The sequence below is a fragment of the Gadus morhua genome, chromosome 17, assembly GCF_902167405.1.
Source record: "Gadus morhua chromosome 17, gadMor3.0, whole genome shotgun sequence".
Taxonomy (NCBI): domain Eukaryota; kingdom Metazoa; phylum Chordata; class Actinopteri; order Gadiformes; family Gadidae; genus Gadus; species Gadus morhua.
In genome coordinates, this window is record NC_044064.1 from 15,282,842 (window position 1) to 15,343,789 (window position 60,948).

Here is a 60,948-nt window from a genome sequence, read left to right on the forward strand (position 1 = left end):
TACATTTCGTTCTGTGTAGCATGAACGAAATGTAAGCTAGAGAAACGCAAAAAAAAAAGGTTTAAGGTTACATTTATACTGCATCAAAGTTACATCTGGCCCTTTGAGGGCAACCATTATGGTGATGTGGCCCTCGGTAAAAATTTGTTTGACACCCCTGATCTATGACCTTATAAGGAAACTGTTACAAGATAGCATCAGCAATCAAACACCGGCCTTCTTGAATACTAACCTAGCGTCACCACCGCTTATACCAGTGTGCAGGGGCGCAGATGGGATTTTTGAACTGGGGGGGACCAAGCTGTTAGCTAATGATTTAAACTCAACAAGTTATTTTTGTGTAATCTGGGCTTTAACTAGCGCTCAAGTAGTTACTTTCGTAATAGCCTATGGGTCAATGGTTTGCACTAAAAAGCCATTGCAGAATTCTTATTTGAAATCATGGATAAACAACAGTGAACATTGTTAAACAAAGGCCTACTTGATCAACACTAGCCATGTATGGTGAAACTGTTATTTGTCTGGAATGCCAATCACCCACAAAAACGTCATGTCTAATGCAAAATATGTTTTATTTAAACATTTGTGCATACACTCAGAAGTGTTAACAACATATTTACATAAATGAAAAAATGAAAAACAAATTTACTGTCTAAGCAGACTCACTGAAGGACCCAAAAACATCTCTCCTCCTTTCATTACCCTGAGCATACTTCTCATACTTCATACATACTTCTGAGCATGCCTCTCTTAGTGAATATGGCACACAGCAATGCCATTGAGTCTTTTTTGCGTCATGGTTGATCTCAACCATGTCTTCAATCTGCGTAACCCACTAAACCTGTGCTCTGCCTCAGCAGATGATATGGGCACCACCATCAACAATCTCTAGCTAGCTACAGAGAATGAAACGGTATTAATATGCTTGTGTTAGGTAGCTATCTAAAGAGAATGACAAGGTATTAATATATGGGCCAGAGCAAGGCAAGCTCAAAATGTCTTTAGGAATTTTCTAGTTAAAATAAGATTATACATAAAAATGAAAAAACATTAAAGGTATTCACCTACGGCCTAAAAATACTTATATTTTACATTTAGCCTTACATTTAGCCCCTGGGCTGTGGGGCCCCTGTGCTGTGGGGCCCCTGAGTCCCCCAGCGTTCAGGGCCAAGGGGGGAGGGTTACTTCGGGTAAGAGCAAATGCCATGTCACTAGCTACTCAACATTACAAAACGATTAGCTGCCACATCTGGGAAAGTCAACAGGCAACAGGCGTACATTGTTTGTGTTTTGAAAAAACGCTCTGATTGTTTTTTGCTTCTTCATTTAGTTTCTTCATGAAGCACCCGCTCTGTCATAGTAGACAATGATCACCGCCAGGCGCGTCGTTAGACCTGGGCATTCGGGGCTATAGCCCCGGATCTTTTGGGATCAGCCCCGGATCTCAGCCGTAAAAAATAAATAAAAAAATTGTATATATATATACATATATATAGCTGCTTTCATACACGTAAGTACTGGCTGCTCTTCTGAATATATGCTGCATCGTTGCAGCAACATTGAAGACGATCGCGTTGACTTCTGCGGTCCGTTCTGCCTCCATGCTGTCTGCGTCAAACCAAAACAAACCTGAGTGACAGCGGCCGCACTTATCCCGCCTCCTGCAAATGTACGTAATATCCCTCCCCTTGCAATGCCGGCGCTGGCACTGGCTGCGGGAGCAAGATGTTATTCAAACAAAAATGCATCGTTTTATTCTTTCATTACACAATTTCTTTCATTCTTATAAATAAAAAAATAATATAAATAGGCCTACATATATAAATCTAGCCAACTTGTCAATCAAAATTAGTCTTGTCTCTCTAGTGGTTGTTCATTCTAAAACACTACAATCTTTTGAGAAGCAAATGGTTGCAGCCTCTATAGGCTTACTGTGGCGCTGATGTGAGTAGGCTACTGTATGCATGCAATACTACTGCTCATAGTAATATCGGAGAGGGTTGAGAAACAGTGGGTTGACAATCCATTCTGGTACCTCATTTTGAAATTCCCCAAAAAAGAAACTTCACATAGGACTGTCTTTCAATTTTTAATACATTGCTTTGGAGGTTTTCAATCCCACATCCCACTGGTTTGATTTTACCTAAGAGAAAAATGTTTATTTTTTAAAGCATCCACAGCAGCCATAATAATGAGATTATGAGACAATGAGAATGAAGCGGCAACAGTGTGACTGTGCAGAGTGAGAGAGATGGCTTCAATGGATGACCAGGGATTGGTGGTGGCGTTACCCAGGAAGGGCGGCTGTAGTTAACTGCAAGCAACAGAACATGAATAGTGAAGTGGAGGAAGGAGTCGAAATGAGACTTCATTAACAGATTCATGTACAGCTCAGATTTATATGGAGATAAGCTTCTTAAACAACGTGTATACAGCATAAGCAAGTAACAGAAACAGTCTGGGAAGATTATTTTTTCATTATTTAAAGCTACATCCTGGTTACACGTCGCGCGATAGCGCATATCATTTCATGCAAGCGAGTGTTTACTTCCTGGTTACAGGTCGCGCGATAGCACATATCATCTCATGCGATCTTAAAGAGAACTTGACGTGAACAGTTTAGGAATGCATATTCCGGGAAAACATTAGAACTCTGAAATGCTGACTAAATATAAAGCATGTTTTTATCTGTAACATTAAACCTACACTGACAATAAGTAATAACTTAAAAATGAAACATAAAAGCAGACCACTACTTACTTGCCGTTGCCTGGCTGGGGGAGAAAGGTCCGTCGGAGCAGCGATGGCTTCTTGACATCGGGTAGGTGCACGCAGGCTATATCTATAGCTATTCTAATGTCTTATTTTTGCCCTGGCGCTCGGCATAGGCGACCTATGTGTTGGGGGCGCCCTTAATTAATTAATCGATACATTAATTAATTAATTAATTATTTAATTAATTAAGATACCGTAGCAGCAGGAGTCAGGACGGTGCTCCCCCCGGGCTAAAGCCCCGGATGTTTTCAATTGCTAACGACGCGCCTGATCACCGCAACAGGTACAGGCGCAGCTACCACTTCCTCTTTAGGACCCTGGGGAGTGGGAGTCGTGCCTCAGGGTGTGTTCAATTTACACTGAAAGTCTGAACTTTGAGCTCGGAACAACGTAACCCCAAAGTTGAGTGCTCCCAGCGCTTCCCGCAGCCTCACAAACGTACAACAAAACATGTAACTAACTACTGTTTATGTGAGGGGGTATGAAGCGATTTTTATTTATTTTTTTTGGCTCTAGGGGGCCCCCTAGTAGTGGCCCGGGGCCCCAAGCAATTGCGGGGCCCCAGGCAATTGCCTGGTATGCCTAATGGGATGCAGCGCCTCTGCGTAGGCCTACCACAATCGCTAGGCTAACCAATTCCCAGTGTTACAGCCATGATAGCAGCTACTGCAGTTGCTACACAGTTAAGTATTATAATACAATACCACACAATACAATGTTGGGACAGTGGGGGGGGGTCACTATGAATCTGAGGGGGTCATGTCCCCCCCGTCCCTAGTGCCATCTGCGCGCATGCCAGTGTGGCAGTGACTATTGAACGATGCACTTATATTAAACTAGGCCTATATATTACTTAGGGCTGCAACTAACGATTATTTGAATAATCGATTCATCTGTCGATTATTTTTTCGATTAATCGATGAATCGGATAAAAAAAACGGAACATTACTTCAAATTCACAGTGCAGACTGAAGTGTAAAAACACCAGGTTATTGCGCCAACGTCCCAAAACTATTAAAAGTAATATTAAATAATAAAACAATTAAAAAAACATAACACAAAAAAAACATACAATGTATGATATATGATAAATTTATACAACGGGGGACCTAAATCCAGCGATCTGATTGGTTCCCAACTGTTGTATAATGACTGTATACATAACTGCTATGACGCTCGATCATTTTGTGAAAGTATCACTCTGCGCCTTGAAGTGGAAACCGGTACAACCGTTCTCTCGGAGGGACGCTAAAGTGTGTTGCATAGCGACCGTCGTGCATTTTGAAGGCAGCCAGGAGGGACTACTTTTTGGTAGTCTTTAATAAAACGGCTACTTTGACTTTCTTGGTTTCTTTTTAAATGTAGTGTGTCTATGACTTTCGTTTCGCCATAACAGTAACCGTTGTATAAAAGCAATAGATCACTTCAGTCAGTGGCATGTGCTCATTATACCACTGTGAAGGGGGTCGCCGGCCCTCCGCTGCGCGTCGGGGCCGGACAACGCCCCTTAACAGTGGTATAATGAGCACATACCACAGCCTGGCGTGATCTATTGCTTAAGTATATAAGGGATGTCCATGGTTAACCGGTCAAACCTATTGATACCATTTTCGAGACTCCTTGAAATAGAACTTGTAATATTACTTTAATTGCTGATAAGATGATGATAGTTCAAGATAGGACATTAAACAGGTCATAATTCTATCTTTACTATCTATTTTATATTACTGGGAAAACAAGTTTTCACCAAAATCTCAATTATTATTTATTTTTTTCTGTTGCATTTGAACGCATCAATCATATTACTGAGCCGACCTGAACACATCACATTTGACACTTTTTTTAAGCTAACTAGCTCTATATCCTGCCGATTTTAACATGGATTTAAAAAATGCATTACTGTTTTTAACTGACGGGACTTTCTACACCGTCCGGTTGTGTGATTACTACCGCTGCTTTGAATGAGTGTTGATGCACGCGTTGCCGACTCCGAGCCCGTCTGCACAACGTCTGCAGCAGCAGCAGCTGACAGTTTTCGGTTGGACTATACTGAGTTGAAGGAGTTTTTTTAACCCAAAGACAGTGAAGGTACAACACTTCTATGTAGGCCTACAGTCCAGTGTTAAGATACGACCAAAATACAAGCTGTGGTCGCTCACACTAAAGCTCGCTGTGGGCGTGCATGAACCATGAACCAACCTGTCGGCGGCTGGCTGTAAACAGTGCTGCGCCTACGAGTAACTTATTAATCGCGCGACACAACGAATCGACGACCAAATTCGTTGCCAACGCATTTAGTAATCGAATTTTATCGATTTTATCGATTCGTTGTTGCAGCCCTAATATTACTCTATAACGAAGAACTTACATAACATACCTTATTAGGCTTAACGACATTTAACAAAACAAATAGGCTATATATAATATCTAAAATAGCCTACATTATTTGAAAACACCCCAAATTACAACTAATATATTTTACAGAGAGCTCGGCCTTCCTCCGAAAAGTTCAAGTTTAAACTCCCAGACGGAACTGTAGATAGGAACACCGTTATCTGCAATCTCTGTAGTAGGCTAAGGAATTTTCCTATCGCCGGAGTTCATCAACCCTTTAAATATCACCTCAACGCATAACATTTGCAGGTATAGGCCTACGAGCTGCCATAGACCCTGAAGCTGGCGCTAGCAGGCAGCCTCGTCAAGCCCCAATCGACTGAGATGCATTGAATCTTGAGTGAGATGGAAATGTTATTAATTTGATCTTAAAATGCACCGTATGTTAATGATATTTTTTTTTAATAAAAGAGGTATTGAACTTTAAAGTCTATTATGTATGTCATGCATTGAATCCCTCATCTGCCATCATTTATTTGAATCAAATTATTTATAAACACTCTTTATTATAGATTAATTTAGATTAATTAATCACAGAGCAAGTAATTAATTAGATTTTTTTTTAATCGCTTGACAGCCCTAGTATAGGCCTAGACCATTCAATTGTCGTTATATCAAGATCTGTATCTGACCATTTGACCAGCCTGAATGAAATTCATATTGACGGTAGCCTATGGCAATTTAATAGACCATTCTCGTTGCTTCGAGGAAGTGAGACTGTGTTGTCAATACACACCCAGTACACAGGAGGAGGAATGACCTCTCACACATGATAACTTAATGAATTATTTCAAATAAACCTGCCTTTCAAATAAATGTGTCCGCACATCTCTCAGAGTGACGTTATAGCCATTCACCAGACAGTGATAACAAACAAAAGAAAAGAGTCACGTTGATGATTACAAAAGAAACGTATTACGTCTGGGAAATGGGGGCGATGCATTGGTTTAATATTGAATTAATTAAATAATAAAATATATATCATCTATGTATAAATATACAATTATTTAGTTAGCCAATAATATTTAGACCATGTAGCTTTTATTCAATTCTCGTTATAACAAGATCTGTAGCCTAACTGACCGTTGAAAATCCACTTCCACCAATGGGTGTGGTTCAGGTTACCAGACAAATAATATTGAAAATACGGAAATATTGACACATAGAGGATGCACTGTACTATCTGCGCGCACCCTTTCTGAAGCCTCTCTCTCTACCTCCCTCTCTCTCTCGTTTCGTTCTGTGGAGCACGATAATTGTCTGAGCACATCCGTTTCAGTTTTTGAGGAGGTCTGCTTAAAAATTCGGAAAAATTGACATAGCCTATAACTAGAGGGTGCACAACATACTGTCTGCGCACACTCTCTCTCTCTCGTCTGAAAAATGCTCCCATTCAAAATGCCTGGTTTACATTTCGTTCTGTGTAGCATGAACGAAATGTAAGCTAGAGAAACGCAAAAAAAAAAAGGTTTAAGGTTACATTTATACTGCATCAAAGTTACATCTGGCCCTTTGAGGGCAACCATTATGGTGATGTGGCCCTCGGTAAAAATTTGTTTGACACCCCTGATCTATGACCTTATAAGGAAACTGTTACAAGATAGCATCAGCAATCAACTTAGACTACTCTATTACGCATTGACAAAGAAAATTCAAGCGTCAACATTAAAAAAAAAAAAAGAGAGCGAGGAGGAGGAGGAGGGGGGGAGGAGGATAAGGAGGGGGGGAGGAGGAGGAAGAGGTGGAGGGGGGGTTTGGGGGGAGGAGGGGGGTTGTTAAAGATAAAACATCTTCAACGTGTGCACAGGTGAACGCAGCCTCATAAACCCTTAAAAGACAGCCTTGCTGGTATAGAAACTTGGTTGGTAATTTTTTTGATAAAGTGGCGATCAGCACGGGAAGGACGGGAGCCCAGGTTTAACAGGTTTTGCCAGTTCCGCGCCATACACTGCAAGACAACGGCACTGTCTTTAATAACACACCACCGTTATCACAGAAACACAACATTGACCAACGCACATAACCCTCACACTCACGGTGGCGACAACAATGTACACAAGGAGTCACTTTACAACCTTTAAAACATTAGATGAATTTGCCGTAGACACACACACACACACACACACACACACACACACACACACACACACACACACACACACACACACACACACACACACACACACACACACACACACACACACGAGTGTTCAAGTTCAAGTTAATTTAAGAGCCCTTCAAACAACAACAGTTGACCAAAGTGCTGTACCATTCATCTAGTTATAAAACAAACAAATAAAATAAAAACACAAAAAAGGACACACTAGACAATAATAAAACTTATATGGAGCTATATGCAAGAGAATATAAATTCGCTTTTTTGGAGGGATTTGAAGATAGGGCTATCTGACATGTAGAGGGAGATTGTTTCACTTGGGGCTCAAGACACTCGATTGCATTATTAGTATTTACAACTGTGTTTTTATATCTGTTATCTGATGTCTCTGTTACTTTTACTGTATTTGAATGTATAACATATGATTGATATTTGTATGTTCGGATTTTAATTAGATCCCAGGAAGTCTGCCGCTTCTGCGTCAACTAATGGGGATCCACAACTAAACAATAAACCATAAAAACAAATAACAGCATCAGGGGTGCTTCTAGGTTTCTGAAATATACGGGGCTTAGCCCAGAGGGTAAGGGAAAATGCAAAAAAAAAAAAAAAAAACGCTTTATTGCGCATGCAAATTTTTTCATAATGCTTTACATAAATATACAAAATATACATTTTATTATAACTTTAAATATAGCTTCCTGACTGCTGTGCTGCTTATCCTGTCATGGTCTGTCTGTTTCCTTGTCTTGTTTTGGTGTGTTACCTGTTCAACCCGGTCTCACGAAAAGACGTGACACTGTCAAGTTATTTAATCTATTGAAACGTGATCAGGAACACGTATTTTCAAATTTTTCGTGTCAAAAAGCAAAATTTTCACGAGCACGAGTATTCCCCCAGGCCGTGGTGCAAACAATATTATTCACGAGTTATAATCAAGCCCAACACATCAATATTAGTGACAACCCATTGAATACGATATAATTTCTAGATGTCATGGCAACGTCCGCTCGCGACACTGGACTTGCGAGGCGTCGATGCGGACTTTCATTAACATAGCCAAAAACAAAATTGCTAGATAAAATAAACATCAAGACATACAGCGCACCTGAATTTAATATATCCGTGAATTGTCACAATTTCTCAGAATCAAAGGTGAAAGTAGAAACGGGTGACCAAAAGATGTCATATTGTTAGTTATCACAGACAATTTTTAACAATAAATGTTCGGTACGGGATTTTAGGGGGAACGCTCCCGGACAGAACCTTAGTTTGGAAATTGTGCTTTTTGACACGAAAATTTTGAAAATACGTGTTCCTGATCACGTTTCAATAGATTAAATAACGTGACAGTGTCACGTCTTTTCGTGAGACCGGGTTGACCTGTTTTACTTTGGTAGGCCTATCTATATCTTTGGTAGGCTATATCTTTCCTTTGTTCCTTGTCGGATCATTTTAGTTTGTGGTGAGTTGTGTCCTGTGTGTTACCTGTGTTCCCGGTGTTCCCTGCATGTGTTACCCACGTCACCCGTGTTCCTTGCCTTTGAGTGAATAAATTATCCTTTTACCTGAACTGTCTGCGATTGGGTCCTACCTGCCTGCCTGCCACCCGCTAACCTTGACATATCCCCAGACATCTAAAGTTTCATTCAAGTTAAATGTAGGCCTATAATAAGTAAAGTAAGTAAAATGAATACAAGTGAGACAGACCTTACACACATATATACGTACACGCAACTCATATCAAAAATAGAACGGTCTTACCTACATTTACAATAGGCACGCACTGTCTTCCGACAGCGGCTATCGATGTAACGATGTAATGACATATTAGGGCTCCTCAAAATAAAAAAATGAATTCACATTCACAATACAATGTCTAGGTACTAAAAGGAAATATAGCTTATTTTATTCTCCAAACATTTTGGATAAAGAACAATGTATAGATGAATCCGCAGTTCTCTATTGGCCGTGGCCCAATCACTCCGAGGCCGTGTCGCACGGTTCGCACGGGACAGCACTCGCGACTCGCTGAAAATGGACTAATGAGAGTGCATTTCGCCTGCAAACACACACACACACACACACACACACACACACACACACACACACACATACACACACACGCACACACACACACACACTCACAAAAAAAATATATATATATATATAGGCTATATAGTGTAATTTGCAAAGGGCAAATTTGTGTGTATGTGCACACACAAACGCGCGGCGAAAGTATGAGTTATTAGGTGCGTATGTTATGCCACAACTCTCTCTCTCTCTCTCTCTCTCTCTCTCTCTCTCTCTCTCTCTCTCTCTCTCTCTCTCTCTCTCTCTCTCTCTCTCTCTCTCTCTCTCTCTCTCTCTCTCTCTCTCTCTCTCATATCGCGCGAGGGAGGCATGTAGATTGCAAAAAACAATAGATCAAGGACCGACCCTTTTGGGACACCAAAGCGTTGTCTGTAGTGCTTCGATTCTGAACCCTCATAGAGCATAAAATGTCTGTTATTGTAAATTATCTCTGAGGTAAGAATCAAGCGGTTTTGAGTAGCCGTCTTATCACCGCAGCCTTGAAACTAGATGGAACAATTCCCGTAGAAAGCGAGAGATTCATAAGCGATAGGATTGCAGGCCCCACAGTTGGAAGAAGTTCCTTAAAGGTTGTATCAGCGATGTTGGGACAGATAGAACAAAAGTATGTAGGCCTACATGAATGACCATGAACATGAATTGCTTGACACAATTGATAAACTTTAAGAATAATGATAATATAATTTATGAACAATGGGTGGTTCAAATTATCTTAAATTATTTAAATAAATTATAATAATTAAATTATATGGTTAAATCAAATTATGTAGATGGAGAAGGTGAAACATACAGTTTAAGTCCACAGTACAGATAGGGGCCTAATACAGCCTGTAAACTGTTAACTGACAGAGACAGTCAGATTGTCTGTGGATAGTACCCTGTAGATGAGGTGAAATGGTGGAAGGGGCAAATAGAGAGAGACTTATGCTGAAAAGTCAATTTTCTCTCCTTCCCTCTTGTGTGGTGTTGAACAGTTGGGTGCGCCCAGGGGAAAAAGGACCTCCCCAGCCTGCCCGTTTCGCATGGTGTTGACAGAAGTCTGATACTGAAAATGCTTGGCTGTTAGTTCAATGTTTTGTACAGTGGGAGTCATTATCCAGGATTGCCATCATCCAGTTCAGTCTTCTTTTCTCGGCTATTGAAGTGCAAGATGCACTCCAGCTCTATACCCAAAACATAGCCAGCTTTCCTTAACAGCCTGTCCAGTCGCCCAGTATCCATCGTCTTAACGCTGCCTCCCCACAACAGCATATAGGAGAGTACAATGACAGACTGGCCAAACATCCTGAGGAGCTTGCAGACATTGAAGGACCACAGCCTCTTTGTACAGCCGGCTTTGCCCTTTCTAGAGTGCATCTGGGTTGGCCTACCAGTCCAGTTTATTGTCTAAGTGTATTCTCAGGTATTAGTATGTGGTGCCCTCTCATTGTTCCCTCTCAATGGAGACTGGCAGCATATGTGGCTTAGTCCTCTTGTAATCCGCCACCATTTCTCTTGGAGGTGATCAGTTGCTGGTGCGGTTGCAGGTGAACTTGAGATTTATAAAGTATACACTATTATTTATTTATTTTCTATTATATTCTTCTATCTATCTCGTTCCAACTGATAAAGTGAATTATTCCTCGTTTTATACTACCATCTACAGGCTAAAGCCTGCAACTGCATGTTAATACTTTAGTCATACTTATTAACTTCTAATGGAATTTAAAATTATGGTTAAATGTGGGCATGTACTGTAACTTGCTGTAATTTCAATGAACAGCAATACAACATATCAATCTCCACAATTGAAAAATACAATCTTTCAGGGATTCCAACCAACAGAAGAGCAGAAAGACCTCTAAAGCTTTACCTTTTGTTTACTATTGGAATCCAACTTCTATGCTCTTTTATAGTTTTTATTGTACTCAGAACAGACTTCTGCTTTGTCATTTAGTTATGATCATACTTGCCACTTACCATACACAACATGTTCGGTCAAATAACTTAGTGTATAATCAAAGAGTATGTACTTTTAGTGTTCACCACCTCCACATTAACCCCCCGATGGATATGTTGGTTTTTGCAGCTAAACAAAACTCAAAATGAAAGGTATACACTTTCAAACTATTATATTATTAGACTACTATACATATATATAGACACACTATATACCAAACCATCACCATAAACAAGGCCTGAAACCTCAACGCTGTTGAGCTCTCTCTCTCTCTCTCTCTCTCTCTCTCTCTCTCTCTCTCTCTCTCTCTCTCTCTCTCTCTCTCTCTCTCTCTCTCTCTCTCTCTCTCTCTCTCTCTCTCTCTCTCTCTCTCTCTCTCTCTCTCTCTCTCTCTCTCTCTCTCTCTCTCTCTCTCTCTCTCTCTCTCTCTCTCTCTCTCTCTCAACATTTTGAACAAAGAACAGTAGCGCTCGCGACGGCCCTTCCCCCACTAAAGCGTTTTTTCGGACAGGTATTGCAAATTAGCGTCAGCTACAAGTTATAATGCAATGCATCAGACACACTGTATTGTGTGTCTATATTTGTCTCGAAACAATTAAACTAACTGTACAATTATACTATTGCACTCAACAGTGGAGAAGATAAGCTCCTCTTGGCTGAAAATGGACTGAGCAGAGAGGACCTCTCCTACAGCGGGTATGCGCACACACACGCACGCACACGCGCGCACACGCACGCACGCACATACACACACACACACGGATTATGAGTCAGCGGGCGACGAGAAAAGCACACAGACACCAAACAGACACAGCCCTCACCCCTCAACTTCGAAATTTCGTTTATCTCCGACCCACGCTGCAATATGGAAAAATATATGAATGAGGTATGAGGTCAAATAGAATAAGTATTATTTACAATAAATAATTCTAAATTGTGCAAAGTTAAGACATAATTGTATAGCCTACAATAAAGTTAAAAGTTAAAAAAAATTAAGTAAATGGATAAATATATTGAAATGTGCAGCATGAGTTCTCACGGGAAAATGGGATGGGGTTTCAGAGTCCAGTATTCGTGGGGGCAGAGGGGAGGTAAGGGAGAGAGTTGAGCTTCAGCGTTATGAAGGGGCAAAACATTACCTTCAACAAATGACTCACACAAACAGATACTTTTCAGGGCCAGCCATTGACATTTTTCGCCCTAGGCGACCTATAGGCGAACGCTAAATATTGCCGCCGAAAGTTTCAACACGGGGAAAGCTGCGGTAGGCCTAGGGCAGGGGTACTCAAGTAGAAATGATGAGGGGCCACAAAAAATTGTTTCAGTGACTCAAGGGGCCGGTCGGTATACGTGTGACTGAGGCCGATATATGCTCTGTTTTAGACGTAACGCGTAAGCACGTAAGATACATAACCCCCCCTTGCGCGGTAAAATATCCCCCCTTACGTTCTTAAGTGCGTCGGCCAAAATTCCTGACTATGCGACTAAAACACTACGGCCCTACGCAGCTCGCAAAGACTGTGATTGGCCAGCTAACCACATCCTTTCAGGAGTCTCACATTTCCGGTTTTACAGCATAATAGCGCCATTTTTAAAAGGCCGTGACAGAAGCGAATGAAGAATTTTGAAGAAGGAGAAGAAGAAAACACAAGAACGAATTATGATAATTATAAATATAAACAAGCCAGCGATTTCCACTTCCACGCCCACAGATTCGTTCGTTGCTCCCCCTACTGTTCTGGCGGAGAATCCCCTTGCAACACGCGCAATCCTTAAGGAACCTTAAAGGAACCGTAAATCAAAACTTGTCTAAAACAAGTCCCTTGTGTAAATTACGTGCTTACGTCTCTGCGTCTAAAACGACCCTAAATCGGCCTTGACTGCTGCTGAGATGGACTGTCTGCCTCGAGTTTGGGAGGGCTGGAGCGGTCTGTGGGCTGGAGTGCAATCTGTTTATCGTTGCAACCCCCAGCCTCGTATTGAGATCGCGGCGCGCGGTTTCAAAATAAGAGCGCCCCGCACGATTTTTTTTTTTTTTTTTATAATTAAAAAAACTTTTCAAAACAGCTCGAGGGCCATTAATAGACACCCCGCGGGCCACAAAAGTTTGAGTATACTTCGCTACTTGAGTATGACTGGCCTAGGGCAAAATCTGTGCACGTTCACGTGGGAGGCAACCGCTTCCTGGTACAGCCAGAGAATGTCTAATATGAGAGACGGGCTGTCGGGCTCTGGTACAGCCGCTTTTGTAACCGCCTCCCCTCGGCCGCCCTTCCCTCATTGAAAATGGAGGCGGCGAGTTGCCGCGCGGCGGCAGCAACATGAACGCGCGTGTACTGCTCTGACGACTTTCAAATGCTTGTAACTTTCCACTGACACGGTGCTGAAATGGGCTCTGTAGGGGGGGGAGACGCAGAAATGTCGCAGGAAAATAGTGTTAAAAAGGGTTCAAATATCTCCCCATCAAGGCAGAATATCCTACGAAAAGAACAGACTGCAATAATATGAATGCTAAAGATATTAAAACACAATTGTTTAGGCCTATAGGCCGACAGCACTGTGCGTACAATACGCACATGTGCTATTTGTTCACGTCATCTGAAATAATTCCTATTACAAAAATCAAAAATAGCTTGTGTGACCATGCATTTATCTTAACGTGCTGATTTCTGAAACTTGCTTGTCCCAGCAAAGAAAGAAGACTTTATCTGATTCCGCATGGTTTCATTGATTGGCGCGCACTCTCTCTAGAATATTTGGTGTAGGCTACACATTAAAAATGCAACGTTCCATTAATTCAATATCATTCAAACACAGAGGCTGGGCATTGACACACGGCTATTGCTGACCCGATTAGGAGAGCTTGGTCTAGATCCTGCTGGGCAGGATGATGTTTAGGCCTTTTTACACTGCCAAGCCGGTTCGGTCGCGGCTTGGCACGCCCGGCGATTTCACCGTCTTATCTCAAGTTTTCTGTGTAAAACCGAGGGGGTCAAATCCTCCGTTCGGCACGGCGCAGGCTTTCTTGGTTCAACGGAGAAGGCGGGGCTGCGCACGGAGTCTAGACCTCTTTAGAATTATTTGCCTACTCCTAATGTTTTTATATTTTTTATGAATGAAGACACCCGCATGCAAGAATGAGTTCACGTGAGTGTAGGCAACAAATGCGATTAACCATGGTCAGGGATGTTTGTCTATAGGTGCAATACCTAAACTTCATCACAGCCACACCGAAGCGCCTATAGTGCTTAATGCAAACAGTCGCAACAAAAAACGCCTGAAGAAATTCTCCGACGCCCGCTGGTCTCAGCATGATTCATGTAGTCTACAGTATGTCTTCTGTCATTGATCAATATGAGGACATTTTAACCACGGTGGTTGAATTAAAATCAGAGGGAGACAGCAAGGGCAGGTCGAAAGCGACCTCCCACACAAGATCAATCGAATCATTTTATTTTATTTTATGCCTTGTGACGTGGCGTTTGATCGGTAGCCTACATTTCGGCTGCGCATGTATTTTTGGAATTTTTAAATCACTAAAATATGTTGTTGTTGACTTCTAACGTGTCGTAACCACTATTTTTGGGGTATTGCGAAATTGTGTCATCTGGACTTATGGTATTGGATGTGTTTTAATAAAACACATCCAATACCACGGAATGTCAAGCTGGCGACTCCACTGAGGCTATAGTAACGATGTTGTTAGCAGCACCCTATGTTGCGCTTCGGTTATTCCTCACACAACCCCCCTCATACGTAGTGTTTGTCGCATTGCCCTGCGAGCTTTAGTAAGGGTTTAAATCCGCACTAACACTGGATCCCCCCCCCCCCACTTGTTCGTTCTATTTGGGAACCTGTTTAATAAATATGTTTTATTTCGCTTGTTGAATTGAATTAAATTAAATTAATGAATTAAGGGCGCCACTAGAGGGCGCCCCCAACTCATTTGTCGCCCTGTAGGGGCCTCAGTAGTGCCGCGGTGAGTTTCGGGAAACGCTCCAAAGAATGCTTGGTGGAGAGGAGTGTTGCCCTGCCTCTAGAGTCTCTGATCTGGGCCCCGTTTCCCGATAACGATGGATCAAATCTCGTAAGATCATTCTCACGAAGGATCTTGCGAACCTTCGTGAGTTAAACAGGCCTACCCAAAACTTTTCTCCAAAAAAATAAAAATGAAGGTTAATATATTTTAATCATTATTATTATTATTGAATGCTTTATTTTTGCAATGTTGCAAACTTTGTTGATATTGATGCTTGATCCGATTTGCGTTAAAGGGCTGCGTGGATGCCGTGAAATCGCGGTAGGCTATAGAGGCCTAGTTATTATCATTTGAATGCATCTGCTTTGTATAATAAGCCAAGCTCAGACTGTTGCTAATGATATCAAAATATTGTTGAAAACTTAAAACAATTAAACAGAAATATGAAATACCTCATGTTATCCGAGCATAATTAAACTATGGGAAATATTCGATTCCTGACCACTTTTACAGTCTCTATAGGCCTTAAATCTATGAGACGCGCTAAAGCACAGCCAGATATGGTGCGTAATGGGGATTCCAAAGCGCTCTTCTTTGGGCAGAACCAAGTGACTTTTTTACACTTTACACACCTGGAAGTGTGTGTACATCCAGATATGAGGACGACAAATGACCTGAAAGCATTTGGTTGGTGTTTGCCTCATTTTCCCTGCATTTACAGTGTGGGCGCAGAATTCGACGGTGCGCTAGATTGATTGTGGCATCGTTGATTGCGACCGGCGTTGCTTGCTTGTGGACTCTGTGATGATCGCAGACATGAATAATTGTGGCAGTAGTTCATATTTATTTCATAAACGGCAGTAAAAAATAATAATAACGGTGGGCATACAAATAAAAACGGTAGGCATTATAACAAAAACATAAATAAATAATTGCATACGGTCAATCACCGTTGCTTCTTTCCCCATAAGACGCTACAGCCAGTAAGACGCTTTCAAGAAAGAAAGTATTGCCCGGTGTCACAAAACGAATGTACCCATTCCGAGTCTAGCTTCAAACTCGTGCATGTTGCAGAAAATGTGCAACAGCGCCCTCTGGGGTCACATATTTCGACGGGTCGCAGAATTCGAATAGATAATAGCCTATAACAATATATTATTCAGTCATTTTAAACAGGGATTTGATAACGTTTTTAATGTGAGGACCACCCACAATTTGGCCCATCAACAACTGGAATCCTGGCACCGCGCGTTCCAATACAATTCACCTCCTTTTGCTTCATAGAGATTAGACCAAACCTAATGTGAGTTAAAAGCGATCCTGATTCGAGCTGTGCCTGCCTGTCCGATTGTGGAATCCAATAAACCTGCTATCAAGCTTACTTCGCTCACTACCTCGCCTGTGGTTATTACAATATCATTAAAAGTTACATAAAGTAACGGTTTAATAACACAAACGCAGGAAACACCTGGGGCCGGTTGCACCAACTGGGCGTAACTAAGCCTGGTCGTAACTGCTAAGTAGGTCTTAGTTACGACCTGGCGTTAGAATGGAACTAACGCCGGTTGCACCAACGGGACTTACGCCTGGTCTTAACTACGCCCGGTCTTAGCCATGCGCGGCCATGTGAATGTTCCATGGTATGCGCATATCACCGCGTTGCTAGGATACCTCGTGACAACAGCTGTTTACTATTTTTCTTGACATGCTGTTGGACCCCGAAATTAATAATTCATTCGTTCACTCATTGTCATTCATCAATTGTGTTAATGCCTAACAATAAAACACTGCAAACGAATATAATTAAAATATGTATTTGTAATGTCTGGTTTACGACGAGCAGGCATTTAGACGGGAATGGTTCTGTAGGAGAGATTTGTTTAATGTGTCGGCCTATATAAAACATATAAACATAGTTAAAACAACATTCACAACTGATTATAAGTTGAGAACGGACTAATCGGCCAGCGATATCTTCCCGACAGGCAGTCGATCTGTGAACACTGATCATATCGCCGGCTGTGCTTTGAAATGCAGTTTAGCGAAGCGTTGCAAGGATGGTGGTAAAGCTGCATTGGATTGGATGTAATTGCTATAGAAACAGCCGGAATTTCAACTCTACGCCTGCCCCTGACCAGGCGTAGGATTTACGCCTGGCGTAGGATTTACGCCTGGTCTAAAGTGAAAAGAACGCTAAGCCCAGTTGGTGCAACCGGCGTAACGGCTAGGTTGGACTAAAACGCCAAGTTACGACCAGGCGTAGTTACGACCAGGCTTACGCCCAGTTGGTGCAACCGGCCCCTGAGCTGCTAGTTTAGCGAAAGCAGCGTCCCTAGCAACCTGACGTCGTTGAAACATGCGAGCGAGCCGATAAAGTCTTCCTAATAACTAGAAACTAAAGATTAGACACAATCACTGACTGAAGATTATGCAAGTAAAAAGCATATTTCTCGCTAGAAATGTTATTAGAAACACGTTTAACGGTGAATCGGTCCTAAAATATTGCATTTCCCATTCAGATAATAAATATTAATAAAGATCATACACATTCACTGACTGAAGATTATTCAAGGAAAAAGTACATTTCTCGCTAGAAATGGCATTAGAAACACGTTTAATGGTGAATCTGTAAAACAAACCAATAGACAATAGCTACGGCATCACCGTTGATAAACATCGATTTCCTTTCGTCTATATCCGACGGTGAGGGATTAACATGAATGTCTATCTGACGGACCCCGCGTTGAAAAACGACGAAAAAGGTACCCATTTTTCGTCGGAAATTGACGCCAGGGATCCTTGGCCATGCGTCACACATTTGACGAGTAGGGAGTGAGACTGTGTTGGATTCGGTCACTTTTGCAAAAGAACATGACACACCCACACCCACACACGAAGTGATCGACAAGGGTCTTTAAGTAAGTTAAGAGTCAAGTTGAAATATTGTTTACCTGGGGATCCGAAGTGCTGTTCCGCTCTATGAGCTCGTACTGTCACCGCGGGTTTCGATTGAGTCTGCGGGTTTCGATTGAGTCTGCTAGTTTCAGTTAAGTCCACACCTGTTGGCATGACATGACAACATGCCATGCCAAGGGTGTGATTAGCTGGTATAACCAATAGCAGTAACTGGCCGAGCTCACCAGGGAGGTAGCCATGAACGTTCATTCATGAACGCGGGCAGTGCAGCCGCACATGTATGTATTTTCTAAAGCGTAGGCCAGGCCTATTCAATTAGCGGCCCGTGTGCCAAATGCGGCCCCTCTTATTTCTTTTCTGGCCCGCAAGAGGTTGCATGCAAAAAATAAATAAAATAAAGGTTTCATGCAAATCAGGTTTCCGTGTGTAGCCGGTGATACTAGCCAGTATCAGTACCCCACAACCAGGAACTGGCATCACTTATTCTGACAATGTTTGGCTCAACCGATAAGTGTGAGTCTAGCTTTTCTCATATGAATGCCATCAGAACAAGGGCACGTTGCTCCATGACCTATAAGAGGCTGCATGAGTGTCTCAGGATGAGCCAAACTAGGCAAACAAGGCAGTGCAATCTTTCTCACTGACTCAGTGGCTCAAATTATCTCATATGTACAGTAGTTCTGTTTTGTGATGATTCAAACAACATTGTTGAAATCTAAATACGTGTCCAAAATATGTGAGAACAAAATCTTTTATAATGATACGATTAAAAGTGAAGAAGGAAGGAATGCGTCTGACAAGGTTATTCCATGTACAGGGGTTGAAACTAATGGTTGCCCGCTTGCCCGGGGCAAGTAAAAAAAATGTTTGGGCAAGTTGAGATTTTTTCTGGTTGCCCGAACGGGCAAGTGGATTTTGGGTGGATGTTAATATAAAAGCTATGTATTCAAATGTTTTTAGAAACTGCAGAACAACCTTTTGTTCCTCAAAACCACACAAAATAGAATTATTTGCAATTGATCAGCGCGCTGTCTTCTCTTCTCTCGGAAAGCGAGTTAACAGACACGCATCGCTTCAGTGCGAATGTAGCCCCGCCTTCTGTCACTCACTCGCATTGCGGTCTCTGGCAGTGATTCGCTAAAGGTTAGCCAACACAGCTAGCATCTCAAATGCAGCACCTCCGCGAACGGTTTAGGTAGAAGTTAAATGGAGTAGTGATGGAGGAGTGCAGTTTGGAAGTACTTTGGATTTAGGCAAATTATCAAGGAAAGTCAAGAACACGGTTTTGGGTTTCATAACTGTGCACATGCACACAGCAATAGCGATCTTTTTCACGAAATTAGACCCTCACAAACTACTGTATATATTACATGAAAGCTGAGCCTCCACTTATTCCAACAGTCCAAACCATATCATTCTGTGACTAAAACTCGCAAATAACAACTTAAGAAGAAACGTCCCCTTTTCTTTTAACAACCAAAAATGAAGTATTACCTTTGTGACTTTTGTCCACAAAGTTGATTCTGATCGAATAAAACCACCATAAACAGATTATCCAGTATCTGGGCCAAATTTTGCAACTTAACATGGTGTTTTCAATCAATGAATAAGAGAAGGTTTCTTAGGAAATAGGTAAAAAAAAGCCTTCAATCAGAAAACATATTCTTCAGCGCAATCTAGTGGCCATATATTTATTTGCGAGTGTTTGGCTTGGTGCATTCGATTGCCCTGAACTTTAAATAGAGGTGTCAAGTGTCAAAATTGTAAGATATCTACCTTTATTTGTGTCTCATAGTAAGACAGCGCTCCCAACTGATAACGACCAACTGATAATTATTTCACGTGGAAATGTTATCTTCCACTTATGCTGTGTTCCATGGCTTTATTCACTTTAACCAAGTATTATCCCCATTTGAATATTTCACTTGCACAACAATCTTTCTTTTGGCCCAAAGATGACATTATCGCCCTTGCAGTTGTGGAGATATAATCTATTTACTTTGGGTATGTTCTTTCCTGAAAAAAACTTTTCCCCTGATATCAAAAATGGCATAGAATATCGATCTTTTTCCAGGAATAGTGTTGAAGTTAGAAAATCCAGTATCGTGACTGACAACCCTACTAGAAATGCGATTGTGATTATTCAGTTAGAGCTACAAGAAACTTGAAAGTTAAAAATACATATCTTTGCTACTAGCCTACCTCTGACATTTAGTTATGTACATTTGCATAAAATCATGCAGTTCTACATATAACTTGGCGATAGCTTTAATAGGTTGGAATGGTGGACTGAAATCACTTCATGGCACGATGTGACCGCTCGATAAATAAGTAAACAAAGAGAAGTTTGTTAATTTTTACATGCGTGTGGAAGCTAACATTCAGCTTCAGATGATTTTTCTGAGCCCCCCCAAAACCAGGCCGGGTGCCTGGCAAAAAGAGGCCCGTTCACGATTCTGATTATAATTTGGGCAAGTGAACATTACATTCGGGCAAGTTGAACTTGACCTGTACTTGCCCGATGGGCAAGTGCTTTTGAAACCTTAGTGTCAACCCCTGCATGTAGCAGTACTATATATATTAAGTTAACACTACTTTAAGTATGATTTATTTGTAGCGATTCATTCACGTAGTTTAACTCTGTGTGGCCCATGAACCCCCAGTGGTTTTCCTTTTCGGCCCACTTGTTAAGGAGGTTGAATAGCCCTGGCGTAGGCCTACACAACTTTTTAAAAAACATACTCGGAGCGTAAAGCGGAGAAACTTCCTGTGCGCCTGCCAAACAGGGACGTGGAAGTAAGCATCCTTGAGATCCAGGGATGTGAACCAATCACCCTCTCTCACACATCGGAACAACGCTCCGACAGTGAGCATTCTGAACTTCCTCGTGGCAACGAATCTGTTCAACACGCGAAGATCCAGAATAGGTCTCTTTTCCCCTGACTTCTTGGAAACCAGGAAGTAGCGGGAATAAAACCCTAGGTGAGACTCGTAGGGGGGAACGACAGTGATGGCCCCCTTTACCAAGAGACGTGCCACCTCTGCTGCTAGAGCCGTGCTCGCAGCCGGGTCCAGTAGCGTGGTCTCCACCAACCCCATAAAGGGTGGGGGACGACGCTTGAACTGTATGGGATGGCCCCATCTCAACGTGGTGTCCAACCACGATGGTAGAACGCACCGCTCTAGCCAACACGCATAGCGGTCGGAGAGAGGGCGAGCCGACAGCTGAGGAAGACCGTCCAGGAATAACCCGTATTCCTCGGCTCCTACCGCCTCCACACTGCGTGTGAACCAAGGGGGGCTTCCCATGAAAAGGAGGAGGCTCAGCGAGCGTAGGAGACGTACCAGAACTAGCCGCTGTAAAAACAACGAGCTGTCTAGACGTCGCGCTCGTGCCCGCTGAACAGGGAGCGAGCCGTCCGGCCACAGCACCTGTGCGCATGCGCTGTCCGCAGGCTGTAGCCACAGCGCGCGGACCCGTCTCCTCACCTATAATGTGGGGAACCAGGAGACCGGTACAAGCGGCCGTATCCACGGGCTCATGCAACGAGTCTCTGATCCCTCCACGAGGCTCCAGAAGCAGGTGAACCAGAGGCCATGTGAACACGCCGTCCGACCGCCACCCTACAGCCACCGGGCTGAGAGGGGGACTCCAGCCCCCCCCTGGGGCTGGAGTCAGAGGCGGCCCCCTTGAACGCTGGGACCGGCCTGGACCTCGCTTCCTCCCAGCCTGCTGGCGGGAGGAGCCCGTGAGAATGGCCCCGAACCGGGAACGATTCTCATGGACTGACTGCTGGTGCGCGAGCACCTCGGAGAACCTGGGACCAAATAGGCCATCCGGCGCTAGTGGACCCTGGACGAGGCTGGCCCGCTCTCGTTCCTGCACCGCAGTGCGGCGGCGGTAAACAACCTTGCCCTGCTCTCCTCTGCCATGGTCTCCTTGTCGGCTGACAGGGAGGCCTACGGCCCGGAGGAAGCCGGGAGATGGCTGGCGTTTTCCCGCTTTTCCAGAGCCATCCTCCAGCTATGCCGGCCGGCCGAAACGGCTATCGGCTGGGATAGCTGGAGGATGGCGCTGGAAAAGCGGGAAAACGCCAGCCATCTCCCGGCTTCCTCCGGGCCGTAGGCCTCCCTGTCAGCCGACAAGGAGACCATGGCAGAGGAGAGCAGGGCAAGGTTGTTTACCGCCGCCGCAGATTGTGAGGCACAGACGAACACCCTGTCCGACAATCTGCTTCTGGAGGCGGTCGGGGGGCAGCGGCTTTTCGTTAGGGCGCCATCCGGCGCCCGGACAGAGAAGCGCTGCCAGGGGAGGCTCCAGGCGAGGGATCCCCCTTGCCTGAGTATCGGCCCACCCCTCCACGTTGGTGAAATCCGTGTAGGATCTTACCGGAGCCGTCAGGGTCGAAGGGTTCTCACCTGCAGCAATAAACAAGTGCTGCACAGGCGGGAACAAGGGGCACTGGGTTACCCGCCGGGAAAAAGATGGGGTGCGAAAGCACTCGCCCTGCATATCGTCAGATACGGGGGCGAGAGGCGGGGCCGGCATGGGAATCCCTTTGATGGCCGCCGCCTCACCCATGATCTCCCGGTAGAGACCGGTCATCCGGCGCGAACCCTCGTGTTGTACGACGGTGGCGGTTCTAACCCAAGAGCGGGAAAAACCGGACGCCGAGTCGCCGAAGACGTTGTCCATGGAGGCGTCGATGATGCCATCGTCGTCGTCAGGGCCGGCCCTGAACAGGTCGATGGCGTTAGCCAGCTACCGCAGGGGAAAAGAAGAGATGCCTGGAGAGGATCCCCTCTTCATGCAGCTCCCGGCAGGCGACACAGGAGACGGGGGCCGACATAGCAGCCGCGGCGTGGTCGGCGCCGAGGCACCGAAAGCACGCCAAGTGCCCGTCACCCGGTGCCAGGGAGGCGGGACAGGAGGCGCATAGGAGTCCTGAAAAGGTCCTAGCTCCAGGAGCACTCTCAGGTGGCCCTGAAAAGGGCCGTTTGTCCGCGGCCTCGCCCGAGCCGCTGCCACCGGCTTGGGAGATCCGTGTAGAAGTTCTCATCTTCTTAATAGTAGTTCTCAATTTCTCGCTGATAAGCACAAGTGCTGAAAGAAAAGGGAGGATGAGCGACGGTATACACCGCGTTATATAGACACGATACCGTGGGGAAATGTGGGCGGTGCCCACGGTGATAGGTGCATAGTTTGAATTTTCAGCGTGCGCAAGCGCGCGCACGGGACAAGCCCATAAGGCGAAGCCTAGACGGCGTAGCCTACATGAAATAGATCGCATTTTGTTTAACTGCTAACTAACAAACGGGTTTATGAGTTCACTGAACAAAGATTATGGAAATAAAAGACCCATTTTCCATCAGAAAAATCATCAGAATACCAACCCATAGACAGTGACACTAAAAGCCAAAACCTTTCTCACATGCACACCCATCGCGAGTGACAAGTACGCGCACACATGCACACCCATAGCGAGTGACGTAGGACGTAAAGTCCCGCCCGGGGAAGTGGCGTCAAAGAGTCCCACCTCGAGCCGTCTATCCCTGGGGAAACTGGGCGGTCCTGTTTTTATTTCTTTAAACCAATCACAATCGTCTAGGGCGGGGCTAAGCCCGGGAAGCAGCAGCGATGTCCATGCAAAAGAGTGCCGGGGAAATCCGAAATTCGCGTCAACAAAAACATGGGTTAAGTTTGGGCATGCAGCAGCACTCCGGCGGGGGACAATCGCTGTCAACAATCGCGGGCAACAATCCCTTTCTCCTCCATGTCGTGGTTCAGTCTACCCAGATTGATGTGGAAGTGGAAGAATCAGAGACGTCGGAGAACCCGACGTAGTCGTTTGAGATTCATAATATCATCTGGAGGCGCACACAGCTTTTTGCCGTGATAGTATATATTAATCTGATATAGATATCTATTTATAACATGATATTTTTTAGATAGAGAGCTCCAGGGCCCCCCGCCGGAGTGGTCTAGAATATTTACAGAACACGGCCAAAAGCGGTGTGCGCGTCGCCATTGCGATACGTCCACTGTGCTCGGCCCTCTCCTCTTCACCATATACATGCTCCCCCTTGGCCAGATTATTCATCAACACGGTCTCAGTTTCCACTGTTATGCTGATGACACTCAACTATACATCAGCACCAAACCCTCCACTCAGCTCCCACCTGGTCCACTGATCAACTGTCTGCAAGAACTAAAAACCTGGATGACCTTCTAAAACAGAACAGCAATAAAACTGAACTCATAGTGGTGGCCCCCAAGTCACTGCTCAGGAAGGTTGGTGATCTACTCCTGGAAGTGGATGGCTGCTCCATCGACCCATCACCGGTGGTCCGCAACCTGGGTGTCATCCTGGACCCCACCCTATCATTCCAGTCCCACATTAAGAACGTCACAAGATACCACCTGAAGAACATCGCACGACTCCGACCTTCACTCTCAGACTCAGTTACTGAAACCCTGATCCACTGCTTCATTTCTACCCGCCTGGACTACGGTAACGCCATACTCACCTGTCTCCCCTTTAAAGCCCTGGACAGACTGCAATATGGGCAGAACTCTGCTGCCAGGGTCTTAACTGGCATTAAGCCCTGACAGCAAATCACCCCCACCCTGTTGCAGCTTCACTGGTTACCACTCAAGTTCCGCATTCAATTCAAAATGATATTACTCACATACAAGTCCCTCCATGCTCTGGCCCCCCGCTACCTCTCTGACCCCCCCCCCCCCCCCCCCCCCCCCCCCCCGACACCCCCCTGCGGTCCCTCAGGTCCTCTGACAAGGACCAGCTGGCAATTCCCCGCCCGAGATTCAAGACCTTTGGGATAGGGCCTTTTGCGTGCCCCTTCCATGGAAACTTTCAAAAAGTACACAAAAGCACTTTTTCTCTGAGGCCTATGGCCTCTAATTCATGACCCCACCTAGCGTCTTGCTAATTTTGCACTCTCATTCACTTGCCTACACAAACACCCTCACCTCCCACTCTTGTGAATCGAGTATCCTGAATATAATAATCCTGAACAATATATATCCTGGCGCAATATAAAATCAATTTCTATTATTTATTATTATTATTATTATCCATAAAGTAGCATGCCATGGGACCTTTAATGGCCAGGTCATTTTCGGCTTTCAATACATCCATCTCCACTCTCAGAGAAGCAGCTAGGTCGGAAATGTTCTCCTCAAATTTATTGCATATTTCGGCTTTTAACCGGGAGAGCTCAGAGTACATAGACAGACACCCAAATTTCCTGGCGAGGATTAATAAGGAACATCAATCTTGAATGACGAAAGATTCCTTCCGGCATCTTGTGTTTGTATCTCAGGTTCCCCAACCTGTCGAACACATGCTACATGAACGCTGTCCTGCAGAGCCTGTTGAGCCTTAACCTCTTCCAGGGCCTCCAACAAAATTCCTTGAGCTTGTTTCCTTCAGACCACCTGATCAGGTATGGATACTTCCACCAAACACACACATAAACACACACATGCATGCACACAAATGCATAACAAACACGTTTATGCACAGACTTCATTTCATTGTACTCTGTACAATGACAATAAAGTGAATCCAATCCAATCCATAAACACACACAAACAATATTAAACATGATTTTTTTGGTATTTACTTTGTTTTTTACAGTATATTATAGAACAGGACATACAAATAAAGGACCTCCCATATTGACAATAAGAAATAAGAACAAATAAATAGTTGGCCCATAGCCTATATACAATTGTTATTAAAAAAAATCAACCTGTTAATAATACATTTTTCATTTATATTCCTGTCCTTCCCATCAGGGTTAATCTTAAATTCATAATCCCCCACAATTTTTCTCTTCTATGTCTCCAGATATTTTCTGGCAGTCTCTGCGGCCCATTATGAGGACAATAAAACAAAAATCCCACTTCTGGCAAAATTTAAGAAGAGGATGGCTGAATCCTTTCCAGAATTCAAGGACAACGAGCCCAAAGTGAGCGGTCTTCATTTCATTGACAAACCTTCATCAACAAACAACTTTTACTGACATTTGTCTTGCTAATGTTGAATGAATGTTAGGTAATGTTTGTGAATGCTAATGTGTCTTGTATTTCGTTCCTTATGAAGAGTGCCTCCTTTTTCCTCTTCTGCTCTCTGAAGCACCTGGGATTTCCAGTATCCAAACACTGTCAATTCACCCTACAAAGCGAGAAGTAAGAGAAAGCTCACCTCTGGTGAATTAACATGTCTTTATCTGCTGTACCCATCAGAGAGGACAAACATTATTTGTATTCCCATACTGTGCCGATAGCGATATATTGTTTCACCTTCTTCTGACAAGTACTTATTGTTATTTGCTTTGGATAAAAACTAAATGCCCTATGTAAATGTAAATTTATTCATGTCGCAATTATTGACATTTATATAAAAAGAGTACTTTTATATCATATTATACAACGGCGGGCCTAAATCCAGCGATCTGATTGGTTTCTAACTAGTCGCGTTTACATGGACACATCTATAGCCGCGTTTACATGGCAGATCTATGCCGCATAGATTTCTATGCGGCATAGATCTGTTCCTAAAATGTGTTCCGAATGTACTGTATACATGGCAGTAACAAAAGTGTCCGTTATGTCTCTCGCGCACACCTGACACGTCTCTGGACCGGCGGCGACATAATGGATGTCTTATCACTATCGGGGATTTTAAATTTGATTTTAATGAAAGCACAGCAGGAGAGAGCTTTTCTCTGCCTGCTCCTTCAATTAAGAAGGAGGACGACAGCGCAGCAACGTCAATTTCTCGTCCGAACTTTATATTTACCCTATGCTCCGCCGCAAACAAGAGGAATTTGGATGCGAGTCCGCAGCCAAGACTGGTGGGAGAGAGTGGTCTTACGGGAATTTAGTGACCAGGAATCCTCGAAGGTCCAATAGCGCACTACTGCAGCTGCCATCTCTCTAAGTTAAGAAGTATTTTAACGTTCAGCCTGCAAAAGTACTAGTAGTAGCCTACTAATTTACAGTTATCTCGGACGCGCGCAGACACCTCATTAATAAACACCCATGTCCCGTCGCTTAGCAACCGGACACGCTTACCGGACTACTTTTACGGAGTGATAACAAAGACGTGAATCAGGCAATAAATCCACTTTCCTTGACAGTGGTCAAGTTCGGTGTGCTTAAAAGTACCGACGGAGCTCAGTGAACTACTGCGGCTGCTCTAAGTTAAACCCCAATCTATGCGGAATAAGTGTAAACGCGGCGTTTACATGGACACATCTATGCCGCATAGATTTCTATGCGGCATAGAAAATGGTCATGTATACGCCTCATTTGGAATACAATTATCTGTTCGGCATAGATTCTATGCCGAATAGAATAGGTGGTGTAGTCCGTTTTAAATCGCCATGTATACACTTATTCCGCATAGATTGGGGTTTAACTTAGTGCAGCCGCAGTAGTTCGCAATTGGTCCACTGAGCTCCGTCGGTACTTTTAAGCACCACGAACTTCACCGCTGTCAAGGAAAGTGGATTTATTGCCTGATTCACTTCTTTGTTATCACTCCGTAAAAGTAGTCCGGTAAGCGTGTCCGGTTGCTAAGCGACGGGACACATGGGTGTTTATTAATGACGTGTTCGCGTATCGTAGTGTCCGCGCTCGTCCGAGATAACTGTAAATGAGTAGGCTGCCTACTACTAGTACTTTTGCAGGCTGAATGTTAAAATACTTCTTAACTTAGAGAGATGGCAGCTGCAGTAGTTCGCAATTGGACCTTCGAGGATTCCTGGTCACTAAATTCCCGTAAGACCACTCTCTCCCACCAGTCTTGGCTGCGGACTCGCATCCAAATTCCTCTTGTTTGCGGCGGAGCTTAAGGTAAATATAAAGATCTGACGAGAAATTGACGTTGCTGCGCTGTCGTCCTCCTTCTTAATTGAAGGAGCAGGCAGAGAAAAGCTCTCTCCTGCTGTGCTTTCATTAAAATCAAATTTAAAATCCCCGATAGTGATAAGACATAGAGATGTGTCAGGTGTGCGCGAGAGACATAACGGACACTTTTGTTACTGCCATGTATACAGTACATTCGGAACACATTTTAGGAAGAGATCTATGCCGCATAGAAATCTATGCGGATCAGATGTGCCATGTAAACGCGGCTAGTGTTGTATAATGAGCGTATACATAACTGCTATGACGCCCAATCATTTTGTTAAAGTATCACTCCGCGCCTTGAAGTGGAAATGTATAATAATAATATATATATAATATAATAATGTATAAAAGCAATAGCACAGTTCACTGAAGCCTAAAATCGGCGAGTGAACTGCTCCATAGGATAAATTGCCGGCAAACCGCTCTAGCCGAGCCTTCTCTCGGAGGGACGCTAAAGTGTGTTGCATAGCGACCGTCGTGCATTTTGAAGGCAGCCAGGAGGGACTACATTTTTGTATTCTTTAATAAAACGGCTACTTTGACTTTCTTGGTTTCTTTTTAAATGTAGTGTGTCTATGACTTTCGTTTTTCCATGATAGTAACCGTTGTATAAAAGCAATAGATCACTTCAGTCAGTGGTATGTGCTCATTATACCACTGTGAAGGGGGTCGCCGGCCCTCCGCTGTGCGTCGGGGCCGGACAACGCCCCTTAACAGTGGTATAATGAGCACATACCACAGCCTGTCGTGATCTATTGCTTAACTATACTATTCCCCCGTTTCCAACAAGCGGTGTGGATAGATGCGGTGCGGTTAGGTGCGGCTCGCGTTTCCCGCCGACTGTACCCTTATGGTAGGGCGGGGTTTAAGCCGGATGGCGATAGCAGCGGCAGCTACGTAAGCATTGTGACATCATACTAGCGCGACACAGTGTAGCCTGCTAAAAAATTCGATGAAAAAGAAGAACTCCTCGCATTAAAAAAAGAGCAACAATGGAGGCCGTCCAAAAAGCTTTTCCGTCCAAAAAACTTTTGCGCGACATTTTCATCAATCAACGAAGCTTTCGCCGTTGTCCTGAAATACCTTGCGCGTTTGTTTGTTTTCATCCCCCTGTCGCACAGAAGTAACGATTCTGTCGACCAATCAACAGACGGCGTGTTTAGCTCCACCTTTTCGACCGCTTACTACCCCAACGGAGGAGTACTGAAAAATATTAAGTGCAGCTCAGCACGCTTAATGCTAGACCCTGACCAATTTTTGGCGGTGGAAACGCAAACCTTGCTGCACCGAACCGCACGATGGAAACACGCCATATTATTCCATATGGAAATGTTTCCATCTCATTACTATGCTTAAGCTAGGAAAAGAGCATAGAAAATACATTTTAGGCCTAAGTACAAATATAATACATTTCTTATCTATGTTCCTATTTGAAAGGCTTCAAGACACATGCAACTATAAAATACCGGTAGCATTTACTTTTCATTGATTATTGATTCCGATTTATTTCAGGAGTTTTGAGTGTTGGGGCGATTAAAAGAGGAATTAAGTTAAATGTATTAATTGTCTGAGTGACTGAGCATAACTACGGCGTCATGTTCACATGTCGTCATGTGGCCGATAGATTTTGAGACAAATGATTTTATTGCTAGTTGCCATCTAATGGCGCATTCAGATCGCTGGGAATTATGGGGAAAACATTTTTGCGGCGTCGAAAAGTTTTCGTAAACCACATCACATGACGCTCTGATGATTCTACTTCCTTTTGGCAACTGGGGCCAGATTATGATAACAGAGTTGCCCAGTTGGTGACGTATTGTTAACTAGTGACACACATGAACATTGCGTGAAAGTTTTACTCACTATAAAATAATCAACCATCATATCACATAGTTCACAATTGATTGAGCTTGTAACCGACTGTTGGCATCGACTTTGCTCAGTTTTAAACTTTGTGTATAGGTACTGGTAAACCAGCTCTAGATAAGGGCATGTGTAGTCTTCCATGCAGTGGCAATACAATCTGCTTCTCATAAATAAAAGCAAAAGGATGGTATTTGATAGGCTACAAGGAAATAAAGGCGTGCAAACTTGAAACTGAGTTGCAATGACCAGTGAGATATAATAAGGTGTATTTTTAACATTAAAGCATGTGAACTTATTCAAGTTGAACCCATCAATTAATTGACCATAAATTGCACAAGATGACATCTTTAGAATATGTATCTTGTCTTTCCTCCTCCATAGATATGGATATTTCCAGTCACAGAGAATCACCTACTTAACCTTGCATTTGGTGGCTGGAGGAACAGTGAACCAAATGTTTCGGAAGCATGTAAAGGTCTGCCACCCACTCTCCTGTGACGCAATAAATTATGTGGTTTTAGTATTTTCTCCCTGTGTGGAAACATGCAGAGTATACGTCTGTTTGCGTTCTTTTATTGGCACCTTTATTTCCAGACCCCGTGTGATTCTTGCGGAACATGTCGTTGTGCCTTGAAGACACTGCCCAGGTTAGACACACTGACCACAAAATGAACTGATCCATTGACACATTGCTTGGATATTCTGGATAGAGTTATTTTAAATAAATTAACCAAACCAGTTTCACCATATTAACACAGTCTTGTTTGATTATATTTGTATATGTTTAGTTCTGTTAGACAAATATACAGTGAACAATAGGCAGCAAAGATTCAACATCCTGCCTTAACACCCCTCCGTCTCCGTCAACAACAAAAATATCTTTAATCTTTCCCTCTTTATGCTCCACTTCCCCCAGTGTCTTTATCTTCCGTCTGAACCGGAATGGTAATGACGAAAAGGGCGCGCAAGTGAAGTTGAATCATCCAGTGGATCTTTGCAGAGAACTGGATCTTTCCGGTCTCCTGCCTGCCACACAGGTTAACATCTACGTAGATTACATTTAACATTTATTGTGCTTGTCATTCATGTTCATGTAACTTTTATACTGCTTCTTTATACTCAATTCAGAATCATGTAAGCTAGAACGTTGTCTATATTTTTCCTTAGTTTCAGGAGACATTCCGGTACAAGCTGGTGAGTGTCATCAGCCATATCGGATCAGGAACCTACGATGGTAAGAAGAACATTGAAGTCATTTGTAGAGTAAAGCTTCCAGCTTCCAGATCAGAGTGGATGCAGACTGCCTAGCATTCATTAACTGGATTGAGATTCCTGCTTATGCAACAAGGCTTGCGGTTACAGACCAATGTGTACATGATGGCACTATATATATATCTATATATATATATAGATATATATATAGCACCATGTACACATTGGTCTGTAACCGCAAGTCTTGTAGCATAAGCATGAATCTCAATCCAGTTAATGACTGCTAGGCAGTCTATATATATATATATATATATATATATATAATTATATATATATAAAGTCCACATGCCCTTTCTTCCTCATAGGTCATTTTGTAAGTGAAAGACTTCTGATGGCGGCAGGCGTCACTCGAGACCGTTGGCTCAACTACAATGACGAAATTGTGAAAATGTCTGACGACTCTGACGATCTACAGCGGCCACAGTCTGCATCCATCCTCTTCTACGAACGCCAGGTGGATCCGGCCCTTACCAACAAGGGAAGTAGCTCAGGGCCCCTTTTCCCCGATGGATCTTCGCTCGTAAGATGGTACGAAAGGTGGATCTTTCGAATCATCCAATTTCTTTGGAGCGTTTCCCGAAACTCCTCTTAACGTGAACGCGCATTCGCTGCACTGACGACGATCGTAGGATTGTACCTGTCCACTGACATGGTGCTGAAACGGGCTATGACGCAGGTGGAGACGCAGGAATGTCGGAGGAAAATGGGGTTAAAAAGGGTTAAAATATCTCCCCATCAAGGCCAACCGCAGAGTAGCCTACGAAAAGAATAGATGCAAATAATATGAATGCTAAAGATATTAAAACACAATTGATTAAGCCTAGGCCGACATATATATCAGTCCTAATCCTGAGCGCACGATCGGGAGGTGGAAGTTGCGCTTTAGATGCCTTCACAAGTCCAGCGGAGGGCTCCAGTTTTCGCCGGCCAAGTCATGCGCTGTGATATGTGTGATAGCTATGTTGCACAAAATTGCAGCCAAGGCTGGGGTAGCTTTGGTTGAACCGGAGGACATTGAGGACGATGACGACGAGGAAGATCGTGTGAGGACGGCCTCCCTCATAACTACACGGCTGGTTTTCATGCACGTCGAAGAGTGATTGAGACTTTTTTTTAACCCCCTCCACCCTCCCACATGTCACTAAACATTCCCGTCAACATGACCAATCCCCACCATATCCCAGCCTTTTGCCTGCTCCTTTGCTTGTTTTTTATAAAAAAAAAATATTTTTTTTTTTATTATTTTTTTACATTATTTTATGCTGCGTTTTATGAGTAGCCTACGTAAGTCTGCACAAATCCCCCCCACTTTCTCTCACACATTTTAAGTGCCCTGCCTGCTCAAACATTTCCTGGACTGTCTCTCTCAAACTAAGAACATAATGGCCCACATTAGGCTCAGACGCACGTGATACACCATTACCAATGTGTTATAATAAAACGCATTCAATACTAGGAATGTCCGCTGGCTACGCCACTGACTGTCCGTCCACACCAGAAGCGAATTGAGCGACCAAATCGCCGGAAGTCATTCACTTTCTATGGGCAAGAGCGACCAAAGCGACCAAAGCGACCAACGCTACCAGCGGCCAAAGTTGAGCAACCAGAGCGTCAAAAAGAAGTTGAAAACTTTTTAACTTTATGCAAATGACTATTATTCGCTTCAGCGGCCAAACACTGACAGCCAATCGGAATGTAGACGCTCTTCGCTTGCGTGGATCCCAGGGAACATCGGCAGGCACTTTGGTTCCTACCTACCTTTATTCACTCACCGAACAAAATGTCGGCTGAAGTTTTAATCGCGGCTGTAACTGCGCACCCGGTGTTGTACGAACCCACCCCTTTTCAGTTCAGAGATCGAAACGCCGTAGTGGTTTGGATATCAAGTGATGATAAGCGGGAGTATTTATAGGCTACATCTAGAACGTTCGTATTTAAGCGGGAATCATTTTAATTTGCTCTCCATGCCACCAATCTAACCAACCAATCGCGTGTAGCATGCTTTAAACAAAACCAAAAAAGTTTTTGAAATCGTCACATAAACAAACTAATCGACAAGACGAGGGATAAATGACAAGGGATATATCTAGTCTGGATAGATAGAAAGCCTAGTCAAGTCTTTATTAATACCAAACGACACAAATCGTCGGGAATCCATTTAGGTGGTTCGGCCCACACAGGACAGTTAGCCTACAAGACCACACAGAACAAGTCTGACTGGACATACACACAATACATCACATTAAAACTAGACACGCGTTGATAGATAGATAGACAGAAAAGCCTAGATAGATGATATGTTCCATTATTTGCCTTGCGGAGCCAACCAGTCCTGTGCACGTATGCAAATTAGCCATGTGCGCGAGTGTCTATTTGTTTTGAATGCGACGAATGAGTGCAGATCATGATTTGCAGATCCAGATCAGTGAAACATATTTTAACTACTACAGCACGCAGGGTTTTTTGTTCTCGGTTGTAATTAGCCTACATTTTAGGATTTTTTTTGTATTGGGGGGAATCACTGTCCTACTTGTTGTCGAAGCACTTTATCGAACAAGCAAAACCATCTCGGCAATATGGCCAAGGTGTATGGGAGAGTTCACTATTTGATATGGCTGTCTGTAGGGCCTACTAAACGCATACGGCTCCTTTAAATGCGTCTGCATAATTGAATTGTACGTCATGAGCGACTTGAGCGACCAAAGCGAACAGAAAAATTTGCAGCGAAACTTTGTGAGCGACCAAAGCGTCTTTGGTCGATCCTGGTGTGGACGTACAGTGAGGCTATAGTAGGCTAACGAGGCTCTTAGCGTCCTACGAGTACCCTGGAGCACTCGTTAGCTACTCGTGACTCGTGAGCGTTTTTAAGAGGTTCGTTACCAAAGATGCTTTCGGGAAACGGTGTGAAAACTGTACGATGCTCGTACGACCCACTCTGCGATCCACTTAGGCTAAAGATGCTTTCGGGAAACGGGGCCCTGCTCCTTGTCCTCGACTACGGCAACTCGCCCCAAGGAATTTAGAGTGTCAAACCCATCATTTCCTGCGTTCTGGTGAATTTGTATTCAACAATTTGTGCCTTTTCGGATTTAAGTTATGGCGGAAAATGTCTTAATTAATAGGAAGGCGTGGTCACACTAGCCAAACTTTCCAGACTTTAGTATGCAAATGAACTCGGGCACGGGGCCGCCGCCCTAGCGTGGGTGGTCCCTTAGAGGCCCTCCTGGATTCTTTGTGGCGCAGACATACAGTGGGGATCATGGGTTGGGGTTTGTCGTTGTTGTGGTTTCATTGTGTGGCTGTTCTGTTGTCATGTTGTGTACATTGTTGTCGCCACCATGAGTGTGAGCGTTATGTGCGTTGGTCCGCTACTTTGTGTTTCTGTGATAACGATGGTGTGTTATTAAAGGCAGTTCCCTTGTTGTGCGGTGTATGGGGAGCGGAACTGCAGTCAACGGTTAAACCTGGGCTCCTGTCTCATCCTTCCCGTGCTGCTCGCTACAATATTAAAATAAATACCAACGAAGTTTCTTAATAATTCAAGGTCAAAATCCACCGTAAAAACACACAGTTTCTAATTTCTTTGAACAACTTGCCAATGCTTTGGTACATTCATGCAAATGATTATGTACAATTCTCTGCTCTGTCCTACATTATCAATTGCTTATGTCATGTTGATCAAAATGTATTGTAATGGGTGTCTAATGAATAGTCTCACCACCACAACATTTAGGCGTTAGCTCATCGCATAATTCTTTACATGCAAAATGGTTGAACAAGTTGTCTGTGGAGGTGGGGCGGCGTCTGGCCTGCAGGGGGAGTATGGAGCACCGGGTCTGCTGGGGTGATGGGGTCTGATTGCGGACAGGTGTCTGCAATCTGACCCAATCAGGAAGTGTGTATTTATGTGCCTGCTTGTCTTTCAATGGGCGTTGGAGAGAGGGAGAGAGAGAGAGAGAGAGAGAGAGAGAGAGAGAGAGAGAGAGAGAGAGAGAGAGAGAGAGAGAGAGAGAGAGAGAGAGAGAGAGAGAGAGAGAGAGAGAGAGAGAGAGAGAGAGAGAGAGAGAGAGAGAGAGAGAGAGAGAGAGAGAGAGAGAGAGAGAGAGAGAGAGAGAGAGAGAGAGAGAGAGAGAGAGAGAGAGAGAGAGAGAGAGAGAGAGAGAGAGAGAGAGAGAGAGAGAGAGAGAGAGAGAGAGAGAGAGAGAGAGAGAGAGAGAGAGAGAGAGAGAGAGAGAGAGAGAGAGAGAGAGAGAGAGAGAGAGAGAGAGAGAGAGAGAGAGAGAGAGAGAGAGAGAGAGAGAGAGAGAGAGAGAGAGAGAGAGAGAGAGAGAGAGAGAGAGAGAGAGAGAGAGAGAGAGAGAGAGAGAGAGAGAGAGAGAGAGAGAGAGAGAGAGAGAGAGAGAGAGAGAGAGAGAGAGAGAGACGCTCTCTGCGAGCCAGAGAGAGCGTCGTAAGAGCACGAGATGGAGGGAAAGAACATTTTGTTCGTGTGACATTGTGTTTGTTTGCTAAGAAGGGGAAATAAACAGGAGTTCGCTCCATTTTCGCTGGAGAACTGTGTCCTGACTCGTCTGAACCCGTTACATTGTCATATGTCAAGCATATTTCTATACATTTCCATTAGACTTTTTTTCTAAAGCTGTCCTGAATTGGTAAATAACTACCAGGTGAATCTTGACTTTCTCTAAAGAAAGGAAATGTGTGAAGTGTTTGATCAACCAACGATCAACCAACAAATTACAGTACAAACAGTCAAAGCGTAAATGTGAATCTTGTCCAGTCTCTTGCAATTGATCTCCCACATACCTTGTAAGGTGTAACTTACAATTTACAATAATTGTCTTCAAAACTTTAGCCCTAGTTTACATCAGAACATCCCTCCAGAGTACACTGTTATATTTACAACATCACTAAGCAATTTGACTGTCTTATCCGTACACAATGACACAAGGACTTTTCATTCTGATGGCACTGACATGTTCATTGACACATATTTACTTTTGAGAGATGAACTAAGGATTTTGAGCAAGAGACTGGCTTTTGCAGGTAATCCATGGAGTTTCAATCAAATCCACTGTGTATTCTACTGCAATTCTTAGCAATCTTAAATCAAACTGTGGTTCTAGCCTAAAGGGAAATTCTTGTTGACTTACGAGGGGGTTTGCTCAGCTTGGAGGGCCAGTCTGTCGAGTGCTTACGTGTGTGATTGTTTTCATGGGTGTTAATATATTTGCTATTTGTACGAATTCTTTTGAGAAATGCATTTACTGTTTTGCAAATGTTGAGAATGATTCGAGAAATGTACCAAAGCGAGTGAGAAAATCTGTAATAATCAAAGCTGACAACACTAATCTGAAACCACACCCTAAACATCTATCTAGGATAATTGGTCTCTTTTCAAGGTTTAAAATCAACTCTTCAAACAATGAAGAAGATCATGATGAACAGAGCTTTGTAAACATTTACTTTCTCGGACAGTATAATGCTGCAATCTCAAAGATCTGTTTTGTTCTCTTTATGACAGCTACAACCTCAACACGCACATTCTGGAATTCCCTTTGTCGTGTTTATCAAGTGTTTGTCTATGGTATATGTCAAACAATAACTGAACGGGACAGGCTACCGTTTGCCCCATGGGGCATTATGGGATTATTCCTGGTAAAATAAATGCACCAATTTATTTTTATTTAAATGACTCAACAAGAGAGAAAAGGACCAGGGCTTGCCAGGATCCCAGGTGAGTCACTGCTCACGTGCCCAGAAGCTATTTGCCCGCCAGATGTGGTTTGTTACCACCTATGTCTCTACTCCTGCCTTGACAGAGAGCTATTTTCAATATACCAGTGGGGTCGTGACAATACAAGACAAGCAAACATAAACATCATTATAAATTATTATTAATTTCATACACACACACACACAAGGCAACCATGGAGAGAGAGTAAAGGGAGGGAGAGAGAGAGAGAGAGAGAGAGAGAGAGAGAGAGAATGGAAAATGTGCGTACCTCTATCTCTAATGTGCGTGCCCCTCCCTCCTTCCCCCAGTCCGTCTCCCTCTCCACCCTCTCCACCACTGTTCACCTCATAGGTACACTGTTTACTGGCTATATTAGCCCTATATTGGCCTGCATCGTTACAGGGAGGAAGTCCATGTAAGGCTTGGGGCTGGAGCCAGCAGGTTGCCAGATACACCACTTCCCCACAACGTACACACACACTCATATACAAACACACACATACACTCACTCGTATTCCTCCCAAATACTCTTGTTCACTCACTCATTAACACACACACACACGCACGGTCACACAAACACACACACACACCCCCCCTCCCCGCGGTCACGGCCTGCAGCAGGGGCCTGCGGGAGTCGCTGACGGCTTTCAGCCAGTTGACGTCAGCTGCGTGGGCCAGGGCGTCCGCCATCACCAGGTAGTGAATCATCCTGGTGATGTGTTGAAGTTGAAGAGGTAAGTCAACCAATCACAGAGCATGTACTGAGCATCACTGCATGTACACTGGCCTGCTAGAAACCCTCTACATCCAAAGTTTGTCTGTCTATCTGTGTCACCGTCTCTCTAACTGTCTACCTGTAGTGTGTGTGTGTGTGTGTGTGTGTGTGTGTGTGTGTGTGTGTGTGTGTGTGTGTGTGTGTGTGTGTGTGTGTGTGTAAGGTGTGTGAGTGTGTGTAAGATGTGTGCATGTGTGTGTGTTTTTTTGCGTATAATGGGATTTCAATTTGTTTCTTTATTGTGTATAATGTGTGTATATGAGGTGAGAGTGTGTATGTATAATGTATGTGTGTGTGAGTGTGTGTGTAATGCATGTGTGTGTATGTAATTCTCTCTCTCTCTCTCTCTCTCTCTCTCTCTCTCTCTCTCTCTCTCTCTCTCTCTCTCTCTCTCTCTCAAAAGACGACATTGTGTTATTGTTTGACATGTGCAAGCAGCTCCAGAGGTTCTCAGTAATCTAAGGTAAAAGGTTTTAACTAGCTGGTTTGGAGCTAATATGACCGACAGTAAGCCATCAATGTCTCTTCGCGCTGATCGAGGTAACTGGCTGCCCAGACATTGAGCTGCTAGCAGTAGCCTCATGCCCAGGGAATTTTCGCATGCTATCATTGTCATTGTTGACGTTCCACTGAGAGGTCTGGCTGAAATCGCATGTGACGTCAGTTTGTTAACTGCCGCACACGACAGATCAGGACAATTGACCTTCTCTATGCTGATATAAAGGACGCTTACACTGCCACATCACGACCACCACTTGGGAAATCAGATGACAACCTGGTCTTCCTATAACCACTGTACTTTCCATGTGTCCGCAGAGAACCAACCTCCACACGCACCTTCAGGAAGTGGTCCCCCGAGACAGAGGAGGCCCTGAGGGACTGCTTTAGAAGAACAGACTGGAATATTCTCCAACAATCACATGGTGAGGACATTGAGGAGGTTACACACTGCACTACGACTACCGACTACCTGAACTTCTGTAGGGACATTGCTGTTCTCACAAGAACTGTACGCTGCTTTACAAACAAAATGTCTTGGATAACCAGCGATGTCACGGCCCTTCTCAATAGGAAAAAGAGGGTGTTTAATGAGGGGGACCTGGCAAAGCTGAAGCACGTACAAGGGGAACTCAAAGTCAAGCTCAAAGAGGCTAGGGAGGAATACAGAAGAAAGGTAGAGAGGATGTTGCAACAGAACAACGTGCGAGAAGTGTGGGATACAATGAAGACGATGACTGGTATGAAGAAGAGCAGCAGCTGTGTGAGCAGCAGAAGAAGAGCAGGCACCTCCCGCCTCTCACACACACTCTGCCATGCTTACCCCCACCATCAAAGGCATCACCCCTCCCCCACAAGGCAACCATGGAGAGAGAGTAAAAGAGATACGGAGAGAGAGAGAGAGAGAGAGAGAGAGAGAGAGAGAGAGAGAGAGAGAGAGAGAGAGAGAGAGAGAGAGAGAGAGAGAGAGAGAGAGAGAGAGAGCGAGAGTGAGACAGCGAGAGAGGGGGATATCCCAGGGAGTAGCCCTGGATGTTTTGCCTCTCTGTGAGAAAAAGAAAAAAGGTTTGGTAGCGGAAGCGGAAAACATTGTTTTGAACAATCATTTTTTTTCCTTTGTTATATATTTTGGAGCGTGTTACATAAAGAGAGAGAGAGAGAGAGAGAGAGAGAGAGAGAGAGAGAGAGAGAGAGAGAGAGAGAGAGAGAGAGAGAGAGAGAGAGAGTGAGTGAGTGAGTGGGAACATGGAAAATGTGCTCTATCACAACCAAAAAGGATCAACTATACACACTTACTGAAGGCTATGAACACACACATCCATATAATAAAGCACATAGTAAAAATTAACGCACACATACCCACACAGACACAGGGTGAGTGAGTTCACAAATGATTGTACCTAATACTGTCACAATCCTACTGTTTGGTAATGTTAAGCTGGTGGGTAACTGGTTGTCATGGAAACTGGGGCAGTGGCTCCCTTGATTGGCCATGATTATGGTCACCTGAAGGATCCACGATGGCGGATAGAAACAAGATGGTGTCTGGATAAATAGCATGGTGCCCAGACTTGGTTGCACTCAGAAACCAACCTAAGACGTAAATCCTATTCGCCCTCATACAAGGACCGTACCAGGATTAAGGATTCCCATCGGTAACATGCCCACCCCTTTGTCGTGTATGTTTGTCAAATGTTCGTCTATGTTATATGCCAAACAATAACTGAACGGGACCGGCTACCGTCGGGGCATCCAAGCGTTATGGGATTATTCCAGGTAAAATAAAGGTAAAATAAAAAATTCTAAAGTATCCCTCAACAAGAGAGAGAAGGACCAGAGCTCGCCAGGGACCCAGGTGAGTCACTGCTCACGTGGCCAGAAGCTATTTGCCTGCCAGCTGTGGTTTGTTCCCACTTATGTCTCTACTCTTGTCTTGACAGAGACCTATTTTCAATGTACGTGACAAAACACGAGAAGAAAACATAAACATCATTATACATTATTATTAATTTCATCAACACACACACACACACACACACACACACACACACACACACACACACACACACACACACACACACACACACACACACACACACACACACACACACAAGCTTTTTGGTAGGGGCAGCGAGGGGAAAATGAACTAACAAAATGAACAAGGACGTCCATCTACTGCTAAAGGCCCGCGACATTGCTTTTTGATCCGGCAACATAGAAGCCTACAGCACATCCAGGGCTAACCTGAAAAGGGGAATTCCGATCACCCAACAAAGGCAAGGCAAGGCAAGGCAACTTTATTTATATAGCACTTTTCATACACAAGGCAGACTCAAACTGCTTCACATATAAACAGTGTCATACAATAAAATAAAATAATAGGTAAGTAAAAGAAAAACATATGCAAAAAATAGAAAGTTAAAAAAATAGAAGCATTTTAGTATTAAAATAGAAAATAAAGGCAAAGTTATTTAGCAGAAAGCTATGGCAAACATAAAAGTCTTCAGTCTTGTTTTAAAGGTGCTCAGAGTTGGGGCAAGTCTTAAATCCTCTGGGAGTTTATTCCAGCTATTTGTTGCGTAAATCCTGCTTTCCCATGTTTTGTGTTTACTCTGGGGATAAATAACAGATTGGTCTCGGAGCTTCTTAGTGGTCTAAAAGGCGGATGTAGTGGAAGCATATCAGTTAAATATTTTGGGCCTAAACAATGTAGGGATTTAGGTAAGCAACATGATTTTAAAATCAATTCTCTGACTTACAGGAAGCCAATGTAACGATTTCAGAATTGGTGTAATTTGATCAAATCTTTTGGTCTTTGTTAGAACATAGCAGCAGCATTCTAAACAAGCTGAAGCATTCCTCAGAGTTTGTTTTGGGAGACCTGTAAGGAGACCGTTATTTGCCGTTTAGCAGCAAAATGGTGTGCACAGCCGACTCCGCCCATTAAACAAGATCTCGGTCAGAACGGACTATGAAAACTCGTTCAAAATGAATGCTTCCCGTTTGTGGAACTTGCTCCCAAAGTCCATCAACACCGTCACTTCGCTGGAGGCTTTCAAGGTGGCTCTAGGGGAATAGGCTACTTGAGAAGAATCCCTGACACCCCACCTGTACCTGGCTACACCGCTGTGAACAGAAACTCGCTGCTCGACTGGAGCAACGAAAAAGGAGGACGCACATGATGCCGTTGTCCAGATGCGAGCCCAGCCGAACCTTCAAAACGTATCAAAACGTACGTAAGTAGCTCTCAGGTTCAAAAAGGTTGGTGACCCCTGCTTTACATCCTTTAAAACATTGTATGAATTTGCCGTTCACACAGGCACACACACACACACACACACACACACACACACACACACACACACACACACACACACACACACACACACACACACACACACACACACACACACACACACAGTGAGAGTAAATGGATAGGCCTACTCTTTTGCAGTTTTAATAAAAGTATTTTTTCCAACATGTCCTTCTGTAGCCTATGTACTTAATTATTTGTAATGAGTGGATTGTATAGGTTGGGTTGCGTTTCTAGGCTTCAATTTTTCGCGTCAATGTCTCGCCCGATTTGCTGCGGTTTCATCTTCCTTCAAATCTTCCATAAGAGCAGCATTTTCCAATGCTCCACTAGCTATTTCGCACCGATTAGTTTTGACCTTTTAATCAATATGAATAAATTAATAAATCCATCGATCAATAGGATTTTTTTAGAACGTAAATTCCAATTAATGAATTACAGTTCTGGTATGAAGTTCAGTGCGCTAAGGCGCTCCGTATGGCCTATTAGTTGATTCGATAAAGCAGCGGCACTCCAAAACTATTATTTTCGATCCAATGTTCGTCAAATCCACTCAAATATGAAGTGGATTGACCAATGGAGTGGATCAATAATGAAATGACTTTTCATCAGAGCAGAGGTGATGCTTTGTTGGATGGGGCAGTATAGGGGTGACCCTTGATTTCAGAGGGTCAGAAACTGGCGTAGGAACACACCCTGAATTTATACGGTTTTTTTAATTGCCTATATTTTTTGATAGGCCTATAGGCCTAGCCTATTTAAAAAATCTCCCTCCTCGGAGATCTAGCCTAAAGGGCGTAACTTCACATAGCGCCGGTGTAAGTACCATATTGGCTCGGCTACCAGATCGGCTCGGGGTCCGTCGTCTGCTGATTACGTTACACAATATCATTGGCTGTACGCTTGAATGGGCGTAGGCTACATTGTGATTGGCTGCTAAGGGACAGTTGTGATTGGCTGTTTTGTGCTGTAGCTCTGGCTGTCGTCATAGCAACCACAGCGAGCACATGTGTGAGCGCGAGTAGGTCTGTCTAGTTTCGGTTTGTGTTGCCAGATTGGGCATATGTCCCGTTTTTCCAGCCTAACGTGATTCAAAGTAGCCAAATCAGGCTGAAATGTGCCCAATCTGGCAACACGGACGGCTTATCTTAACAGCCAAGATGATTCCGAGGGTTGTTTTGTTTTTAGAAGAAAACTATCCATACAGATAGGTTGGGAATGGTCTATGTTCAAAATGAAAGATCATTACAGGCTCTTTAATTTAAGCCATAAAAGACCTTATTCACTACGTGCACATTAGCATATGCTACTTCCGGTAGCGTACTTCCTATTGGCTGTCGAGCTTCCGGTATCAACACGACTCGGCTGGAATCCGGTAGCCCAATGGCCGAAGCAAATTTCTCAAGATGTCTTGGACATATGCCGGCGATAACAGTTGACGATGTTCATCGACTGGTCAGCATATTTTCACCCGCACCCCAAACCAAACGAGAAAAGGGGTTTATACTGTATCTATCGCAATATTTGCACAATTTTGAAGGTAAGTCACAACAACATGATATCCATGCTACGTGCTAAAGTTATGTTATCTGGTCAATGTTATGTTATCTCTATACATTATAAAAGTCGAAATCGTGCGTTAGATGTTTGTCTTAGCCCTTGTTTAGTTTATGATGTTATGTTCGGAGGATATGTGTTGTTGACACTCCTGCGTGTTATATAGGCAGTAGCCTAAAAGTATCAAACGTTGGTTCGTTCGTTGTCAAGTTCGCAAACTGCGATTGCCTGTGTATGAACAAACGAACTTTAGATGGACAACAATATTTTCCTATTAGAGTTGCTAGTCATTGTTCTTACCAACTAACTTGCATGCTATCCTATTAATTACTAACTTGCTAAAATTGTTATTTTTCCACAGTGTCTGACAAAGATCCGGGTTCAGGAGAGGTGATGGTCAGGGCAGAGTGCTACAGGTCAATGAGGAAAAGATCTTATGTTACTAATGATTAAGTTAATTGTACATGTTCATTTGAATGCTTTGTTTATTGAAGGGCAATCTCCTTTCTCTTTATTTAATTCCCCCCTATCCCTTGATTTATCAATAAATGATAACGTATTCAAACATTTTATCAGTTGTCTCCCTCCTTTTTGTTGCACCTCTTTAACGAGCAAGGGTTCGTAACAGGCAGTGACACGTCATGCTAACGCGATCCAAGCAAAGTATACAAAAAGTTGGACCACGTCACAATTATTCTGCTTGCTGTTGCTCTGTGGATATTGAACTTGTGACCAAGCTCCCTTTGTGTACAGCCGGTTGACAGGTAGTTGAGGAAGAGGAAGAGCTCGTCAATTGGCAGCAGTTTCTAGGGAAAATAGTCACTGTATTAGATACTGTAGATAGAAGCACTACAACACAACGATAACATACACAAACTAGGGTGTTTAAAATATGTGGTGCATGCACAGAGCTGAGCAGAAACAATACACAGTTAACTGCCTCTTCTGTGGCAGTCACCAGCAAAATGTGTGATCCACATGTACCGAGCCGGTGGTATATGTTTATTGTAAAACTTACTGTTGGTCTGTTCATAGGGGTCTCAGTGGATGTACTGGTGGAGAGGTTCTTCTGACCACTGGTGACTCTCACCATTCTGCTTGTTGCCTCTTGAATTAGATCCCAAAAGGCCATCAAATGTTCATATGATGGAAATCTGCATGCAAACAGGACATAGCTTTTATGGTGATGGCATTCATATTACATTAAAACATTCCAATTTAATCATCATTCAAATCAATCATACAGATGGGAGGCAAGTGGAATGCTTGTGTGATAATTAGAAAAGTTCAGGTTCAAAATTTCTTACCTGGAATAGTAGCGAATGTCACTAGGTGATGTAGAAAACCGTTGCAATCCAAATCTCTCCATGTGCAGTGTTTCGATTTGCCGTGTGAGCTCCTCGATCTGCCTCGACATGCTCTCAAATTTCTCACGGTCGACCACGATGAAAGAGCTGGCTGTGTAATCGTGGTCTTCCATCAGAGGTGTCGAAGCCAACTCAGTACAACCAGAGACAGTGTTTTCACCCATTTCCATTTCCACGGTGGTGTCATCCTCGGGGGCGCCGTCCAAAGCCTGGGTTGCTTGAGGCCGGTGTTGTGTCGAGATCTGTTTCCCCGTCGAGATGTGTTTCCCCTAGTCCCAGATAATGACTGTCAGGATGCGTTCCCCCTGTTCTAAATGGTCAAATTGAATGATATCAGCCTGAAAATCACAGCACTTATCTGTTGTGGGGAAATAAGTCAGCAGTATGAATTTGAAAGATGTGTGAGCCTCCTTTCCTATGGAACAGAGGGGGAACAGCATCTGACAGTAATATTCCAAGCTGTCAGGATGCGTTCGCCCTGTTCTAAATGGTCAAATTGAATGATATCAGCCTGAAAATCACAGCACTTATCTGTTGTGGGGAAATAAGTCAGCAGTATGAATTTGAAAGATGTGTGAGCCTCCTTTCCTATGGAACAGAGGGCCTTTTCGGGTAATTTCGGACGGGGGCGGGGACTAGGGGAAACAGATCTCGACGGGGAAACAGATCTCGACACAACACCGGCGATCCCAAACTCCGGGCCGTTGAGGTTTTTTTGAGTAATTATTCCAACCGAACAAGGATGGAATAATATTTGGTCGAAGACACCGCTTTCCAGGAGAAGAGATAACTATGTCGCTTGCTCAAAGTGTCGACTACACACTCTAGAGCTGGTGGTTGGGGTGAAACCTTCTCTTCTGACTTTCACAAGCCACTGGGCGCGTAAATTAGGTTCATTTGGGAAACTATGAAAGCTCAAAACTTTGTTGAATCTCCCCCCGGCAGTACAAAGTGCCACACAACAATGGTGGTTATTACCACCGACTGCCCTTTGAAAAGTAAATCGTTTTTTCCGATCCATTGCGAACAATAACATCACACAGCCAGCCGGCTAATGTCAACAAACCGCCAAGCGGAAGCTAGAGGCTCAACTTCCGCCCTCAAACAGGAAGTTAGCATTTTCGTCGTGCACAGAGTGAATTGCTGTAGATAGCGTATTGTGTGACGTAATCAGCAGACGACGGACCCCGAGCCGATCTGGTAGCCGAGCCAATATGGCACTTACACCGGCCCTCTTGACTTATTCTTCCTCTCTACTCTTCCTATCGCGCTCTCTTTCTTTGCCTGCTTTCAACGAGAGAAGAGGTCCCTCTGGAATCATCTCGAAGGTGCGGGTGTTCTTTGGTAATCGAGTTTGATATATATTTCGTTCCAGATCATTTTACTCACCGTTTGATTTTTATTTATAAATGAAATAGACTTTTTAAAGTTTATTGGTAGGCCTAGAGCAAACCTTACCTGCGCGAACAACCAACGATTATATTGCGAGCACTAGCCTACTCTGCTAATGTAATGTGATCTATAATTCGATCTCTAAAGGAGATCATTTAACTCTCCTTTAGATTTTTAAATGTAGGCTAAATTAATGAGGGAAATTTAAAAGTTTGTTGGGAGAGCACACCTTACCTGGGAGCGCGTAGGCCTACAACCAATATTGCGAGCACTCTTTACTGTGCTGTTATTCCGAATTAGCCTGCATGAACATAATGAATCAGTGGCATAAACATAACTCAGTAGCCTACACTATAAACGGAATAGATAGCCTACTTAAGTGATTTTCCAACCATCTTTTATTTATTTTCCATTTAAAATAGGAAGGGAGTAGAAAGCCTATCGTCTAAGCGATGACAACCATGAAAACCCCAGGACCAAGCAAGAGGTAAGCTAATCAAAAGCATTTAAACGAATGTTTAGCAATTGTATTTGGGACATTGTTTTATGCCGGAATTGTAAGGAGGATAATCCAGGCCTGGCCAACCCACGCGGCTACCGATCCGCATATGCTTGGTTTCATACGTTTTTTGTTAGCTTTTTATATAGGGCCTAGGCCTTTCATGTCACGCAAATGCAAGTTTGACGTGAATTTTAAATTAAATTAAGTTATCATTTATCGTCCCTTTTTGGGGCGATCCTTTCTCCCAACATTTTGGATAAAGATAGAACAGTCCTAGTGAATAGTGTCCCCGGGGCCCAATATGAATATTGGCCGGGGCCCAAAATGAATATTGGCCGGGGCCCAAAAAAGTTTGGAAATGGGTTAGCCAAAGAGGGATTCCGACCTGAGATCAGATCATGTAGCCTAATCCGATTTTACATTTGATCTGGATCAAACCTGCCCTTTGGGTTTTTATAAATTTTGAACTCGGTTTGGCATCGATTTGATCCAAAAATCAGGATTATCCTGATCCCATCGGAAGGGTGGGTTCTGTTGGTTATCCTGAAATTTTGTGAAAACGCTTTGACATTGAGGATTAGAAAAAGAAACTTTATTTCACCGTTATTATCAATCTAAAATAATCCACTGCCAAATATGGAGCTTTTTAAAAACTCAAACGTGGGATTTTGCTGGGGCATGTGCCCTAAAAGGGGTCTAGCAGCGCCCAATATATATATTTATATGTTAATTCACTTTTATTCACGTGTATCTTGAGGATTTACAACAAGTCCAAACAACACACATAGGCTTCGTCAAAAAAAGCAGCAGGTTATTTAATCTGGATTTTATAAACGAATAGCCTTGCTCACACTTTACAGCCTAACGGTTTTTGACGATTGAGAATTCTTTGGCAACAAACAGCGCTATGAATGGGGAAAACATTACCTTCAACAAATTACTCACACAAACAGATACATTTCAGAAGCAGGCTATAAAACATGTTATGATTAAAAAGATGTTTTATCATAGGCTATGCAAAAAACTGTCTTTAGGCCTAAGCCTACACACCACAAGAATTACACCAACATCATCATATTGCAGCACAGCCTGAACATAGAAATTAATTAAACTCTATCCAAAACACAGGATAACGATATCATGAACAGACTCCATCGAAATGCATTCGACGATCTATGTGATATGTGAAGAAATACACTCCTCGATGTCAAATGACTTATTTAATGAGAAAGATGAAGAAGCCCTGCAGCAATAGCCTACACAAAATAACTACGTAAGCTACAACCAGTAATTCCTAAATGCACATTTCTAACATATATGTAATCAGGAACTTAACCAACCCTGACAACAACCACTATAAATAATGATAATGTTGGACTTACATTAATTATGTTAACTAACAGCTTAATATCCAACCTCTGTAACAGGAACGTAATGCTGGCAAACACAATAAGGCCGACTCCTAACTGAGCCGGTCAGCGGTCTTTAATCAAATACTATCCCCTGGTGGCCGGCGGTAAACTCTGCAATATGTATCAGTTCAGCAATATAAATTCAGTCTAGCGCATGTCAGCCAAGAAATCACGAAATCCCATTAGCCTACCTCATTAAAAACCCTCCCTCTGGCTTTGCGCTGCGCAAACTCATTCACACTATAATCATTTAAGTCCAACGACTTGGTCAGCTCACCCTCAATAGCCATGAGAGAAAGCGAGGAGAGGCGTTCTTGTTTCATCTTCGTCCTTAATTCTTTATTAATCCGACCCAGGAGCGAGAATGTGAGTGAGAGCAGTGTGAGGAATAGCCGTAGCGCAACATACACATTCGGAAACGTAGATTGCAGGCCACAATCCATACCGACCCATGGTGGTACATGATTAAGGGGCCCTACATCAGAGGCCCATACATCTGTCCTGTATGGTCGCGCTGCATCGTCGGAAACAGCGGCTACTGCACAGCAGACTGATGAAGCAGATAGAGGGGGGCCTGACACTTAATACCCCACGTTATTTGATTGACATATCCTATCCTACGCTTACTGATTTAGGGGCCCTTTTTCGATATTAGGGATGAATAACATGTATAACCTGTGGTTCAGGGGCCCTATTAAGACGTATGATACATCAAACCCAATGCTATTTGATTGAGAGGTCCCTTTCAGATACCAAGAATGACTAACATAACTCGTATTTCTGGGCCCTATATGGCATATTGCCGTTATCCATCCTTGGATAGTAGTTGGATACAACTACGAGGCTACTGCTCAGCAGATTGATGAAGCAGATTGAGGGGGGCGTGACATTTATACCCAACGTTATGGTAATGGATCGGGAGAGGACCCAAATGCAGCACACATAGGCAGGCAGATAGTTGGTAATGTCTTTTATTTACAGAAAGGAGCAGATAGGAGACAGGTAGGGCGCAGGCAGGATCCGCTGTCGGGGGCGGAAGGCGGGGTCAATCAACCAGACGGCAATGGCAGGAAGTGACATAGTAGAAGGGATTGAGGAGGAGGATTGAGGAGGAGGTGGAGGAGATACAAACCATGTAAAATGGGAGAAAGTACTACCTAGGAGAGGTAAAAAGATAAAAAGAGTAACAGTAATTCGAATGATGATTGTTTGGGTTCGGGTGAAGAAAGTCGTGGTAGCGTAAACGTAAGACGACAGGAAGAACTGATGGTAAAACTTCAGTTTGATTCTCCATGTTCCTTAAACCCACTGAAGCTGTCTAAAGCGTTGCATGACGCTGTAGGAACTGTATCAGTTAAAGCACTAAAAGATGGAAGTTTAATTATTCATGTGTTGATTACAGACAGCAGGATCTTTTGGTTAAAATGACAACTTTGGAGGGGAATTAAGTGACGTGTGTTTTGTGGGAGAGGAAAATACTAGTACAAATAGTGCAAGGGGTCTCAACTGAACTGACTACAGATGATATTATGAGAAATGTAACAGGACCTAGGGTGGAAAGGGTAAAGAGGTTGATGTACAGCAAAGATGGTGTTAAGAAAGAGAGTTTATCCATATTATTGTCCATGAGAGAGGAAATACTACCAACAAGAATTAGAGTAGGCTTTATGAGCTACCAAGTGCGTGCATACTGTGGCAACCCAGCCTTTGCCAATCAACTTGATGCAGAGCACCTGAGGGCCAGTGGGAAAGCAGACCTTAAATAGCCTGCTCCAAGGTGCATTCAGGGCTCTCTTGGCTTGGGTGTTAGGAGAGACCAGCCGTTGTGGTTCCACCAAGCGGAACCAGGCTGTGGTCCTTGTTTTGTATTATTAGAAGTGCCTTTGTGGCTTAAGAACTTAAAGGCCCACTATGCAACTTTTTTAGCCAAAATTACATTAAGTATGCAGGTTGAGAGTTATGCTGATGGTTCTACATCCATTTCTGGGTCGATTGGTGGGTGTGTCATTTACCCATGTCGCCTCTCCAGTGAAAAAGCGCATATGCAACTTGCTCTGTTCGGACCGACACAATCCGGATGTGACGCAACGGAAGTATCCTCGAAAATGTATTCAGATTGTAGTTTCGAAAATGCTTTACCGCACAGACACACACCTAAACATGGCACCGGCTAGATATAAACAGCCAGTTGCGAGGCAATTGTTGCATTCATCATGGATCAATCGACTAATGGTACGGCCACACCAACCGCGTTACTCGCGTTGGATAACGCGAGTAACGCGCCTAACCTGACGCTTGATCATTGTGTGTCACAAAAATGGTTCAACGCGCCCAACGCGCCTGTGGCTGCGCTAGAGTCCGAGGTAGGAAACCCAAACGCCGCCGTGTTTGGGTGCATGATAGAGTTTAGATCGGGTTAGATTAAATAATCTCGGATATAAATAACGATCTCATCTCATCGTCATCCGTTTACCCGGGGTCGGGTCGCGGGGGGAGCAGCTCAAGCAGGGGGCTCCAGACTTCCCTTTCCCGGGCCACATTGACCAGTTCTGACGGGGGGATCCCGAGGCATTCCCAGGCCAGTGTTGAGATATAATCTATCCACCTAGTCCAGGGTCTTCCCCGAGGTCTCCACCTAGTCAAGTCTTCCCCGAGGTCTCTTCCCCACTGGACGTGCCTGAAACACCTCCCAATGGAGGCGCCCAGTGGGCATCCTTGCCAGATGCCCGAACCACCTCAGCTGACTCCTTTCTAAGTAAAGGAGCAGCGGCTCTAATCCGAGTTCCTCACGGATGACTGAGCTTCTCACCCTATCCCGAGACGCCAGCCACCCTTCTGAGAAAACTCATCTCGGCCGCTTGTACCCGCAATCTCGTCCTTTCGGCCATCACCCAACCCTCATGAGCATAGGTGAGGATAGGAACGAAGATCGACCGGTAGATTGAGAGCTTTGCCTTGCGGCTCAGCTCTCTTTTCGTAACAACGGTGCGGTAAAGCGAACGCAATACCGCCCCCGCTGCTCCGATTCTCCGGCCAATCTCACGCTCCATAGTACCCTCACTCGAGAACAAGACCCCGAGGTACTTGAACTCCTTCACTTGGGCTAAGGACTCATAAATAACGATAATCGGGTTAAATAACCACATGGTGTGTCTGGTGTGTTTCCAGCATTCGTAGTGTTGATCAGCAGAGAAATAGTCCGCCAAGACGTTGAGGTTGCTTAGCAAGCAGAGACTCTGTCCATGCAAGTGAACGGAGCGTTCACTCTTCGTCATAACTATCAAACCAAACATCCTTCACATTCACCGAGCGAACATTATGAAAGTAAAATGCACATTTCTCGCTAAAAATGTTTCCATAAACGCATTTAATGGCGTAACTATGTTACTATTTCCACCCCCAGAATAAAGAAAGATGTCGGCCGTATGCTTCTGTGCAAGGGTCACTACTCTCTGTCGGTGATGTCGGGTCAAGATCCACGCTGATTGGCTATCGTGGCTAAGCGTCACGCGTTGGAGCGTTGAAAGTTCTGAACTCCGGGCGTTGGTGCTTTACAGCACAGACCCCCAAACGCGGAACCGGCTCGATATAAACACAAGTAACTAAGGGATTGTTATATTCATCATAGATCAGCCGAATAAAAAGAGACAGAGAAACCCAATGTCGGAGGAACAGAAGAAGAGAAAAGGGAGACTGACCGACAGAGAGGCCAGACACGAGTAAACGTTGAGCAAGCTTTTCAGGAATAGCGTGAACTGAAAGAAAAAGAAGACTGCAAATCAGACGCCGACTCGGCCGTGTTGCTTTTGAAATTGAAAGTACCTTTGGGTGAACTTTGTCTTCGTGGTATTCTTGATGTTGATAGTCTGTACAAATGTGTTTGCTCACAACCATTTGGGGCTCAGGGCTCACAACCATTTTGCTGTGAGCCCTGTAAAAATTGTTTTCTCGACCGTTTTGTTGTGAGCCGTGTATGTTTCTAGCTTGCTTGGTTGCAACCATATGAACACCTTTGTTTCCATGGGTGTTTTGCTGTTCGTCCGTCTCGTCCCCCAGATACAGACTGAATCCCCGAATCCAGGTTCTTGTTTATTTAGATTATTATGTTGGCCAAACCTCTTACACTGATTGTTCTGTTCAACCTAAGATATAACAATTATAATCTAGGATATACATTCTCCCCGTCAACTATAAAAAAGGATGGATTTATGTTTATTGCAATACAAATACACCTTTTTAAAAATGTATAACCTTGCCTACACTTTATGAACATCTACTTCGGACATGGCTCCACGCATTCGCCGGCTTCTTTGAAAACAAATGCACATGGCTCGCGTAGAAGTGCATGGGGAAGGGTCGTCAACGAGTTGTTACGACAGTGTTGTGAAATATCTACTACGAAGCTGTAGGGGGCGCTGTGTAGAGAAATGTGCGTGCCAAAACCAAGAAAACAGCCAAGAAATGCCCGAAGTTGCATAGTGGGCCTTTAAGAGAATTATGTGCTGTTTCAGGTGGTGGTTCGCTCTCCGTGCCAGGGTTGCCACATTTGGTGGAGAATGCGGGCAACTCGACCGTGCTACGGACAATCATTGGGAGTGATCGACGACGCAGCCAGAAACGAGGACACGAGAGACGAGGGCGCCAGAGAAGAGGCTGCGTGAGTCGAGGCTGCGTGAGTCGAGGCCGCCAGAGACGAGGCTGCGTGAGACGAGGCCGCCAGAGACGAGGCCGCGTGAGTCGAGGCCGCCAGAGTCGAGGCCGCCAGAGACGACGCCGCAAAACGAGCCACGCTGGCAGCAGAAGCCGCCACGCTACCCGCAGGACCGTCGCTCCTCCGAGAGGCCTCCCGAGGCTTCATCAAAGGGTGGAGGAGTGAGGCAACCCGGCCTTTGCCAATCAACTTGATGCAGAGCACCTGAGGGCCAGAGGGAGAGCAGACCTTAAATAGCCTGCTCCAAGGTGCATTCAGGGCTCTCTTGGCTTGGGTGTGAGGAAAACCTGTGTTTCTTTGTTCTTTTAAGTAAGAGATCCTTGTTTTGTATTATTAAAAGTGCCTTTGTGGTTAAGAAATTAAGAGAATCGTGTGCCGTTTGAGGTGGCGGTTCGCTCACCGTGCCGGGTTGCCACAATACATCCCACCACTTCGATGCTTTAAATGTCACAAATTTGGGCATTAAGCAGCAATACGTAGAGGGAAAGCAAGATGTGGCAAATGTGAAGGGGAGGATCATGAATACGATAAATGTAAGGGAGGTGCCCGGGTTAACTGGTGATTTTTGAGGCGAGCATAGGGCTACCTATAAAGGGTGTTAGGCGCATGAACGCGCAGCAGAGGTTCAAATAATTAAAGTGGAGGAAAAGGTAACATATGCTGAAGCAATTAAACAAGTTAATGCTTGAAAGGATATGGTGAAACAAGGAGTTGGACCTGGAAAAATAGTTAATGCATTTGAAATGTTCATGTATGTGTATACTATATTTAGTCTTGCAGGAAGAATAAATGCTGATCTGATCCTGTCTAAGAGAGACAGTATTTCCTCATTAACAACCTGTCACGCAAGTGCAAGTAGACTTTGATTTATCTTTGCACGTAATCAACTTTAATAGCAAATGCTATCAAAACTGTCCCACTGTACAGCCCTGTTAACAGCATCTGTTCCGACTATAAACATTGTGACTCTGCACTAACTCACCATACATAGAACAGTGGCGCCCTCTACTGTTAAAGGCCTGTACTATATCACAATTGGGTTCATATAATTTTCAATCTGACTCTGAAAAAGTCAGGCACGAACCTCACCGCACGTCTCTGAACTCATGGAACAGGGTGTAACGTGCGCGTTTGGCTGAACCCAAGTGCAAAGACTGGCGACGAGCGTGGAACAGAGTCAATAGCTTATTTCGTAGACAGGCGAGTAGTCAGACAAGCAGGGATCAGGAACCAACGGGGTAGTCAGACAGGCGGGGATCAGGAACCGGCAGGAGAGTCAGACAGGCGAGGATCAGGAACCAGAAGGAGAGTCAGACAGGCAGGGATCAGGAACCGGCAGGAAAGTCAGACAGGCGAGGATCAGGAACCAGAAGGAGAGTCATACAGGCAGGGATCAGGAACCGGCAGGATAGTCAGACAGGCAGGGATCAGAGAGCAGGCAGGAGCGGTGGTAGGTCGGGAGTTGAATCGCGGGAAAGCACAGTGAAACACAACAGACAATCTGGCAGGGAATGTTTGGGAGGAGAGGACTGATATAGGGGATACACAGGTGAAGGTGGTTGGGTTAATTGGGAGTGATCAGGGTGGCAGGCAGGTGAATGAGAAAACCAGGGGCGGATCATGACACAGGGACAGCATTAGATCTTACAATAGTATCTGATCAGATGGGGTAAGTTAGTGGGAGGTTAATGGAAGTTGTCTTGGCAGTGACCATTATATTATTTTGTTAAGCATTAGGAATCAAAGTGTTTAGAGGATAATTGGTTTCCAAGATAGAAAATGAGAGAGGCAAACTGGGGGCTATAAAACCTGAAGGCAAGCGGTAACCTGATGGAAATAATGTCAGATAAGATAGGGAGACATATTATGGTATTTTCCCAAAGAGTAAACATAGTATTTGAGTTCCAGAAAACATGTTTTTGAAGCTGTTTGCAGGAAATAGCTTTTAGGGAAGAAAATCTCGGCTACCGCTTTTCCCCTCTGTTTCAGTCCCTTCAGAATGCGCTGTTTCTGTAGCCTGGCACCGCCCACCTACCTACTTCCGCTAAATTTCCATTTCACTTACGCACCCTAGCCTACGATGGTCTGGTAGGACCAGGCTACTGTTTCTGGTATCTGTAGCTTTAAATTAGCTGCTGCCCATTGACCAATGAGCTGTCAGACTGAACCACAGCATGGAGGAGAAGGGGTTGTTGCCGTTTGCAGACTCCTGGGCCCCGTTTCCCGAAGTACGGACTTGCCAAGTACGTACTTGTAAGTCATCGAGTCCGTAGTACGCGTGCTAGGAATTGAGAAACGGCCTTCGTATCCGTAGATGCCAGAGCGTCCGTGGGCGGGACAAAATAGTTCCGCCCATAAATTCCTAATCCAATGAAAATCGCCGGCAGGGATGAATTCTCAAATTACACTGGGACCCACCTCGTCCCAGCCATGGAGCAATAAAGATCGCAGCATAGGCCCTACTCTCGCAGGTATCCTAGATTATGTTAAATGAAATGACTTTCAGTTCAAGTGAATTCCCCCCAAAGTATTGGATTAACATTTCTGAATTTATGTTATGGCGACCATTAAAATACATTGAAGTAGGCCTACATTTGCGGCATGTTAATGATGATGGATGATATTGATAATGTCGACAAAAACCTACTGTATTATAGACACTAGCAGACACAGGGGGCCACACCACCCACAGTCAGACTGACACGGCTTCAAATAACATTAATAGTACTCATAATCATTTGAAAATGAGAACTTATGAAGATATGATGACTTCAGTGCAGTTGATGTTTAGCCACAGTTAATACATGCAGAGTAGACCTGAGGGCTTTACTACGACATCATTGTCCGGCTCTGAGCTTTGCGCTCTGTGCGCGTTCCCATCAAAGGAGCTGCCATCGCGGGCTGCTGATTTCCTCACAGCATGAGGCCTGAGCTATGAGGAATAAGTGATCACAACACATTTCTGACAGCTGAACATTGCGCATCGATTTTCCTTTATCCATTTACAGTAAACAAATTATTTTTTCTTGTTGTAAGATATTTTATATTGTTTTCATATTATTTACTGACGGTGATTATAGAATGCGAGTGTGTGTTATATTGAAAGCGAGGCTGGGTGTGCCTATGAATATAGGCTACAGTGAGTTTTTTTTAAGGTGCTGTACAAGCAAATCATATTGTCTACTCTGTACAGTCACAGAGTGTACAGTAACCTACTTCATTCAATATCGAATAGGCTAGCCACACTATAAAGAAATGGTTTTGCTCTTTGCTCATGGTAGTTGTGACAGTCATTTTAACATGTCAGCATGCAAGCTTCACTCATTCCAGGATGTATTAAGCTTTGTCCTATAGCTACTTAACATGTTTTGAAATGGATCTATATAAATTGACTCATAACAGGCCAGTTGGAATACAAAGCAAACTCTTGTATTGTCATCCCAGGACAAAACACAAATAATGCTGTAATGTAATAATATACATCTTTAAATGCACAATAATGAGTCATTCAGAGACTTATTAAATGTTTCATTGGCTCCCAGAATGCATGTTAGTGACTCCCAGTATCTCCAAAAACAGACTGGGAATTAGAGCCTTCAGTTACTGGGCTCCTTTGCTGTGGAACCAGCTCTCTCCATGGGTCAGAGAGGTAGACACTCTAACTAAATTTAAGTAGAGCCCCCCCCCTCACCTTTCGCACCTTGTAGTTTGGCCTTGGCGTCTCGCAGTCTCTCTATTTCCACAGATTCTCCACAGCTCCATCCCTCTGCATCAACTGCAATTTTTCCCCTGCGGGTTTTCCTGGGAGTTTTTACTCGGTGGATGTGAAGGTTTAAGGGAAGAGGATGTTGTTATGATGCTCATGCTATGTAAAGCCCTTTGAGACAAACTGATTGTAAAAGCAGGCTATACAAGTAAAATTGCCTTGCCTTACCTTCTTCTGCTTCTGTGGAAATCCTACTTCGAATCCTACTTCCTACTTAGAATTCTGCCACTGCGTATTGCAATGCAAATACATGTCTACATTGGGATGTATTTGCAATGCAAATACATCAAATATTTTATAACTAAATAAGCAACCATCGGTGAATCAAGGGTGAAAAGGTTCAAAATCGCTTTGCATAGGTAAAGCTACTGAGGAGAGCATAGAGTTGTCTTTGTAACAGCATGCAAGCCACTTTCTGTTTACCATCATTGGTTTCATAGATGCACCTACCCTTCCTGGGGGGTTGTTCTCGGTCTAGCTCAGCTTCCACTTTGCTGGACCCTGAATCTGCCTGTGTTAACTGTACTGAGCTACATCTGTATGAAAATGACAAATAACAGATAATTCTTATTTAGCAGGCCAATACATTAAAGGGAATAGTGGATATTCTCTTACTTTGTTATTTTTTTATCATTTAGGAGGAACAGTTAGCCTACCCTTTAAATATAAATAAAATAACAAAATGATAGATACATTTAACGCTAAGCTAATTAATGAGTTTAGGAGTTTAAGTCATTGTAGAATAGCTGAAACTGAGGCTTTCTTATGGAGTTTTATTTTACCTTGCCCAGCCAGTACATGTTATCCGTTCCAACATCGCTAGCCAACCAATCAACCGGGGTCTCATGCTAAAACGCTGGCAGTATTTTAATCAGCTGAGGGCATTTTCATTGCCATAACAACGTGAGCCAATCTAGAGTTAAAACAAAGGGGGAAATATGGTCATTTTTGAGTGAAAATTACCCAAAGGAAATTAAATATACCTCAAATTTGTTATCATAGTTGGCATCCATTTGATTATTCCTTCATCCAAACAGTCTTTTTTCTTTTCATCACTTTAGTGGAAGAGAACTGCATTATTTAGCTTTTTTTTTATCTATTTGCTTAGACATGCAACAGCATAGAAACTAAGAAAATAAAGGTCACAGAATCTTGGACAGGACAAAAGAAAAATCATGGATAATATAACACTACATTTACAACAGTGTTGTCTATAACTCAGATAAAAAGGTTAAGTTATAAACAATTTATTTCTTCTTTAAGAGCTAGAGACTAGCCAAAATGTGTTGTAAACCTTTCCTTCGGGATGAAATACTCATTGGTATTATGAGTTTAACTGAGGTTAAACTGTTAAAAAAAGGTGTGTGCTTTTCTGACAATAAACCAGCAGAGTTCAAAAATATACAATATGTTGGATTGATAGATAAATAGATGTACCCCCCACCAGAATCAATTTAGGATCTCAACCAGGTCACCCTATAATGCAGCAGAATGCAGAAAATCTACGAGATTCCAAATCCCCCCCCTCCTTTATATACTTCTATTTATGTCTTCTTGGGGGCTGAGCCCCCCAAAAGTCAGAACCTAGAATCGCCCCTGGTTGATTGAATGGCTTCAGCCTCAAGTGGAAGTTGCCGTTAGTTCTAACCCAGGCTTAATCAACTAAGCGCCACTTTAGTTAGCGACTTTGATGGAATACTCCTTAGAGACTCTAGAGAGGCAGGGCAACCTTGGATGCTCAGCTAAGCAATAGTATCCAGCTCCAGCCCCGGAGAGAACAGCCTGGTGTGACAACAACAACCCAGGCGCGACGGAAGTACTCTGGTGTGCCGGAAGTGATTTATTTGTGAGACTGTTAATATGCTTAATATATTGAGTAATATTCATGTTAAGTGCAGCTCATTTTTCAAAAAGGGCACGGTATTATTATATTCGAATTTAGTGAAAAGTAAACAAACCACTGCACGGCTTTAACAAGAATATTACTCAATATTTTAAGCATATTGACAGTCTCACTTTCTTCCTTGATTGATTTTTTTTTCTTTGGTTTCTGATAGCAGTGAGTAAAAAAAGTTGACCTTTATCTTTCTGTACTTTCTGCGCACCTGGGTTGTTGTTGCCACGCCAGGGTTTTCTTCTCCGGGGCTGCAGCTGGACCCTACTCCAGCTGTCTGTCCACGCGTGCCTATTCAATTCACCTCCTCTTGCTTCATAGAGAGCAAACCTGACCAAACCTTTACTAAATAAAGTGAGTTAAAAGCGATCCTGATTCGGTCACCTTTTTAAAAGAACATGACACATCCACACACTAGAAGTGATCGACAAGGGTCTTTAATTAAGTTAAGAGTCAAGTTCAAATATTTTTTACCTGGGGATCCGAAGTGCTGGTAGAAGCCCGAATCTCACTCCCACTTTGTCCCGTAGCAGGTTCCGCGCGAGGGTGGATGCTGCTCGTCTTTTCGCTACGGCCTGTGGCAGATCCCGCAAGATTTGGATCTCTGCATTTCAGATTCTTAGTAGGCTATTGCCAGTAGCTGTCCATATGATTTCCTCATGGGTGTGACAGTAGTGTAACCCGCCATTCTGATGTGTCTTTAGGGCTCTATGGGCTCGTTCTGTCACCGCGGGTCTCGGTTAAGTCCAGGCAGGGCTTTTTTGAACCCTCTTAGTTTTCTCACTTTCTTTTCCATTTCGCACCCCGGCAGTATGTTCTGTCTCTTAGATCGTCCCTCTTAATCCACACATTTATCAGACAGTTGTTCCACTTGGTTAAAGAGGCGCTTAACTTTGTTTTGCAACTCCACCACGGTTTCGGAAGCAGACGCAGCTATCTCTTTCAGTGTGGAATTCTGAGTTTCCACTTGAGTCTTTCAAGGGCTAATGTCCTGCCATTAGGTGTGGGTGTGATTAGCTGGTGTAACCCGTTTGGCACAGGGAAGTTTGGGCATGATTAGCACTATGGAAATCGTTCCTTCCCTGTTCCGGCTTGTACCAGCTAATCACACCCACTATCACACCCACGGTGGCATGACATGAGCCCTTTTGTGTTAGATGTGTTAGAAGTGTTAGACTTTACCCCATTTGTCGTTATAAGGGGCCAGGTTACCTCACCTTCTCTGCTTTGCCCACCTAGAGAATTTGGCCTGCCAATGAGACAATGAGCTAAGACTGTTGTACACTTTATTATTTGGATAACTGTTCTGCTGTTGGTGTTGCGGCGCATAACACGCTGGGTTCTCTTACGTCTCTGGTATTTCTACAACGAGACTCGTACTAAGGGGTTATCTCAGCCATGGTTGAGAAGGAACTTGGGGAAAGGAACTTTGACTTTGACCCCTGAAGTACATGAACCGCAACGTTGAGGAGAAAGAGATTGTTGCCCGCGATTGTCTCCCACCGGAGCCCCGCTGCCCGCTTGCCCGCTGCCGAGGCACCACCGACCGCCTCGGCAGCAGGGCTCCGGCGGGGGACAATCGCGGGTAACAACCCTTTCTCCTCCATGTCGCGGTTCAGTCTACCTCAGATTGACGTGGAAGTGGAAAAACCAGAGACGTCGGAGAGCCCGACGCAGTCCTTTTAGGTTCATAATATCGTCTGGAGGCGCACACAGCTTTTTGCCGTGATAATATATATTAATATGATATAGATATCTATTTATAATATGATATTATTTAGATATAGAGCTCCAGGACCCGCCGGAGTGGTCTAGAATATTTACAGAACACGGCCAAAAGCTGTGTGCTCCTTGCCATTGCGATATATTCCAATGTAAACACGAGCGCATGATACAGTGGCCGCAAGCTGCTCAGGGCCACACCCTCACCCTCCACCTTGACCCGCCTCTAAAAAACGGCACGTTTGTGGAAAGCTCATTGTGGGACTGGCTCGTAGTGGCTGTTACTCTGCACCAAGGCTGAATTTCTTGAACATCTTCAAATACTGTATTAAGGGCCCACTAACACCTATATATAAGCATCCAATATGTCACCCTGAAAGATGCCAAATCCACCCTGGCTCCAGTCAATCATGGCGTACCGCAGGATCTGTGCTCGGCCCTCTCCTCTTCACCATATACATGCTTCCCCTTGGCCAGATTATTCGTCACCACGGTCTCAGTTTCCACTGTTATGCTGATGACACTCAACTATACATCAGCACCAAACCTGTCTGCAAGAACTAAAAACCTGGATGACCTCCAACATTCTCAAACTGAACAGCAATAAAACTGAACTCATGGTAATGGCCCCCAAGTCACTGCTCAGGAAGGTTGGTGATCTACCTTAACATTAAGAACGTCATAAGATACCACCTGAAGAACATCGCACGACTCCGACCCTCACTCTCAGACTCAGTTACTGAAACCCTAATCCACTGCTTCATTTCTACCAGCCTGGACTACTGCAATGCCACACTGGTCCCCCCTCTAAAACCCTGGACAGACTGCAATATGTGAACTCAGCTGCCAGGGTCTTAACTGGTACAAGTCCCTTCATGCTCTGGCCCCCCGCTACCTCTCTGACCTCCCTCCCCCCCCGACACCCCCCTGCGGTCGCTCAGGTCCTCTGACAAGGACCAGCTGGCAATTCCCCGCCCGAGATTCAAGACCTTTGGGGATAGGGCCTTT

At 44.0% G+C, this 60,948-nt stretch overlaps 2 long non-coding RNA genes across 2 annotated transcripts; one reads left to right on the forward strand and one right to left on the reverse strand.

Annotated features, from left to right (window-relative positions):
• Window positions 1-43,797: 43,797 nt before the first annotated feature.
• Window positions 43,798-44,894, reverse strand: LOC115529611 (uncharacterized). The gene is made up of 3 exons (XR_003973593.1): window positions 44,482-44,894; window positions 44,193-44,328; window positions 43,798-43,980 (listed from the first exon to the last, which is right to left on the reverse strand). It is a non-coding gene; the product is annotated as an uncharacterized LOC115529611 (long non-coding RNA).
• Window positions 44,895-45,808: 914 nt separating this feature from the next.
• LOC115529701 (uncharacterized) lies at window positions 45,809-52,900 on the forward strand. The gene is made up of 3 exons (XR_003973627.1): window positions 45,809-45,885; window positions 46,356-46,420; window positions 52,359-52,900. It is a non-coding gene; the product is annotated as an uncharacterized LOC115529701 (long non-coding RNA).
• The last annotated feature ends 8,048 nt before the right edge of the window (window positions 52,901-60,948 follow it).